Raw genomic sequence first — 72089 nt, 5'->3', positions numbered from 1 at the left:
GTGTGTGTGTGTGTGTATGTGTGTGAGACAGACAGAGAGTTTTGTACAGTTCAGTCTTGAGTGTGTGTGTGTGTTTATGTGTGTGTGTGAGAGAGAGTTGTTCTACAGTTCAGTCCTGGGTGTTGAGGAGGCTGATGGCTTGAGGAAAGAAACTGTTCAACAGTCTGGTTGTGAGGGCCCGAATGCTCCGGTACCTCTTTCCAGATGGCAGGAGGGTGAATGCTGTTAGCTTTGCAGATGCAGCGTGTGGTGTAAATGTCCGTGATAGAGGGGAGAGAGATTCCGATGATCTTCTCAGCTGTCCTTACTATCCGCTGAAGGGTCTTGCGATCCGAGACGGTGCAGTTCCCAAACCAGGCAGTGATGCAGCTGCTCAGGACGCTCTTGATGGTCCCTCTGTAGAACACAGTCAGGATGAGGGGAGGGAGATGGGCTTTCCTCAGCCTCCTCAGGAAGTAGAGGCACTGCTGGGCTTTCTTGGTGATGGAGCTGGTGTTGAGTGACCAGGTGAAGTTCTCTGCCAGATGAACACCAAGGAATTTGGTGCTCTTGACGATCTCCACCGTGGATCCATCGATGAACAGCGAAGAATGGTCACTCTGTGCTCTCCTGAAGTCAACCACCATCTCTTTAGTCTTGTCAACGTTCAGGGAGAGGTTATTGGCTCTGCACCAGGCTGTTAGATGTTGCACCTCCTCTCTGTAAGCTGACTCACTGCTCTTACTGATGAGACCCACCACAGTTGTGTCATCGGCGAACTTGACAGTGTGGTTGGATCTGTGCATTGCTGCACAGTCGTGAGTCAGCAGAGTGAACAGCAGTGGACTGAGCACACAGACCTGAGGAGCTCCAGTGCTCAGTGTGGTGGTGCTGGAGATGCTGTTCCTGATCCGGACAGACTGAGGTCTCCCAGTCAGGAAATCCAGGATCCAGTTGCAGAGAGAGGTGTTCAGGCCCAGCAGGCTCAGCTTCTCAATCAGCCACTGAGGGATGATTGTGTTGAATGCTGAACTGAAATCTATGAACAGCATTCGAACGTAGGAGTCTTTACAGTCCAGGTGTGTGAGGGCAAGATGGAGGGTTGTGGTGATGGTGTCATCCGTGGAGCGGTTAGGACGATACGCAAACTGCAAGGGGTCCAGTGAGGGTGGTAGCTGTGACTTGATGTGCCTCAGGACGAGCCTCTCGAAGCATTTCATCACAATTGGTGTGAGTGCGACGGGTTGATAGTCATTGAGGCAGGAAACCGTAGACTTCTTAGGCACAGGGACGATGGTCATTGTCTTGAGGCACATTGGGATGATGGAGCTGCTCAGCAAGATGTTGAAGATGTCAGTGAAGACATATGCCAGCTGCTCCTCACACTCCCTCAGCACTCTGCCAGGAATGTTGTCTGGTCCAGCAGACTTCCGTGGGTTAACTCTGCATAGAGTTCTCTTCACATCAGCTGTGGTGAGACAGAGCACCTGGACGTTTGGAGGAGGGATGGTCTTCCTCGCTGTTGTGTTGTTCTGTGCCTCAAACCGAGCGTAGAAGTCGTTCAGCGCATCTGGAAGGGAGTCGTCACTGTCACAGGCAGGTGGTGATGTTCTGTAGTTGGTGATCGCCTGGATGCCCTGCCACATGTGCCGGGAGTCTCCGCTGTTCTGGAAGTGGCCATGGATTCTCTCAGTATCAAGAAAATGACTTTTTCAACACTGAGACCTTCAGGATTGTCCTAGGTCTTTATTTTGATGAATTTGAGCTTGCCAATCCCCTTGGCACTTCTCAAAAGAAACATAAAATATTTGCTCTCTATTGGGTTCTAGCCAACCTTTCCTCAAAAGATCTTTCATCACTTCAGTCAATTCAGCTAGCATTTTTATGCAGAGCTAGTGCAATTTAACATCATGGTTACAAAGACATCTTGCACCCACTTGTTAGGGACCTTGAAACTCTTGAAAAGCATGGTGTATATATTGAACAGTTAGGAGACTGTTTGAAAGGAAGTTTGCTTTTTGTTTCATCTGATAATCTGGGTGCACATTCTTTTGCAGGACTACAGGAGAGTTTCAGTGTTGAGCACCCATGTCGGTTCTGCTTTGCAAAGAGGAGTGAAATCCAGGAGAAGGAGGTCTGGTCGGGAACATGGTGTGAAAGGTGGCTGTGTGTTAAGTGAAAGGTTGGAACATTTTCACACAGTTGGTGGTTTTCCACCTGACATAATGCACAACCTTATGGAGGGTGTCATCCCTATTGAAATGTCCTTGTGCATTAATGATTTGGTATCAAGGAAATTAATATCTCTTGAATCCCTGACTCAAGCTATCAAGCAGTTACCTTACAAATTCTCAGACAAAGTTTATCAGCCTCAGATCATCCCAGGCACATTTGCCTCATAAGGTACCACTGGGGGTAATGCCCATGAGAATTGGGCATTTATTAGACTTCTGCCCCTCATGGTGGCCCTTGATATCCTGTCCTCACAGCATCATCTGTGAGCAATGATGGAATCAAGTATAATCCAGATATGGTTGTATCTGTTGGTACTTTTCCAGGCCTGTCTGATTTCAGACAGTTTTTTCAAAATTCTTGTCATCAACAGTGCTGTTCTGTTTGTGTGTAAAGATCTGACATGTTGGTACATTCAGCACCTGCGTTCTTTTGAACTTTGCTGTCATGTGCTATCACTGACAATCACCAAACTCTCAGAACTCTTATAAACTTTGGGGAAGGACCTGTGTTACACTCCAACATTATATCATATGCTGAATGAATGATAATTCAAGCTTAAAGAGACTTGAAATTATTGAAAAATTATTTACTCTCATGAGCACTTACTTGGAAGACAAAAAGGCTTATTTTTGAAATGATTTCTGATTGCTGATGTCTGACTATTATGTAAGAAGATAGCAAGCATTGCTTCTCAAACTTCAGGAGGACACAAAAGCATCATATAATTTCATTCAACTTCAAGTGTTTGAATAGTATCAATGGGTTTATTAAGAAACAAACTGAAATGTAATTCATTTTCTTTAAATGGTCATATCCTGCATGCACTCCTGAGAGAGCAGCAGTTAAATGCTATTCTATGTGAAGGGTTGATCCAGTGAAATGGATTATATATTGAAGTTGATTTCTCAACAAACCAATTAATTTGCCTTAAATGCTTGGACTGTATGGCAGATGTCACATTAAATTATTAATTATTTTGTGTACTTTTTAAAGTACATTTAAACAAGGGTGAGTGAAACTTTTCAAATCATTTTTTTCAAAGGATGGGTTTAGAATTATGCAATTGGACAACTGTTTTTCTGTTGAAGCTATTACTTTAATTTAAGAAAACCAACCCAATTCTTTAACCTTTGTAGAGAGAATAAATATGGAGACAAGGACTGTACTCTGAGTTATAGTTTGTGTAAATGACATCAGAAAAATCATACTTCCTGCGAAACCACAGACAGTTGACTCCCTGATGGAGCAACTTGAAGAAAAGCTTCAGTATGAAGATCCAGAATTCAGCAATTCCCTTGTGAATCTTACCTACATTGCTGACTTGCCAGATAAGCCCACATGGAACTGTGATGACAACAACCCCTAACACAGCTGACACTGAAGTCCTGTCTGTGGCTTCTGATGATCATTCATCTCATAGTCTATGGACTGCATGGCCAGAATATTTTGAGATCCCTACTTTTCCTGTTGACGTTGAATACAGATTACATCAGGGAAATCTACAATACATGCGAGATAAAACATATCTACAAGTGTCAGGAGAGCTCATCTAAGGGGCGGAATAGGTGGTATGATAGCCTCAGATGGAAAATGGGTAACTACCACTCAAAACTGCATCAAGCTGGATGTTTGGAGATATCCATAAATGGTTGGAAAAGAAGGGGACAGCAGCCTCAGAGAAACATCACAAGTCCCAAGAGGTTTGAAATCAACTTTCTACCGAACTTCCCTGATGGTGAAGATGAAGCCAGCATGGAGTCTAAAAGGAAGGAGATGGTGGAAGACATGAAGAAACGTCATGTTAATTCTGCACTAGCCCAGAACATGAATTCTACATTTGCCTTGTGTAGAAAGGAACTGATAGAGAAGGAACCTGCAGTGAAGAATACAGTGGAAAGGTGGCCAGCCCTTTTCACACAGAGTCAGGTGAATAAATATTCTTGGTTTTATGGATCATTAAAGAAATAGTTCACCCAAAATTAAAACTGTCATTTACTCAGATAGTTTCAAACCTGTATAAATGTTTTAGTTCTGCTGAACACAAAAGAACGTATTTGTAAGAATTTCAGTAACCAAACAGATCTCATCCCCCATTTACTTCCATAGTATTTATTTTTCCTATTATGGTAGTAAATGGGGGATGAGATCTGTTTGGTTACTGACAGCCGTTCTCTATGGATTACCATTCCTTCTTGGAGAGGACCCCACCGATTTTTACAAGACCTGTTTTGTAAGTAGTTTCGACAGGCAAACTGCTCTTTAAACAGTTTTGAGATCTAAACAGTACGGAAACTGAAACACAGAAGGGGTAGAGCAGGGGTAGGTCCTAGAGAGCCGCAATCCTGCAGAGTTCAGCTCCAACCCTAATCAAACACATCTGAACAAGCTAATCAAGGTTTTCAGGATTACTAAGGCTACAGGCAAGCAAATCTTTTTTTCAGGGTTGGAGCTGAAATCTGCAGGACTGCTCTCTAGGACCGAACTTGCCTACACCTGGGGTAGAGAAAAGAAAGTAAAGATAAATTAAGAAAAAAAGACAGTAAGAAGACATTTTATAATACATAAAGAAAAGAAAGAAAACAATAGTAAGAAGGACAATAAACAGGAGGTTGGAAATTTAGACAGGTAGGAAGAATAAAGGACAGATGCAACAGAGATGAAGTCAGTAAAAGAGGTAAGAAAGTACAGTAAAATAAATATAAAATACAGAAAGGAGATTAGATTGAAAGAAAGAAAATTTTTTTAAAAATTCAGTCAATTCTCCTCCATAATTATGTATTTTGATAACTTTTCAAATATCAAATTGTGAGTTTTAGAATAGGTTTTAATTTATATAGCTGGCCTTCCGTTTGATTTATTGTCTTTTCATGCAGTGGTTTGAATGTCTGTATTCGTTCCTGCATCCACTGCTGTGTCCTGATTGAAAAGGCCTGTACATTTAGACATATTGTAGTGTTATTAATTTTGTTTCACATTTTACTGTGAGTATATGCTCTTAAAAGATGTTTTGTGTCATACTTTGACCTTATTTTTGCTATATGCCCTGTTTTTAGGACTGTGATGACAATGAAGAAATGTCCGAAATTGCAATTGGAATTTTGACTGGTGATTCCCGAGCACTCTGCAACTGCAACACTACCCTACTCCCTGCATCTTGATGCCAAAACAACAGCTATCATTTTGGAAGGTACCATGGTTGTGGATGATGTGGAAAATCTTCCACAAGCAATGTGTCTGCTCTTTGGACTGATTTATGATCTAAACTAGAGTATCCTGCAGCTCTGAAGAGCACATTTGATTTCATACAGAGAGTGATTTTGTCTCTTGGCCACAAGTCACTCAAACCTAAAATCCAATCACTAAAAAATCGCCTGATGCAGTAATAGTAAAATCATTGCTATGATGTGATTTTTTCCCCCATGGTAAACCATTCCTGAGTTGAGCTAGCACTTATGATGGGGCGGCGGGAGGAAATGTACAGTACATCATCTTTTTTGGAGAACAGGACATGTTTAGGCTTACATCCTGCTTCGTGTTAAGGTGTAAATTAAGTAGCCATCTAGAACACCATAAGTGCGCAAGATCCTATCTGGTTCTGTGCGGGGAAACTTGCTCGTCACGTGACAGCCTCATAGACTTCGGCTCTGCAGTCAGTACCGTCTTCGGGTCTGATTCGTTCGTTCGTTCATCACGTGACCACTTTTGGCTCAGTATCTGACAGTCAATATTACTAATGTAATGTTGAATGATATTTAGGAATGATCATAAAATTATCAAAACTTCCGCGGATTTCTGCAGGACTTGAAGAGCTGGACACTGGGTGAGATCGCCTGTGCTGTGGGTCTGTCAGTGTGTGTGTGTGTGTGTGTGTGTGTGTCTATATAGTGCCCTTTGCACTTACCCATTTGTTTTGGGTTTTCTGTTTGTTAATGTATTAGTTATCACAGTATGCATTTTGGGCTGCTATTTTATTTTATTTTATTTTTAAATGGACGGGTTTTAAGCTGTAGCTTGGCTGGAAATCTTAGGTCCAATCCGGAAATCACTGGTTACTATGGTTACCGCGTCCTGCGATGTTCACTGGTGTCCTCAACCGTTTAATAGCAAAGTAAAATAGAAATTAGGCTAGAGTATTTCACACCTCACAAGGAATAGTCAATTTTATTACAGTCTGCCTTGAAAATGCATGTGTAAGGATGTCTGCCACCAAATCGATTTCTTCTCCTCTGTCAGTCATTGTGAGTTAAAATAATTTTATTTAGTTTGTGTGGTTCTCTGCCTCTGACTACTCCAGTTGTCCAATCAAAGGACGGGAAATTGCTGACGTAATCGTATGCCTGCTAGATGGCGCCAATGACGCCAACTCGAAATCTGATTGGTTAATGTAACAATTTTAAGTGCCACTTATAATAAGCTACGGGCGCCTGCGCTATTCATTCTGAAGGCCTTAAGACAGATTTCTTTCACTCTGGCAACACATGATGTCAGCCACTGGCTGAAATATGATTAGATAAACATTCTTATCATTACTGGAAGCAGCTCAACCAAGAGCAAAGCTAGGAAATGTAGAGAATAGACTACTGGGAATAATTTAATACACACGCATGGAAAAATATATTAAAATGCAAATCACTGATTCAGATCACTGCTGTTTAGGCCAGCAGAGAAGGCCTTGCTGGCACTGATGGCCCACCACTGGTTTAGATACTTTAGAAACTATTTTGGATTGGAATATTCCAGATGTAGATGCAGACACCACTGATTACTTTTTAACATTTTATTTCTGTACTGCTTATCTGATCTATTCTCAGGTCAAAGGGAGCCTGTGCCTATCTCAGGCATCATCGGGCATCAAGGCAGGATACACCCTGGACAGAGTGCCAATTCATCGCAGGGTGCACACACACACTCATTTACACACTACAGAACTCCAATCAGCCTAGAAGCATGTCTTTGGGAGGAAACTGTAGCACCCGCAGGAAACCCACCAAGCAACATGCAAACTCTACACACACACACACACACACACAGTGAGCAGGAGAAAGACTTGAACCCAGGACACATGGAGATGGACGCGTGGAAGTGTGAGGTGAACGTGCTAACCACTGAGCTGCCTGATTGTAAACATATAATGTGTAATTAATTTAAAACTTGTTTAATTTTTATATTATGGCTTAACAATTGTATAATTATCATTAGAATAATTACATTTGTTTAATTATATTGTTGCTATTATCTGTATATTACAAATAGTTCCTGCTTTGGGTTTGCTTAAAATATATATAGGTCCTTTAACTACAGTTGAATGTAAATCCTGGATTTATCTGTAAGAATCAACAATCTGTCAGCAACATTGGTGACACTGTCATGTGATGCTGTGGGTGGAGCTTCATAAAATGAACATATTAGAGTACAGAAAGAATATTTCTATTCAGCTAAGACCATTCATGGTATAAAAAAAGCTAATAATCTAAGGTGCACAAAATCACAGAAAATAATGAACTGCTGAAGTGCGTCTGATGTAAAGTTTTGTTATTTATTTTATACGGTGTTTATTTTAAATCCTAAACTTTTACACATGCACCCACCAACTGGCCTGCACTTCACCTAGCATTATCCTGTCATCATGCATTATCAGTGTCATCAGATTTTATAAACACTACAGTTGACTAGAACTGGATCATTCATTACTGCATTGGTTTGTTTTTGTATTCAGTGTGAGAACATTTGAAGAAAAGACTAAGAATCATTTCATAAAAGTATGTTGGTTTAAAATATTATGTTGAGATTCATAATCAAGCATCTAAGTAAATTTATCTAAAGGCAGTTGTGTGTGTTTAATCCCCTGATAGGACAGAAAGTATATCATGTGAATATAAAGCATTTCTCAGTGGCCAATTTAGTTTAGTTGTTGAGTTTTACAACCGTGTTCAACATCTGTTTCCTTTTAGTTTTCCCTTATTATTTATTTTTTCTGCTTTGTATTAAGTAATGTAAAGAAAATATAAAAAAACAAAGATACAGTGACAAACCCAGCAGTATTTAAGAGAGAAATGGATGACACCCCAAACTGTAAATACAATTTAAATATAAGGTCTAATAAAAATTAAAAATCCAATATATGTGTGGCTGTATGACCTTTTTGCAGGGCTTTATTTATTAGTGTGTTAAGGTTTTTCTCTTCAGTGAACACAAGATGGCGCAGTCACTTATCTTATTGTGGGTCTAGATCTAGAGCACCACACAACCTGCTCACATTCTCTGAGATGATGGAAGGTACTTTTCACAGTAAAACCTTTGTGACATAGAGTATACTTGTTCTTCTATCATACATACTGCTGATATAATATCCTAACCCCTGCCCTGGTTACTCTTAGTGCCTAAGATCATTTCAGAGATACCATTCTGATTAAACAACACAACAAACAAACTTTATTTATACAACAAAACTTTATTTCCTGCTTTCAGTATGAGTTTACTTAAATGTCCTCTGGACAGGTTCCCCATATGAGGCTGAATGTAAAGCCAGGATGTTTCAGTAAGAATCAACAATCTGACAACAACATTGGTGACACTGTCATGTGATGCTGTGGGGTGGAGCAATTTTGAAGCTTTATGGTGTTAACATATTAGATTACAGAAAGATCTCCACTATTTTCACTGAGCTAAGACCAGTCATCATGTTCACTGTTATATTCATGTATCTGTGGCTTTCACTAGGTGAGTTAACATTGACTTTTTGTTATTGCAGAAATATTAACTATATTATATTAAATATTAGTCTGTGTGGTGATGCAGTGTGAAAATGCAGAGTGTGAGTCTGACTTAAGTATTTCCTGTTGATTATTTAAAGATTAAAAATGTTATATTTTCTTCTCTATGACAGGTGACTCCATGGCAGATTCAATAAAGCCACTTTTCCCTCATAAACCTGTAGATGAAGGTGATGATGTTACTCTGTCCTGCACATACAAATTCAGTACTGTTACAGGAAACAACCACCTGCAGTGGTACAGGCAATATCCGAAATCTAATCCTGAGTTCCTTCTTTATATTATTCAAAGTGGAACTTATAATTCTGATCCTCCCCCAAGAATGTTTGTTAAAGTTGATGATAAACAAGTGGATCTGATCATCTCCTCTGCTGCTGTATCAGACTCTGCTCTATACTACTGTGCTCTGAGGCCCACAGTGACAGGAAATCCAGCTGCACTGTACAAAAACTTTCACACAGTTTTATTATACTGAAAGTAGTTCTGCTGATGATTTTGAGTAATTTACCTGCTATTTCTGAGGAATTCTGTTTCTCTTGTAATTTATACAAAATACATAAATATATTGTAGTTTGACAAATGTTGGATTATTAAAAGACAGCTAATTGGGTTTTTTTCCAATAAAGCTTCACTATATGCTAATCCGTGATCTATAGCCTTTCTTGGGAAAACTGGGAATGAGGGAGGATGTGAGAAATGTGAGAAAATCAGAAAAGACAGAGGAAGCCCATGGGGATACAGTCAGCCATTGTACAGACAGTAACCTGAGCTCAATCTCGAACTGGGGACCATGGAACTGTGAGGCAGCAATACTACCTGATGTCTTGTTCTGACAGCTCAACAGTCCCTGAAAAGTAGAAATTAGGTGAATATCTGTCATTCATTAATGGCATGATATATTTACTACACATGTTTTACAATATAAACTTTAAGAGAGGTTTTATCTTGTTTTGGTATTCAGTGATCTTAGGCATTTCTTTAGATACAGAGACTATGATCACTGCTGACTCACCACACAAAATACAGCTTGAATAACATCTTGTTGATTTCAGAAAGACCCACAGTGATGACAGTTCTGTTTTGCATCACATAGGATCTCATCTGGGCCAGAAAATCCCAGAAGTGTCTCGATTTCCTGTAAATACAGGGAAATATTGAGAGCATCTTGTGCATTTATACCGCTGTTTAATATGAAAAGTGCATGCTGTCTCAGAGTACAAAACACTACAGCAGATAGTGAAAACCACTGAAAACATCATCAGGGTTTCTCTTACTTCAATCAAGGATCCTTACCAGAAAGTGTACATTTATAAAGCCACCAGTTTTGAGAACATCACCTCCACTCTTCTACCAGACTCTCCTCCCCTGCCACAAGAACATCTAGACAGAACATCTGGAAAACTCTGTAACAGCTTCTTTCTCACGACAGAACTAATATAAATATATCTAATGAGCTTGATACATCCTCTGTGTGTATAGTATATACACTGTTACTCTGAAATGTTCATATAAGTGAAGCAGAGATAACATTCTGCTTTATTGGTACAAACAATATCCTATAATTATATATCCTGTAATTTTTTTCCATTCATACATTTATTTATTCTTTCATGTGTTTATTATACCTGTGTGTATAAATGTATGTTACTTTACCAAATGTGAACTAAGATCCAGAACAAAATGTGAGCACTCCAGACCATAATTCCATTGTATAGTTACAAGTTAAAATGGATGAATAAGGAAAGTGTTAGTCAAATTTGCTTTCTTTTTATTGATCATAATGAAATTCATCAAGATTGAGTGAAAATGAAATGAAAATGGAAATTGTGTATTAACATTTGTATTTTCAGTTAAATGGATGTACAATGTCTGCCAAATTTTAAATGGATCAGCAAAAATCCATTCACAGTTGCATTTCCCAGGTCTTAAGTGTTACGACCCTGACCTGTGGAAACAGCACTTACTCTTCCCTGCACCACCTTCCATTCACAAACCTGTGCTCCACCTCAGTCCTGCCTCCACATATGGCTTTCATGGAAGAGGTGAGAGGAAGAAGCCCTTTCTCTCCAAAAAAACATGGCAGCATCTTAACAAATTCGGGAACAATATTTTTTTGGACTGATGGTTAATCATTATTCATAGTTTCATGTTTGGTGAAGGTCAAACAGAGTTTATCACAACAAACACCTCATACCAAGTGTCATGTTGGTGGAGGGGTGAGGATTCGGTTGTTTTGCAGCCACAGGCTCTAGAAAACTTTTAATCATTTGGACATTGATGATCTCCACTTTATATTAGAATATTCTTGAGACAAATGTAAGACTGTCCATGAGCTTATGTTGTGCTGAAACTGGGTCATATTAAAGGACAATAATCACAAGCACACCAGCAAATTTGTCTCTTTAAGGATGCTGAATCTGAGGACTTGTTTTTGTCTAGGTTAATGTCAGAAATACAGATAAAAAAGAAAAAGACGGGTTATTCTTGTGTTCTGATATGCTGAAATGCTGTAATGATTCCAAATGAATCTGTGAATTGAAACTGTGAACTATTCCCAGCGTGGTGAGCAATACTTTTGTTTTAAAATATATTGATGGTTCTTGATGTAAATAATGTATATGTGTATTTAAATTCAGCTCCTGCAGATGGCAGTACATGACATGAAAATACTCTAGAACTGAACCTGATTGGACCTGGACACAACAGAACCATGTGGAGTGTTAAAGTAGCCATGAATATTAAACCTGAACAAAGCTTCAGCACAGATACATGGTGTGTGGAGTGCAGTCCGACTGAAACACTTGAATTACTGCAGAATCTTGAGCTTAATACAAGATGCTTATGTATTTGTGCACATGCTCTCAAACACCACCTTGTTAGGGGTTTTATATTGTTATAATTTTATGGGGAATTTTTTAAAATCCTATCAATCACTACAGTACCTCTGGTGTTTTGTTTAGACTTTAAGGGTGTATTATAAATCTGCTGAAGAATTTAATTTCACAATAAGAATTGTTTGTAATTGCAACAATATATTTTGTAGATTAGAAAAGGTTTAAGTTCATAGAAATAGGAAATACAGGAACTAAATATATGAATCTTTTGCTCATTAAATTCTTTTAGAACATGTGTGTGTATTTTACATAATGTGGCAAATCCTGCACTCTGATTGGTTAAAACAGAGGGAAGCTACAGTTGAGGCTTTGTACACAAGAAATGCTTAGATGCTTCACTGAAGACAGAGTAGAAGGAAACTTGACATTTACAATAACATAAAAAGGAAACTTTCAGAAGAACAGAGGAAATTAAAGCATGATGGTTTTCTGTATGTTTCTGTTTTTTACCATGTTCATAGGTAAGCTTATATTTTATTTATCCCCATATATCATGTTTAAATGTTTTATAACTAGTAAAGAAATGTTTCCATGTGTGAGTGTTTTAGATTGTAAGCATGTACTGTATGTATACTGTATAATATAAAATGATAATATTCTGAAATAAATGTCCTCTTCAGGTGAGAGCACACAGGACAGGATTACTCCAACATCTTCTGCTGTCTATGGTAAAGAGGAGCAAGCAGTTACACTCTCCTGTGATTATAAATACACTGTTTCTATGAACAATCTACAGTGGTATCGACAATATTCCAATGCAGCACCAGAATTCCTCGTTCTGTTGACGGAATCGGGAGGGAATCAGACAGGTGATACTCCTCATCCTCATTTGTCTGCTAAAGTTCATAAGAGTCTGAAGCATGTGGATTTGGAGATCTCGCCTGCTTCAGTATCAGACTCTGCACTGTACTACTGCGCCTTGCAGCCCACAGTGACAGGAAAGTCAACTTCACTGTCCAAAAACCTACAGAGACCTCAAACATGAAAGTGTTATTGATCCAGTAGAAATATATGTATATAACCATATATGAATACTTTATTTGAAGTGAATAGACAAAACATTCTAAGTGAATCCAAATACTGATAGAAAAGTTAGGTGTGTGTTTGAAGAAGCCACATGTTCACTCCCTCTGCAGTATTAAGTGCAGTTCTCATAAACAATAGTGGCAGGTGTGATGGTTTATTTACTTAATGACAGTGTAAAGATCACATGCTGGAAAATTTGGATATTGTAAACTTTTTTGACAAGCAGCTGATTTGACTTTTTTTTTTTTTTAATTTATTTGTTTGTTTGTTTGCTTGTTTGTTTGTTTGTTTTACTGAGCATGAGATTTAATGTGTTCATCATGTGTGTCTTTGCAGGGTCTTTAATATATTTTTGAGAATTACTGGATACCTGAAAGTATGTATAACTAAGAATAAGAATTGTGGAAAATAAAAACACAGTTTCCATCACACAATCAGGAAATAAATAAGCTCTACTGAAATAGTGCTCCATAATCAATTCTTGAGGTAGATGAGCTACAACAGCTAAAGACCACATGGGGTTTCATTCCTGTTCACCAAGAACAGAAATCTAAGACTACAGTAACAACCCTGTAAATGACATAAATCATACTAAAATATTTTTTAAAATCCATAGCTACCACATGGGACTCCATTACAGCTTCCTAGTGTCACCCTATCGAACAGATGAGACCTTGTCACAGTTACCAAACCATACCCCACCAGCCACCTGAGTTTCTTTAGCAACCAGCTAATTCAATTTTATTACCAACTGGAATCATTTTTAAACTTACTGCAAATGTCACAGAAACTACTTGAAGCCTCATAATATTCACCAAGCTATACTGGAGCAACAGTACAGTTTCCAGCAAAGAAGCTACAATCCTGTAAACTTGACCTATACTGAAACCTCCACCTGACACTAAAGCAAGCTTGTTCTACAAGAATTGATTTTGATCTTCATGTCCACCGAGATTAATGATATATTTGGCCCAATGGCAAGAGCTGCTTACTTGGTTCACACTTAGCGTCTGCATTCCAAAAAAGGTTCAAATCCCACAGGAGCCTCGCTTTATTGTTAACTTGATTTTGTGTAACCGAGTTCCTTTTACTCGGACCCCAGTCCATATGAACAGGAAGGTCATACAGTTACAGAGTACAGTGAACCTCCATTGGCGCACAGCAAGCTAAAACGGGGATGACCTGGCTCGTTGGTCTAGGGGTATGATTCTCGCTTCGGGTGCGAGAGGTCCCGGGTTCAAATCCCGGATGAGCCCTGGTTTTAAATGGAATAGAGTGGTTGGGATAAAACTCATGGAAACTTGCACTGCCGGCTTGGTTCTTGCTTGGAAGCTTGTTTCTCCAGAGGTCCAAGAAGGTTCAAATGCCGCTGTAATTACCTCTGAAAATTAAAGCTCCAACCTGGAGCCTCTCTCTGGAATACAGGGAGCGGGGTGGAGACATGAACCTCTGAAATATTAATATAATAGAGTACAGAAAGACCTCAGAATATCGTCATTTTACTAACACCATTCATCATGTTCACTGTTATATTCATGTGTCTGTGGCTTTCATTAGGTAAGTTAACATTGATCTTTTCAGAAAGGAGATAATAAATTAATGATTAATTAGCCTGTGTGATGTTAAGAAAAAAATAGAATATGAGTTATATAACTCAAAACTAAAAAATTATATAACAGGTGACTCCATGGCAGATTTATTAGAACCACTTTTCACTCATAAAGTTGTAGATGAAGGTGATGATGTTACTCTGTCCTGCAGCAACAAAGACAGTGGTTCAGTAAACAACCTACAATGGTACAAACAACATCCAAAATCTAAACCTGAATTCCTTTTTTTCATCACTCCATGTGGAGGTAAATCCCTATGCCACCACGTCTGTCTGCTAAAGTTGATGATAAAACTAAACAAGTGGATCTGATCATCTCCTCTGCTGCTTTTAATGTTTGATAATATACAATTAGAAGGTAATTTATTCATAATCACACTCTCTGGTATCACCCAGATGAGGATGGGTTCACATTTGAGTCTTCCTCATATCGTCTCACAGAGTTTTTTCTTGCCGCTGTTGCCTCAGAGTTGCTCATTAGGGGTAAAGTTAATTTTCAACTTTGTAATTTCTATTCTGAAATTCTGAATTTCTGTAAAGCTGCTTTGAGACAATGTCCATTGTTAAAAGTGCTGTACAAATAAAAATGAAGTGATCTGAATTGAATTGAACTGAATTTCATTACCTTTTGGTTATAGACATAGCAAATTTACTTATGAGAGATTTTGTTTAAATCTGGATCAGTTTCCTATGATTTTCCACAGCAAATTATCATAATTATTTATAAATGTACAAATAATTTAAAAACCACACAAACAGATAAAGGCTTATAGTATTGTATAGATGATGAATCTTGAAATACAACACCAGCCATAATGACTCTAGATTTCTGTCACTGACACTGTGTGAAGTGATCTGTACAAAATAACACTAAAACTGCATCACTTCCTGGGTGTGTCCTTCTAGAGACGTGTAAAGTTCAGCACATACAGCACTATTATACAGAATCCTCACAGAGCTGTGTTCAGAAATGGATCAACTATACAACTTACTGTACATAGTGAGATACATACCACTGATTCTCACTCTAGTTACAGGTAATTCATTTTCATCAGTTTATCAATAGTTTCAACTATCACAATCATATTTAATCAGTTAATTAATTACATTAATTAATAACCATGTTTTTTTTTGGCGACGCTACCCATGCACTTGGAGGGTTGTGGGGCTGTGGTCAAGGGAGGCCTGCCAGGTCGGGAAAGAGAGGCACTCTGGCAGGCGGTCGCAATGGTTGTACCACGCATGCTTCCATTACCAGACGTGATTCAAGATCCAAACCCAGGAAAGGTTTGAAAGGCTTAGGCTCTTGTTGACAAGGTTTGCTGATATGAACTTGCATCCCAGTCTGTTGCAATAAATTCAATTCAATTCAATTTTATTTGTATAGCGCTTTTAACAAAGAGCATTGTCTCAAAGCAGCTTTACATGAGAAACCACATAAGAAAACAACAAACATATGAACAGACAAACAGTCCTAGATGTTATCCCAAGTGAGCAAGCCTGAGGTGACTGAGGCGACTGTGGCAAGGAAAACTCCCTTAGATGGTATGAGGAAGAAACCTTGAGAGGAACCAGACTCAAAAGGGAACCCATCCTCATTTGGGTGACAATTGTGTGATGCAGATACAGCATGTGTATAGTGTTATGTGAATCAATAAGGAGGTTGTTGTCCATGGCGCTGCTTGAATATCCCAATCCTCACAAGCAGAACCCGGCTGGAGCTGGTCCATCTCCGGATGCCACTGGAGTCGGCACAGTCTCTGGATGCCTCGGGATGGGTAGAAGAAAGGAAACAATGGAACAGCATTAGCGTAGCTGCTGTTCATAATATTAGCAGTACTAGTTGAATGTGCATTTAATCAGATGTACTGGAGTGCAAGGTTATGGGAAGTGTTAGATGTATGCCTGGCTAAAGAGATAAGTCTTTAGTCTACATTTAAACTGGGAGACTGTGTCTGAGCCCCGAACACAGTCAGGAAGACTATTCCAGAGTTTTGGAGCTAAATACGAAAACGCTCTACCTCCTTTTGTGGACTTTGATATTCTGGGAACTACTAGAAGTCCAGAATTTTGTGATCTTAAAGAGCGTGGTGGATTGTAATGTGTTAGAAGACTGGATAGATAGGTGGGAGCTAAACCATTTAGAGCCTTGTATGTGAGTAGAGCTAGTTTATAGTCAATTCTAAACTTAACAGGTAGCCAGTGCAGGGATGATAATATTGGGGTTATATGATCATATTTTCTTGATCTGGTAAGAACTCTGGCGGCTGCATTCTGGACTAACTGTAGCTTGTTTATTGAAGATGCAGGACAACCACCTAGTAATGCATTATAGTAGTCCAGTCTGGAGGTCATGAATGCATGAACTAGCTTTTCTGCATCAGTTACAGATAAAATGTTCCTAAGCTTGGCAATATTTCTAAGATGGAAGAAGGCTGTTTTTGTGATATTGTAAATATGGTTTTCAAAGGATAAGTTGCTGTCTAATATTACACCCAGGTCTTTCACTGTTGAGCTAGTAGTAACAGTGCATCCTTCTAGGTGCAAGCTGAATTGTGAGAGCTTCTGTGTACTAGTTTTTGGGCCAATAAGTAATATCTCCGTTTTGTCAGAATTTAATAATAGGAAATTATTGGTCATCCGATCTCTAATATCTTTAACACACTCAGTTAATCTAGACCAATTAGATATTTCATCTGGTTTTGATGAGATATATAAAGGTGCACGATCCGGGCCGCTGTCTTCGGGACTGTGCACTGCATTGATCTGCATGGATCTCCAGTGGCGACCCATCAGCCTTACAGCATCTGTGTCCAACCAACATAGAAATACAGCCCACGGTTGCGAAACACCTAGACCCAGGGCTAGCTTTTCTCGATCCCCTCTAGCACTCCGAAGCATGAGTTGTGGAAAAGACGAGGTTAAAGGGCACACAAGCGACGAGGATGGGATTCGAACCACGCGTGCAAAGCACAATGGATTAGCAGTCCATCGCCTTAACCTCTCGGCCACCTCGTCAGGCGCAGGTGTGGCACCCACGACCAAATGTCCACAGAGACCGCAACAATTCCGTAGCGGTGCGCCATAACTCAACGCGTTTAAACAAGCCTGTTCCCAAAGCAACTGGAGCCCATCCCACATGCATTAGCAGTCTGTTTCCTTAACCTCTTGGCATCCTAGGTCACCCACATGACCTTACACCTCAGTGCACCTGGCACTTGCACTCCATTGCCCAAACCTCTTGGCCACCACTTCTTATGTCGATTTTTTATTCTTGGTTGAATTGTTGTTTTGTTGGTAGCTCGTAACCATGGTAAGGGCACGACTGATGCGGCTCACACACGCGGAAACCGTGATTTGCGTACCGTTCTGTGGTTGTTTGGACTTGCTGTTTGAAAAAGCAAGGTGTGAAACGGAGCAGCCAGCGTTGACACCAGTTGCCGAAACCTGGGAGCTATTTCAGCACCTGGGTCTGGGGGCTACCATGTGAGCTCGTTTTTTTTTTTTGCAGCCAGGTAGCCAGCTAATGGCAACTCTTAAGCACATTTGCAGAAGGCACAGGAGCCAACACCCCTGTAAAGCCTTTGGGGTGCCAGAGCCCACAACCACTGCCTTGAAAAGGCTCAGCTGGCAGCGGTGGGATTTGAACCCACACCTCCGAAAAGACTGGAGCCTAAATCCAGCACCTTAGACCACTCGGCCACGCTACCCGAGGGCTCAGTACTTATAGACCTCTGTGGAGAGCACACTGACATACTGTCTGGGTGTGTGGTACGCAGGCTGCACAGATGAGGACAGACAAACTGTGCAGAGGGTGAAAAACAGCTCAAAAAATCATCGGCTGCCCTCTGCCCTCCTTGGATGACCCGGAGGTCCCGCAGCCTCAGCAAAATCAAGGCCATCACAGGAGACTCCTCACATCCTGCTCATCACTTGTTTGACCTGTTGCCATCTGGGAGGCGCTTCAGGTCAACAAAGTCTCACACCACCAGACTTACAAACAGCTTCTTCCCCTGGGCCATTCGGACTGCAAACAATCACTGAACACACACACACACATTCTACCTAATAAAATGTGCAATTCTACTGTGCACTTTAATCTGTCTGTGAATTGAGTACAAGTTATAACTTAATATTGGCTTTGCACAAATTAGATTTCAAGCAAATATATAATTGGGAACATTTTGTTGCAGCTTTATGAATGTTCTGCTTATATTACAGTAGCCCTTTAAAAAAGGGTACAAGTATGCATATGTATGAAAGGAGAGTCCATAACCTGAGGTACTGAGATATTGAGAAGGGTTCAGTAAATTAATTCTATTTTTACATATGTTTCTTTATTGACATGCACAACCAATTATTACAACATTATTACAACAATACTAATTCTAACAAAGTCCTGAATATGTACAATATGGCTATATTTCTGGACACCTAACCATCACACCAGTATGTGGGCATTCTCCAAACTGCTGCACAATTGTATAGGATGTTTTTATATTCTTACAAAAACATGTTCCAGCTCAATGAAGATGTTTATTACAAGTTTGGTGTGGAATAAATTGAGTGACCTGCACACAGCCCTGACCTCAAACCCACTCAACACTTTGGGATGAATTAGAATTCTGACTGCACCCCAAGCCACACATGCCTGATGTTTTAGGGCTGTATGGACACATGGACATACAGTATCTCACAAAAGTGAGTACACCCCTCACATTTTTGTAAATATTTTATTATATCTTTTCATGTGACAACACTGAAGAAACGACACTCTGCTACAATGTAAAGTAGTGAGTGTACAGCCTGTATAACAGTGTAAATTTGCTGTCCCCTCAAAATAACTCAACACACAGCCATTAATGTCTAAACCATTAGCAACAAAAGTGAATACACCCCTAAGTGGAAATGTCCAAATTGGGCCCAAAGTGTCAATATTTTGTGTGGCCACCATTATTTTCCAGCTTTGCCTTAACCCTCTTGGGCATGGAGTTCACCAGAGCTACAGGTTGCCATATATTTACAAAAATGTGAGGGGTGTACTCACTTTTGTGAGATACTGTATATTGCCACTTACTGAACAATCATCTAATTTTTAATATTATTAGTGTATATTTTGCAACAAGTTTGAAGTAATATCTAAATAATGCTAGTCTAAGTAGATTGATTGATAATGTTAAATTGCCCCTAGGTGTGAATGGGTGAGCAAATGGCTGTGTGTGTGTTTTTGTGTGTGTGTGTGTGTGTGTGAAAGAGAGAGAGAGAGAGAGAGAGAGATAAACATTTTTTTTTTTTTTCAATTATATTTCTGCACATATTTGGTAAGTTCAAAAACAATTTTTTTTGGTGTTAAGGTTTTTCTCTTCAGTGAACACAAGATGGCGCAGTCACTTATCTTAATGTTGGTCAAGAACCAGAGCACCACACAACCTGCTCACATTCTCTGAGACATAGAGTATACTTGTTCTTCTATCATACATACTGCTGATATAATATCCTAACCCCTGCCCTGGTTACTCTTAGTGCCTAAGCTAATTTCAGAGATACCATTCTGATTAAACAACACAACTGTCCACTTAACACTAAACTGTCATAAGAATAAATTCTCATCTAATGTCATTTCTTTGGCACCTGCTGTGTCAGAAACATTAAAAACTAGAAACTTATATGTGAATGTGCCTTTATTCTTCTTTCTCTTCTTCTGATGCTATTGTGAGTACAGGAAAGTTTTATTTTTCAGATTTAACTGTTAGAGCTGAGAAATGAGGGATTAATTCAACCTTAATTACCAAGGGAAAATACTCATTTCTTCCTCATTCTTAAATAAATCATATTCTCTTCCACTTAGTGTTTCTAACATTAATCTGCCTGCTGGTGTTTACACAAACTTTCTCTAATTTAGAGATATCACTAACATATGTAAAATAACATAAATACATTGTTTTCCTGCTATCAGTATGTGTTTACTTAAATGTGCTCTGGACAGGTTCTCCATATGAGGCTGAATGTAAAGCCAGGATGTTTCAGTAAGAATCAACAATCTGACAACAACATTGGTGACACTGTCATGTGATGCTGTGGGGTGGAGCAATTTTGAAGCTTTATGGTGTTAACATATTAGATTACAGAAAGATCTCCACTATTTTCACTGAGCTAAGACCAGTCATCATGTTCACTGTTATATTCATGTATCTGTGGCTTTCACTAGGTGAGTTAACATTGACTTTTTGTTATTACAGAAATATTAACTATATTATATTAAATATTAGTCTGTGTGGTGATGCAGTGTGAAAATGCAGAGTGTGGGTCTGACTTAAGTATTTCCTGATGATTATTTAAAGGTTAAAAACATTATGTTCTCTTCTCTATGACAGGTGACTCCATGGCAGATTCAATAGAGCCAGATTTCCCTCATAAAGCTGTAGATGAAGGTGATGATGTTACTCTGTCCTGCACATATAAAAAAAGTGGTGGAACACACTACCTGCACTGGTACAGACAATATCCAAAATCTGAACCTGAGTTCCTTCTTAATGTTGACCAAAAAGGAAATCTAATTTCCAACACTGACCCAAGAATGACTGCTAACGTTAAAGATGAACAAGTGGATCTGATCATCTCCTCTGCTGCTGTATCAGACTCTGCTCTATACTACTGTGCTCTGCAGCCCACAGTGACAGGAAATCCAGCTGCACTGTACAAAAACTTTCATACAGTTTTGTTATATGGAAATCTATTATCTACTGATCATTTTGAATTTACATGCCATGTTTGGAGGAATTCTGTCTCTAATGTGATTTATAAAGAGTATATTTATAAATCACATTAGATTTTTGACACATGTATTATTAGGAGACAGTATTTTCAGACACAAATCTATCACTTGTGAGCCTCAGTGATGAATCTCTGCTCCTCTGCTGGTCTGATCATGGAGACAGTCTTGGATGCACATTACAGAGTATTGTGACTAGCTCTGTACCAAGCTGTTTCTCGTGTTTCTTTGTCTGATTGCTATTGTGGTTTTGATCTCATTTTGTTTCATCGGTTTTCTGAGTCAGTCCTTATGTTTTTCGGATTAGTTTGCATCGCAGTTCGTCTTTACGGTTCTCTGACCTTTCTGCCGGTCCCTGATTATGTTTACCTTGCCTGTCATTTTGCATTATATTAATAAACTGCACATGGATCCTACTCACCCGGTGTCTGGAGGTTTGTTACAGCCATGCACCCCACAGAGACACAAAACTCAAACTGACTGTACAAAAGTCAAGCTTGATTTATTTCTCAGCAGGGGGAGATGTTTATCTGTTTCATTCAAATACAGGTTTCTTTCTTAATTCTCAAACTTCACTGTTTATTTCCTTTAAATATCAACAATGATCCTCTTACATATGTTGTTAATACTTATTGGTTGAGCAATCAGAGAAGAAATCTTTTAAAAATAAATGTTAATCTTTAATCAAAAATAATTATTTCTGCTAAGGTTCATGCTGTTATTCCCCTGATGCAATAAAAATGTAAAACAAAGTTAAATATCAATGTCTTTAAATAGTTTAAATTGCTGGGTTTTAATGTAACACTAGTGAACTAAAGACTTCACTCTTCATTATTTGGCAGCTTATCAAATAGCACTTGATCCAGTACTGATATTAAGTGAAACACTTGAATTACCACAGATACTTAAAAGAGCATTGAGCTTAATACAAGATGCTTCTAAATTGTATTGTATTTTATATTATTATAATTTTATGGGGAATTTTTAAAATGGAATATATTAAATACTGTTATATGTTATATACTGCAGACAAAAGAAATAAAATGAAAAGAAAAAAAATGTAATCCCAATTATAGTAGTAGTTCTCCTAGACATCAGAGACACATTTCAAATACACAACACTGGCAATTATTTCTAAAGCTAGAGACCTGAACTAAACACTCAGGATAACAATGTTACTCCTCTTCTTGCTTTTCTTTACTGTTGCTGCCCAACCACACTGTACAAAAAGCACTACACATGACTGGAGCAGAGCCATGCTTTTCTCACAAGATGGAGCTATTTACATGTTTACATTCACTTCTGAAATGTCTGACTGTGAGGACAGTTAGAAGCTGAAGCAAGCTCAAGTTAAACAGCTGAAGATTTACAAATTCAGGAGTTCAGGAGAGTAATGTTATGTAATGTTCTGGAAAGTAGTATTTGTTGTTATACTTTGTGAATGAAAATGACTTCTTGTTGTGGTTGTTATGTGTAGCACAGCTTCAACCATAGCCTTTTCTGGTAGTTTGCAATTTGCACTTGCATCTGCCTTTTGTGGCATTAATTAAATAAATGTCCTGCTTGAACTTGAATACAATGTGGAAATATTCTCCACAAACAGCGACGCTTCAGTAAGAATCAACAATCTGTCAGTAACATTGGTGTCATGTGATGCTGTGGGGTGGAGCTTCATAAACATTTATGATCATATCAGAGTACATAAAGACCTCAGAATATTTACATTCAGCTAAAACCATTCATCATGTTTACTTTTATATTCGTGTTTCTGTGGCTTTCACTAGGTGAGTAAATTGCCTTGTTTATTGCATAAATATTAAAAGTTGAATTAATGGTTAAATAGTCTGTGTGGTGATGTGAAAAAGCAGAATGTGAGATTTATGTAACACTGGCTTGATCCACAGATAGGTTACTGACATTATGTTCTTTCCTCTATGACAGGTGACTCCATGGCAGATTCAATAAAGCCAGTTTTCCCTCCTAATGTTGTACATGAAGGTGAAAATGTTAATCTGTCCTGCAGCTATAAAACAAGTTATACAGGAAACAACTACCTGCACTGGTACAGGCAATATCCAACATCTAACCCTGAGTTCCTTCTTTATATTGATACAAGTGGGTATAAAAGTGACCCAATCCCACCACGTCTGAACGCTCATGTTGATAAAAACATACAACGAGTGGATCTGATCATCTCCTCTGTTGCTGTATCAGACTCTGCTCTATACTACTGTGCTCTGAGGTCCACAGTGACAGGAAATCCAGCTGCACTGTACAAAAACTTTCACACAGTTTAACTACACTGAAGGCAAACATACTACTGTTTTTTCTTCTGTCGGCTGATCCTGTTAGGGTTTGCCACAGTGGATCATTGATCTGCATATTTTGATTTGATGCAGGTTTTACAGTGGATGACCTTCTTGATGCAACCCTCTGTGGAAAATATTTTTCTGATACTATAACACTATTTAATACTACTCAATTAATCCTTTGCTATTATCTGTCTCCAGCTCCACATTGACCCGACAGCTCAGTCAAGCAAGGCTCTACCTAAAAAAAGCCAAACTGCCCAGACTGGATGAATGCAGATACAAGGTTTTATTTGCAATCAGCGCTGATTACAAGAATTGAGCTGCTCACGAATGAACATCCCAACAACCTCCGAAATAATCATCACAAAACATAGTCTTTTAATTCTTTTCTCTTATCTTTTCATAATATTCAAACCAAACCCTCTTTTCTGAGAAAGTCACTCCTATTTTCTTCCTGAAATATCAGGTTCTTTTTGGACACCATTATCTCTTACTTTTTAACTCTTTAGTATTCCATTATAATCGGACTTCCGAGGTCAGTTATAAAAATAGTGGACATCTGTGCACTTATCAATAGGACTTTTCCAGCTTGTTTTCATCAAACAGTTCATTTTGACCTCCGAGGACAGCATGGGTAAGTTTCAGGGCCACTGCTCTGTCTTTGATTGCTTAGTTTTAATTCATTGCAAACAATGTTTTCTTTCACTTCTACACCTGTTGTAGTTTTAATCACAGTTTCCCTCCAATTATTCCTAGCTCTATCTCCTGCTACCCTTGACTTCTTACGACGTGCTGCGCTTCTGCTCAGGAACTTGGGCACAGCTCCAACCCCAGCCATACCAAGACTGAAACTCCGTCCAAGTCTCATCTACTGTCAACAAAGTCTCGCACCCAAACCTCGTAGTGTTAAACCCTTCATTGTTAAAACTGTAAATAGAGGTGACCAATAAATTAAGGTGGTGCCTGACAACCCAACCATGCTGTCCTCTGATTATTTTCTACAAACACAAACAAGAATGCATTCATATACACTCTAAACACTAAAACATTCAAAACCACTTTAAACACTCTAAACCACTTTAAACCATTCAAAAATTACTCCCACACCTCCCAATTAATCTCAGCTTGAAAATGCACGGACTTGTGCAACCACCAGTGGCTGGGTTGGTTCTGTGCTTAGGCCACAGTGGGGAGAATGCAGGATCCTAGACATTAGTCTCTCTCTGTTTATATTACATATTCACAACAATTACCTGATGTATGCTATTGAATTGATGTTTATTGGCATCCTTTTTTATTCAACAATGGCAGCAACAGAAAAAATAGATATCACCCTTTGGCACTAACATTCATTCATCTATCCATTTATCCATCCATTCATACATACATATACAGTAGCCATTTTGTTCTGGTTAAGGCAATAAAAACACATACAGTGATGGACATCAAGGAGAAGTTTAGAGAAGTTAGAGTCCAAATAATTTGCATGAGGAATCTAGGATAGTGTAATATATATAAAACAGAGGCTAGTGCATTTGTAGTATCAGGTGATATCAGGTTTGTGTTTACTGACTGCACATTATAAACTCTAGCTGAAGGAACAAAAATAATAAGTTAATGTCTCTGTGCTGTGTCTCCAGATTTAAACTCACACTCAGTAAAACTCTTCTTACTGGTTCCTCAATTCCCTTTTATTAGTCTACTTTAAACTAAAAATCTAAATAAAACCTCCAAAATTCAAAAGAGATTCCTGTAAATGTAGCACAGACACACCACCTCAGACATTTCTCTCACACGCTTAACTTATTGTATGTTATGAACAATAATTAAATAATTTTGGTCTTTTATTTCTTACTATCAGCACCTTCAAAGTAGAATAGATATTTACTTCTCATCCTAAACTGTGAACACACAGGTATATAAAGAGATTGTTTTGGATTTTTAGCAACTATGTCAATTTTGAGTACCAATATTTTATTACTTACCTTTGAAGAAAGGCTATATAAATTTAAAGATTAATTAATGATAGTAATTGTGAAAAAGCAATGACATGAAATTATTATTTAGATATAATTACACTAATCAGCTTTCCTAAACTTACCTATTGGGCAAATGTATGTGTAAAGAGAGATTTTGTACGAATCTGGTTCTGTTGTTCTATGATCATTATTATGAAAAGTTTGCATTTACTTTTCATACAAATATCTTGATGTAGTGGCCAATGAGCCTATTTATCACATTTACAGATTAACAGCAAAATATCATAATTGTTTATAGTTTTCAAATAATGTAAACACCACAATAACAAGTAAAGGCTTATAGTATTGTATAGATGATAAATCTTAAAATACAACACAGCTACATTAATGACTCTAGTTTTCTGTCACTGAAACTGTGTGAAGTGATGATCTGTATAAAGTTACACTACAACAGCATCACTTCCTGGGTGTGTCCTTCTAGAGACGTGGAAAGTTCAGCACATACAGCACTATTATACAGAATCCTCACAGAGCTGTGTTCAGAAATGGATCAACTATACAACTTACTGTACATAGTGAGATACATACCACTGATTCTCACTCTAGTTACAGGTCATTTATTTTTATCTGTTTATTCATTTTTGATGATATTATGATATTTAATCAGCTTTGTTAATGGTTTGCTCAACCTATTGCTGGCTATATATCGTCATATTGTGTAACTTGAGTGTGTATCTTGTTTTGTTTGTTTGTAATTGAAGAATTAAAAATATAATAATAATAATAATAATAATAATAATAATAATAATAATAATAATAATAATAATAATAATAATTGCTTTTCTCTATAAACAACAGTTTGTTGATTTGGGAAAAATATTGTTGTTTTAAAAGATACTGTATTTCCCTAGTTTACTCAGTTACATTAGATAGAAAGTTTTTCAGAAAAGTCCACAGAGCCAATTCTGAATTTAATGAAAGCAGCTGAGGCTCTGTACAGAAGTTCAGAAATTACTATTTGTTGTTCTAATTTGTGAATTTTGATGAAAAAAGACTTGTTAGTTAAAGTTTTTCTCTTTTCTCCAGAAGATGGCGTAGTGAGTTATCTTATTGTGGCCCAAATACAAGGACCCTGCTCACATCCCCAAGAATGTAGAGTTCTGTGATTATAAATACTTCTTTGCAAAATAATATCGACTCTATCTGTTGTTTAATCCTACATACACAGTACTAGGCCTATAGGTACAGTAGACCTATACGTACAATGTCATTACAAATGTGTGAACTACACTGATCAGGCATAACATTATGACCAGCTGCATAATATTGTGCTGGTCCTCCTTTTTCTGCCAGAAAAGCCCATCATGCACTGTGTATTCTGACACCTTTCTATCAGAATCAGTATTAACTTCTTCAGCAACTTGAGTAACCAAGCTGTTGGATCGGATCACACGGGCCAGCCTTCGCTCCCCACGCGCATCAATAAGTCTTGGCCGCCCATGACACTGTCGCCGGTTTACCACTCTTCCTTGCTTGGACCACTTTTGATAGATACTGACCACTGCAGACCGGGAACACCCCACAAGAGCTGCAGTTTTGGAGATGCTCTAATCCAGTCGTCCAGCCATCACAATTTGGCCTTACGCTTGCCCATTTTTCCTGCTTCTAACACATTAACTTGTTCAAAATGTTCACTTGGGGCCTAATATATCCAACCCACTAACAGGTGCCATGATGAGGAGATCATCAGTGTCATTCTCTTCACCTGTCACTGGTCATAATGTTATGCCTGATTGGTGTAAATTAGTATTATATTTTTATTATTATTACATCATATTACAGCTGCATTGAATAAAATGGGATCTGGACAGATTCTCTTATCATAGGATAAGGTAAATACTCCACCCTTTCTTTATAAACACAGTTTCATGTTTAAATTACCACCTTATGAAATGTAATTCTATTTAATAAACATGCTTTATCACAACAATCAAGTACCCTAATACACCACTTATAAAATATATATATATATATATATATATATATATATATATATATATATATATATATATATATATATATATATATATTTAAAAAACAAAAATATTTACTCATTTTAATTATTACTACATTTTTCATTTTTATAAAGTAGAATTTTTTTCCTGCTGTCAGATTTTTTTTTGTTTGTTTACAATGTAAAGAGTTTCAGCACAGTTTCCCAAACAAGGCTTAATGTAAAGCCAGGATGTTTCACTGTCATCAACACTGGAGACACTGTCATGTGATGATGGGGGGTGGAGCTTCCTGAACATTTATCATGGTAATATATTAGAGTACAGAAAGAGCTTTTTCATTCAGCTAAAACCAGTCATCATGTTCACTGTTATATTCATGTGTCTGTGGCTTTCACTAGGTGAGTTAACACCTTTTGTTAGTTTAGATATTATGTATTGTTTATTAATTGTCTGGTGTTATAGAAAGCATGATTTCTGTGTGTAATTCTGGCTTGATTGTGTAAAACTTTATGTTCTCTTCTCTATGACAGGTGACTCCATGGCAGATTCAATAAAGCCACTTTCCACTCAGAATGTTGTAGATGAAGGTGATGATGTTACTCTGTCCTGTGAATATGAAACAAGTGCTACAGGATTCTCCCTGCACTGGTACAGACAATATCCAAAATCTAAACCTGAGTTCCTTCTTTATATTTACAAAACTGGAGATCTAAGTGAAAACCTTCCCCCAAGAATGAATGCTACACTTAAAGATAAGAAAGTGGATCTGATCATCTCCTCTGCTGCTGTATCAGACTCTGCACTATATTACTGTGCTCTGGCGCCCACAGTGACAGGAAATCCAGCTGCACTGTACAAAAACCTTCACACAGTTTTGTTATACTCAAAGCAGTTCTGCTGGTGACAATCCTTTACTCCTAAGTGAAATTTATAATTAAATTAGAAGTGCATTAAAGACAAGGCATGGCTCCACATTTATCACCTTGAACTGTATATATCATCTAACACCAATCACACAGACCAGCAACGAGGTAATGAGAAAAACCTCCAGAACTAAGGACTGAGTTTTAGGCTTCACAGGTAATAAGAATTAGACCTCACATGCTTTGTCACTTCTGCTGTGATGGAGTGTATCTGAAATTTAACACTGCAATGTGTGTGATTTAAAGTTTTGTTGCTTCATTGCTTTATGTGTGTACTTTAATCTGTTTGTGTTAAAGCATTACACAGGAAACCTGCTCTCCACATAGCATTATCTCTACAGATGGTATAACCACTACAGAACAATTCCTGGTATTTTTACACAAGTGACTAGAACTGCCTTATTTATTAGTGCATCATTAGTTTTCTGATCTTTGCACAGTGTTTGCACAACTTAGCTCTAAGATATCTCTCCGATTTACTCACCACTTACAATCCTGCTCGGTCACTTAGATCCCAAGATGGTCATCTTTTGTGAATACCATGGTCTCGCCTGTAACGCAGGGGAGACAGAGCCTTCGCAGTAGCTGGTCCTAAGCTGTGGAACAGCCTGCCATCACCCATTAGAACTGCTTCCACGTTAGCTGAATTCAAATCTATGTTAAAAACGCATCTCTTTTCTTCTGCTTTTAATTGTTTGTAATGTGTATGTGTTTTCCTGCTTTCATCCTTTTTATTTTTATTTTTTTCCCTTTCTTTTTGTTCAGAACTTTGGCAAACTAATGTTGAATTTAAATGTGCTTTAGAAATAAAATTGAATTGAAAATTGAATTGAATTGTTGTATATTTCTTATGAGTTCAAATGCAATAAATACTTTAAAATATTAAAGTTTAAAATAATAAAGTTGTGCATTGAGCCACTAGCTTTGTTTGTTTATTGATTTAATGTTTTCAACTATCTAACTGACCATGTTTGTGCTTTCTTGGGAAATGTCCGTCATGTTCGGACACATGCTTTTATGGTCATGTGACCTGTATATATTTGCATACATAATAGTGGTAGGGCGGGGTATTCAAATAAATGAGCGTGTTTCTTTTTTAGGTGTACATGTTCATGTTATTGTTTTCTATTGAAATTAAATTACACATCAAAAGGACTGAATGCCCTGATACTTACATCTGACTATAAAAAATCGATGAATTAGTATATAGTTTTTTTCAGTGGGAGAACATATATTACATTAAGGGCCCTGCTCAGTTGACCATGTGGCTTAAACCCCATTCTGTCATTCAACAAACCAGCAACCCTTAACCACTTGAACCACCACTGCTGAAGGATTCCTTTCAACATACAACAACAGACTTCTGTACAGGATCACAATGAAAGAAAGCAATGTCAGAAGTGGGATTCGAACCCATCTAATCAGATTGACAGGTCCTCTGTTGAAGTGCAGGATTCTGTGTAGGTTTTGTAGAACCACAGAAACTAAACTACACTATTCCAATACTCAACTGTTTTATTTGTTAATACTGATAAATCAAGTGTTGTAGTCATTCTAGATGACATTCAGATATTAGATGTTAGGAGAAATTGGACTGTTAATCTTTAGTTAGTCAATCACCTGGTCAATAAACATTAATCACCAGCATGAAATGGAATTTCCACCTGTTTTATTGTGTCCATGTTCAGTATTTAATTTCATTGTCAGATTACACTCCATAGTCATAGTTAATGGTTCATATGTAAATAGACACACTTTGTAGATTTGGATTTTAATCATCATCATTCATCTGTTATAATAATTATTACAATGATATTTAATCAGTTAATAAATTATATTGATTAATTACCCTATTTATATTAATCTAGTCATTTTTTTATTTTTTATTATATGATTTGCAAAAAATACTTCACTGATATATTTTTTATGTTCTTCTTACACCAGGCAGTTTTGCAGATAAAATTGGACCAACGGATGAAGATGCCAACATTGTCAGGAAAGAAACAGAGACTGTTACTCTGAAATGTTCATATGAGACAAGCAGTGATTACATTTTGCTTTACTGGTACAAACAATATCCTAACAGCGCACCACAGTTTTTACTGTATAAAGGAGCATGGTCAGGACCTGATCAGAGAACTCTTGATGATCGTCAATTAGAGTTAAAAACAAGCAGAGACTCTACTGAACTCACTATCAGAGGTCTAAAGCTCTCAGATTCTGCACTCTATCATTGTGCTCTTAGAGTAGAAGCACAGTGATACAGAGTCACTGAAAGGCTTTACAAAAACATCAAATAGCACATACACATACAAAAGGTTTCTAAAAACTACAGCAACTTTTTATCAGTTAACCGCAGACATAAATAAAAAAATATGGCAACATGCAGCTGAAAGAAATAGTAAATGAAAACAAAGTGGGTTCAAACATGACAACTACACATTAATTACAATAAATTCACAAATCTACATGTTTCAGGCTTAAAAAATATTTTCCTGATGCTATCAGAGCCATTGGGTCACATGTTGTTGCTGTCTATTTTTAATAAAAGTTATTGACATTTTCTCTTGCATTTTCATTCATTATTTTTTTTTGTTCATGTGTAATTATGCATGTACATCCTGGAAATGCGTGTTGCTTTGCAGGATGTGTGCTAAGGCAATGGCCTTTTACAAACAATCAGAGCAGATGTGGGTTTAATCATCCAGATTTATTCATATTAATTATCCAAATGTAGGGAAATGTGATCTGACTGAGTTTGTGGCATGTTTTTTGGTTTAAGATGAGGATTTTGAGTATTTCTGAAACTGTTCTGAACAGAATTTTTTTGGATTTTGATACAACAGTCTATAAATAACCCCTCTTTACAATCACGGTGAAGAGAGAAGCATCTATAACAATAAAAGATGTCCAATCTTGATGTGGATGAGCTACAGGACTTCAGGATTCTCTGCTGTCATTGAAGAGCAGGACTCTGAGGTTACACTGGAAACAGACTTACAGCAGAAGATTGGACAGTGACAGTATTCACAACTTCAGCTGAATACAAAACTGACAGATTCTAGCCTGAGCAACGACGTGCAGACTGCATTTATCAAAGGATCCTGAAAAACAGAAATCTCTAAACTATATAATTTATCTGTTTTTAAACAGCAAACAGATTATTTTTGGGTTAGATTTGTATCATTTTCATAGGAAATCCTTGGACAGTTTAATGTTTTTTGTATTTCTTTAAATATTTTATTATTTTCCTATTTATTTCGTATTTTTCTATACTACTTGCTATACTCTTCATTGTATTATATTTCAGTGCACTGTTGTTGAGAAGAGCACCCACAGTTTCTTTGTACTCCTTATGTGCAATGACAATAAAATTTATGCTATTCTATTCTATTCTATTCTATTCAATATCAGCAAGCATGGCTTTGGTTGGAGCACAATTTCATTTCATTGTCTGTACTGCTTATCTGATCTATACTCGGGTCACGGGGAGCCTGTGTCTATCTCAGGCATCATTGGGCATCAAGGCTGGATACACGCTGGACGGAGTGTTGGAGCACGATGTTATAGTTAATTAGAGGTTATAGGTTTTTATCAGAAATAAACAGAAATAAAGCCGATAGATAGTCGTGCAGTGTGAAAACAATGCTGACCCAAAAACTTTGAAAATCTTGCAGTGTGAACTCAGCATTAAGGCCTCGCGCTCAACCACACACCCCTAAAGGTGTGGGTGAAGGAACAACCTTCTGCTGTCATCGACCCAAAAGTTCAACTGGCAGCGGTGGGATTCGAACCCACGCCCCCGAAGAGACTGGAGCCTTAATCCAGCGCCTTGGACCGCTCGGCCACGCTACCAAGCAATTGGATGGTTGGGGGCTGTGGTCAAGGGAGGCCTGCCAGGTTGGGAAAGAGAGGCACTCTGGCAGGCGGTAGCAATGGTTGTACCACGCATGCTTCCATTACCAGACTTGATTCAAGATCCAAACCCAGGAAAGGTTTGGCAAAGTGGATTGACAGCCTTAGGCTCTTGTTGACAAGGTTTGCTGATATGAACTTGAATCCCAGTCTGTTGCAATCAAGGTGCACGATTAGTGCCGCTGTCTTCGGGACTGTGCACTGCATTGATCTACATGGCTCTTCAGTGGCGACCCATCAGCCGTACAGCATCTGTGTCCAACCAACATGGAAATACAGCCCACGGTTGCGAAACCCTAGACCCAGGGCTAGCTTTTCTCACTCCACTCTAGCACAGTCTCACAGACCAGGTACGAAGCAGTCCGCATGAGGAGTTGTGGTAAAGAGGAGGTTAAAGGGTCAAACCCACTCAACACTTTTGGGATGAATTAGAATTCTGACTGCACCCCAAGCCACACATGCCTGATGTTTTAGGGCTGTATGGACACATGGACATACAGTATCTCACAAAAGTGAGTACACCCCTCACGGTTTTGTAAATATTTTATTATATCTTTTCATGTGACAATATTGAAGAAACGACACTCTGCTACAATGTAAAGTAGTGAGTGTACAGCCTGTATAACAGTGTAAATTTGCTGTCCCCTCAAAATAACTCAACACACAGCCATTAATGTCTAAACCGTTGGCAACAAAAGTTAATACACCCCTAAGTGGAAATGTCCAAATTGGGCCCAAAGTGTCAATATTTTGTGTGGCCACCATTATTTTCCAGCTTTGCCTTAACCCTCTTGGGCATGGAGTTCACCAGAGCTACAGGTTGCCATATATTTACGAAAATGTGAGGGGTGTACTCACTTTTGTGAGATACTGTATATTGCCACCTACTGAACAATCATCTAATTTTTAATATTATTAGTGAATATTTTGCAACAAGTTTGAAGTAATATCTAAATAATGCTAGTCTAAGTAGATTGATTGATAATGTTAAATTGACCCTAGGTGTGAATGGGTGAGCAAATGGCTGTGTGTGTGTGTGTGTGTGAAAGAGAGAGAGAGAGAGAGAGAGACAGAGAGAGAGAGAGAGAGAGAGAGAGAGAAAGAGAAACAATTATTTTTTTCAATTATATTTCTGCACATATATAAATTTGGTAAGTTAAAAAACAATTTTTTTTCGTGTTAAGGTTTTTCTCTTCAGTGAACACAAGATGGCGCAGTCACTTATCGTATTGTGGGTTAAGTTCTAGAGACACTACCACACAACCTGCTCACATTCTCTGAGATGATGGAAGCTACTTTTACACAGGAAAACCTTTGTGACATAGAGTATACTTGTTCTTCTATCATACATACTGCTGATATAATATCCTAACCCCTGCCCTGGTTACTCTTAGTGCCTAAGATAATTTCAGAGATACCATTCTGATTAAACAACACAACTGTCCACTTAACACTAAACTGTCATACGAATAAATAATCATCTAATGTCATTTCTTTGACAAGCAAAAGCACCTGCTGTGTCAGAAACACTGAAAACTGGAAACTTTTCTGTAAATCTGCCTTTACTCTACTTTCTTTTCTTCTGATGCTATCATGAGTACAGGAAAGTTTTATTTTTCAGATTTACAACAAAACTTTATTTCCTGCTTTCAGTATGAGTTTACTTAAATGTCCTCTGGACAGGTTCCCCATATGAGGCTGAATGTAAAGCCAGGATGTTTCAGTAAGAATCAACAATCTGACAACAACATTGGTGACACTGTCATGTGATGCTGTGGGGTGGAGCAATTTTGAAGCTTTATGGTGTTAACATATTAGATTACAGAAAGATCTCCACTATTTTCACTGAGCTAAGACCAGTCATCATGTTCACTGTTATATTCATGTATCTGTGGCTTTCACTAGGTGAGTTAACACTGACTTTTTATTATTACAGAAATATTAACTATATTATATTAAATATTAGTCTGTGTGGTGATGCAGTGTGAAAATGCAGAGTGTGGGTCTGACTTAAGTATTTCCTGTTGATTATTTAAAGGTTAAAAACATTATGTTCTCTTCCCTATGACAGGTGACTCCATGGCAGATTCAATAGAGCCAGATTTCCCTCATAAAGCTGTAGATGAAGGTGATGATGTTACTCTGTCCTGCAAATACAAATCAAGCTTTACTACAGGAAACTACCTGCACTGGTACAAGCAATATCCAAAATCTAAACCTGAGTTCCTTCTTATTGTTGACCAAAAAGGAAATCTAATTTCCAACACTGACCCAAGAATGTCTGCTGAAGTCGATGATAAAACTAAACAAGTGGATCTGATCATCTCCTCTGCTGCTGTATCAGACTCTGCTCTATACTACTGTGCTCTGGTGCCCACAGTGACAGGAAATCCAGCTGCACTGTACAAAAACACTGACACGGTTTTGTTATATTGAAGGTAGATAAACTGCTTAAACTCAATAATTTACATTCCATCAAATCAGGAACTCTGCTAGTTTTTGACTCTCACAATTTTCAAGTGAAATAAACTCACACAGCAGAATAAACTCATGAACAGGATATTATTATACATCAAATGTACATTAAATAATTGCTTAAATTGACTTTTGTTAGTTTTTTAAATGCATTTTCATAGTAAATATTTTACAGTAATTCATTACACATTTTTCAAAAATATACAAAAATGTATTTTGAAAAAAGTTCCAGTTTTACCAACTTAAATAAAAGAAAATTAAGTAAACCTAACTCTAGGAAACAATTCATTTTAACTATTTAAGTAACTATTTGCTATTATTTATACTGTGTTATAGTTTTTTTTACTCAAACAAAGGAAAAAAAAAAGAACTTTATTAATTAAAACGTGTTTGTTTCCCCAAATTAATGTTTTTGTTGCTATGTTTATGTATTGTATTGTAATTGTTGTCATAATTAAAAATAATTAAAAAATAAATGTATGTACAACAGTCTGCCATAAGATCAGCAAACTTCCATGTATTTATTTTATTTTGCTCTCTTTTGGTCCTCATCATGAGGAGACTCTTGCAGAAGACTGAACAGGAGTTGTTTGTTCTCTGATATAACTGAGGATAGCTAGCTAGTAAGCTAACATTAGCTATGTCTGTTTATAACAGTAGCTTGCAGAGTCAAATGCTGCACTCATACAGTAGATCAGAATTATCAGCTAACAAAAACACAAAACCTCTTGTTACCTATACAGCCTGAATACAAGTATAGCTTTTCTATTCCTTAGTTTTAAAAGTTAGTATCAAAGGTTATAGTATTGTCAGATATTGTGTCATTTGGTGTTAGATTCTAGAGACACAGCCCTGACCTCTAACTCCAAAAGATATGTTTAAGAGGTGAAGTCAGATGCAGTGGGTTGATCAGCAACAGTGGAATAGTTCTGTGTTGTATTAGTGACTCAGTTCACTGTCACTGATACTGTGAAGTGATGATCTGTGTAAAATTATGCTCCAACAGCATCACTTCCTGGGTGTGTCCTTCTAGAGACGTGTAAAGTTCAGCACATACAGCACTATTATACAGAATCCTCACAGAGCTGTGTTCAGAAATGGATCAACTATACAACTTACTGTACATAGTGAGATACATACCACTGATTCTCACTCTAGTTACAGGTCATTTATTTTCATTAGTTAATTCACTGTATTAACTAATAATTTGGATTTTAGAGTATAGAGTAATTTCCTAATTTGTCTGGTCAATATTTGGTTTTAAAAAATGCTTAACAGTTTAATTTCTTAATGTTCTTATCAACAGGCATTTTTGCAGATAAAATTGAGCCAACAAATGAAGATTCCATCGTTAGGAAGGAAACAGAGACTGTTACTCTGAAATGTTCATATGAGTCAAGCAGTGAAAATATTCGGCTTTACTGGTACAAACAATATCCTAACAGCGCACCACAGTTTTTACTGTATAAAGGCGCAAGGTCAGTTTCAGGACAGCGTAAACCCACTGATACTCGATTAGAGACAAAAACAAGCAGAGACTCTACTGAACTTACTATCAGAGGACTAAAGCTCTCAGATTCTGCACTCTATCATTGTGCTCTTCATGTAGCAGCACAGTGATACAGAGTCACTGAAAGGCTTTACAAAAACGTATAAACCAGTATAAATGAAGATTCTAAAACCACATCAAAGATCCTTCCTTTACCAACCTGTTATCAGAAAACCACAGACACAAACAATGTTTGTGGTAATTCTGTGGTATAAATGAATAAATAAAAAAGTAGTAACTAAGCAAATAAACAAACAAACAAACATATTAATAAAAATAAAATGTGTTTAAAAAAGACAAACTACATATTAATCAAAGTAAAGTAAAGAATCTACATTTTTATAATCAAAAAGCATTTTACAGATACTAACAGATTCATTGTGTTTGGTGTTGTAGGTGCATATGACAATTTAGCTTATTAACCCTTCTTACCAGTTTTGTCCATGATTCACTGTAATTAATGATAATTTATACATTTATAAGTAAGTAAATAAATAAATAAATAAACATTTACATGAATGTATTGATTCAATTGTGTGTCTCTTGTGCATGTTTGTACAGATGCATGTTATTTTGTTGGATGTGAGCTAGAGCAAGTAGAGAGTATATAGAGAGTAGAAGGTTCAGTAAAAAGTTTAACTGCATGCACATTTGATTAATAAAGGTCAATGTTTCTTTTACTGTATATATACTAATACATGACTGTGAGATTAAGTATGTCTCTGACGTTTGAGCAATCCAACCTACTAACTGAGACACAGTTACCATCTCTATCATGCTGCTCTTTAATCTTTTTCTGTTAATGCTTCTTCTAGGTATGTTCAACTTAATATTAGTTCTTATGACCAAGTTGGGACATGAAGTGTGAGAAATAGCACAGGGTTATATATATAGGAGGTAGAACAGAACATGTATGTGATGCCCCAGAGTTAACAGGAATGAGTCTCACAACACAGACCAAAAGACCAAAAATAACAAAACAGAAACAAACTGAGATTACCTATCTAACCTAAACAAAAAGAAAAAAGAAAGAAATGAACATCTCCAACAAAAATGGCAGTCATAGCCCTCATGCCAGTGAATACATACAATGTCTCAATATTTACATGTACAAAGAAAGATTATATACACAAGACAGCAACGATTAACAAGAAGCAGATCAAACTTGTAGTCAAGGCAGGCAAAGGTCAAAATCAGAACAGTAAAACACAACACTGAATCTCTACACACACACAAGCACAACACACCAAGTGAGCATTGAAGTTGGGGTTACTGGCTTCCATCCCAGCCTTGGCAGAAGTGTTAACTGCTGGAGCTGAAGCAGTAAGGAGGGCTAGAGTACAGAGGGGACCAACCTGAAGGACTAAACATATAAGACAGAATATACAACACAACCTCACCGGATATAACACTTCATATTAGTTCCAAGATGTTTTCATATTTCATTTACTTCATTTCTCTTTTTAGCACAGGGAGCACATCAATTCAAATGACTGAGCATCTTATATGCATTTTGATGAGAGGCTTCATGTGGATTAGACCTGACCTATTGACCTATTTAGAAGATGGGACATTTAGTCTACAGAACATAATTCCCAGGCTGTGACACAGATATGTTAATATGACGAATTACAATTTGCATTAATATGTGTATCATCACATAACTAAAATCCACAAAGGGTTCATTCATTAATCTTCAGTAAACACCTGACCAGGATCAAGGTGATGGTGATAGGGTCACTGTCACTATATTTAGTAAAAATCAGCCTTAAAAGATGTAAACAACATTCAATAAATTCTATTATGAAAATTCATTGCTTTTTTTTGATCAATATGATACCAGAACTGACATGACTATGAGTAAGTAAAAGTGGGTGGAGCTAGATGTGGTAAGATACAGTTTAGAAAGTTTCACAGAGATCCTGCCATTTATACCTACTGCAAGAGAGACACAACAGTCATGTTACTCTTCTTTATTTTCATAGTTGTTAAAAACATTGGTAAGTCATTTATATTATACACAAACTTTAGGTGAATGCTGGAGATTTGACCTGATACCTAAACATGATTCAGTTAAAAAAATTAACACCCTTAAGTAATGAATAATGTTTATGTTGTTGCAATGTTTTATAGCAGGTGCTGTTGACAGCAGCATTACACCAGAACAAACCATCATATCTTCAAGTGAAGGCAGCAACATCACACTGACCTGCACATATGATGATTCAGCTTACTATCTCCACTGGTATCGACAAAAACCTCAATCAGGACCAGAGTTTCTTCTGCTGATTCAGAAATCTACAGATTATGTCACTAAAGCTGAACATCTTGACCCACGACTATCCACCAAACTTCACAAAACGAACAAGAAAGTAGATCTGGAGATCTTTCCTGCTGCAGTATCAGACTCTGCACTGTACTACTGCACCATGGAGCCCACAGTGACACAAAACTCAAACAGACTGTACAAAAAGTCAGGCTGCATGTTTTTCTCAGCAGGGGGAGATGTTTACCTGTTTCATTCAAATACAGTACTTTCTTAATTCTCAGACCTTGATGTTGATTTGCTTTGAAATCCAATAATGATCCTCTTACATATGTTGTTATTATTTATTGGTTGAATAATCAGAAAACAAATCCTTTAAAAGTAAATGTTAATCTTTAATCAGCTCTTGACTGATCACAAATAACATGCAACACATATATACAACATATATATATATTGGTGTTGCATGTTATTTGTCATCAGTCAAGAGCTGACAGCACAAGTTAGCAAGTTCACTAAAACACAAGGCCATGTTGAACAGAAAAGACTTCTCTGCTCAGTCTCCACAGCACTAAGTGCAGGTCTCATAGCCAGTGGTGGCAGCTTTTAGCCCACTGACTTTAGCTAGCTTAGTAAATGACAGTGTAAAATTTAAATGCCAGAAAAACCCCAAAATGCTATACTATTTCAGGAATAATGACATTAAATATTAATTCTGATGAACAGTTATTTCTGTGTGTATTGTGCTTGAGAATTGATGTATTTAACATATGTTTCTTTGGTCTTGAGTCTTGAATAATAAGAATGTCCAGTAGTCTGATGACCCAGTGTGCTTTTGACATTGATATTAAAAGACTTCAGCACATAATTACTGTGGGTTTTGGGAATATGTCTGTTACCCTGTGAGACTCTGCATCTGCAGAACCTGTAAAAGAAAGCAAGTCTGTTTAGGAAACTTCTAAGTGAGAATTTTGTTTTGTTTTCCAACACAGAAATGGTCCTTTTAGGCATTTTTGTTAGCTTGTATCTCTCAAGGCATATATTACCACTGCTATTTGTAACCTGTCATATGTGACAGTAAATGTTATGTATTAAGTTATTTCAGGAGTTGTTTGTTCTCTGACATAACTGTGAGAATAACTAGCTAGTAAGCTAACACTTGCTATGTCTGTTATAACAGTAGCTTGGAGAATCAAATGCTGCACTCATACAGTAGTTCAGAAATATCAGCTAACAAAACACAAAACCTCTTGTTACCTATACAGCCTGAATACAAGTATAGCTTTTCTATTCCAATTTCTACTCGAAATAAAGTAGAAAAAACCTGGAAATGTGCTTAGTTTTAAAAGGTAGTATCAAAGTATAAAGTATTGTGAGTTATTGTGTCTTTTGCTATTAGAGTCCTGAGACACAGCTCTGACCTCTAACTCCAATAAATATGTTTAAGAGGTGAAGTCAGATGCAGTGGGTTGATCAGCAACAGTGGAATAGTTCTGTGTTGTATTAGTGACTCAGTTCACTGTCACTGATACTGTGAAGTGATGATCTGTGTAAAATTATGCTCCAACAGCATCACTTCCTGGAATTTCCTGGAAAGTGGAATTTTTATCTAGTTTGTTTAACAGGGTTTTAGAGAGTGAGAAGATGCCTGAGGAATGGAGAAGAGGTGTAGAGAAGATCTTTAAGAATAAGAGTGATGTGCAGAGTTGCAGCAACTATAGGGGGATAAAGTTGATGAGCCATACAATGAATCTATGGGAAAGAGTAGTGGAAGCTAGGTTAAGGAAGGTAGTGGAAATATGTGAGCAGCAGTATGGCTTCATGCCCAGAAAGAGCACAACAGATGCAATTTTTGCTCTGAGAATGTTGATGGAGAAGTATAGGGATGGTCAGAGAGAGTTGCACTGTGTGTTTGTAGACTTGGAGAAAGCATATGACAGGGTGCCAAGGGAAGAGCTGTACATCAGAGGGACAGCTCATGTTGGACGTTTGGGGGACAAAGGTAGGGAGGCCAGATTAAGATGGTTTGGACATGTTCAGAGGAGGGAGAGTGAGTATATTGGTAGGAGAATGTTGGACATGGAGCTGCAAGGAAGGAGGAAAAGAGGAAGGCCAAAGAGGAGGTATATGGATGTAATGAATGAGGATATGAAGCTAGTGGGTGTAAGTGTTGAGGATGTAGAAGATAGGGATAGGTGGAGAGAGATGATTCACTGTGGAGACCCCTGAAGGGAAAAGCCGAAAGAAGAAGAAGAGGTTTCAAATATTATCTTGTGATTAATAATCAAGTATTTAAGAAAATCTAAAGTAATTTTGTGTGTTTACTTCCCTGTTAGGACAGGATGTACAACAAGACTTTCTTAATGGCCAATTCAGTGGAGTTGTTAAGTTTTACAGCTACTATCAAAATCTGTTTTCTTGTGAGGAAAAAAAAACATGGAAATGACAAATTCCGCAGTATTTGAAAGAGATATATATGGGGGCTATGAAGACATAGGTATTTGTATAAATATTTCTTCCATATTCCAAAATCAGTGTCACACAGTGCAATCCCAAAAACCTCCTACTAAAGAAAGGAGAGAGAGAGAGAGAGAGAGACAGAGAGAGAGAGAGAGAGAGAGAGAGAGACAGAGAGAGAGACCCAAAAACAAGTGTTGTAACTTTTAATGTCAAAATATCACAGAAAAATTGAGTAAATGGTACGAGTGAATCCATTGCTTCTCAGAACCAGATTGTTTTATTAATACAAAAATATTTCTACAAGCTTTATATAAACAGTATTCAGAACAGCAGATCTGTCATGAATAAACATAAATACAAGTAGGTGGAGCTAGAGGTGGAGATGTACATCAAATAGTAACACTGACATTCATTTCTAAAGCTAGAGGTTTGAACTAAACACTCAGGAAAACAATGTTGTTCCTCTTCGTGGTGTTTTTCACTCTTGCTGATGTTGGTAAGTCATATACACTGCACACAAAATATTATTTTTTCTAATTTATAAGACGTAATTTTCCATGTGAAATGTGTCATTTATGATTAAAATATCACAATATTGTTGTAATGTTTTTATAGCAGAGGCTGCTGACAATAACATTAAACCAGATCAAACCAATGTATTTTCAATGGAAGGCAGCAACATCTCACTGTCCTGCACATATACTGGATCAGTTGACAGACTCCACTGGTATCGACAAAAACCTGGATCAAGACCCGAGTTTCTGCTGCTTATTTATGAAAGCACTGAAACTGTCACTGAGGCTCAACCACCTCATCCACGATTGTCCATAAAACTTAAAAAAGAGCAAGATAAAACGAATAAGAAAGTGGATCTGATCATCTCCTCTGCTGCTGTATCAGACTCTGCACTATACTACTGTGCTCTGCAGCCCACAGTGACAGGAAATCCAGCTGCACTGTACAAAAACTTTCACACAGTTTTGTTATATTGAAAGCAGCTCTTCCAATGCTTTAGAGAAAGTTACATGTCCTTTTGGGGGATTCTATCATTTTCTCTATTGGGTCAGGGTCATAGTAGATACAGAGTCTGTCCCAGACATGAGGTGGGAAAACACCCTGAATGGGATGTCAGTCCTTTGCACTCCACAAACCCTTTCACACACTCATTCACACAGAAGTGCAATTTCTCCTAGCAAATCTTCCTACTGTCATGTGTTTTTTGGAAATGATGCAAAACTGCACACAAAACTGACACTAACCTAAACTCCTGTTAAAATCCTTCTGCTTAAAGTATTTTCTTGCAGTATGGAGTAATTTTTATAATAAAGAAAGATTTCTACCCTCATGGTACAATTCCATATTGACTGATAACAAGTGCACTAAAGACAAGGCTCAGGTCAATCCTCATAGCAGAATTCCACAATGCCAGTGGACTCATGATCCTCTCTGTTCTGTCTGGAGTAATTACACTGCAGATGAAGGGCATTTTGTTGTCTAAGTGTCGTAACTTCACATATATAATAGTCAAACTAATCAGTTATAGCCCAATGTTCAACAAGTAAAACCTCAACAGAAGGAGATCATCTTCACAACTAAGGATTATCTTATTATCAGTTCCTTGTATTTTCAAACAAGTAACTAGAACCGTCTTATTCATTAGTGCATTGTTGTCTTCTGATCTTTTGCAGTGTTCAGTGTGAGAAAGAATCATTATGATGTGATTCATGAACAAACATCTGAGTAAATTTATCTAAAGGGAATTGTTTGTGTGTGTGTGTGTGTGTGCGTGTGTGTGTGTGTGTGTGTGTGTGTGTGTGTGTGTGTGTGTTTAATCCCCTGATAGGAAAAGAAGCATGTCATATGAATATAAAGTATTTCTCAATGGCCAGTTCAGTTTAGTTGTTGAGATTTACAGCTGTTTTCAACATCTGTTTCCTTTTAGTTTTCTATTATTATTTCTTTTCGTGCTTTACATTAAATAACGTAACCTGGTGTTGTAAATACAATTTAAATGTAAGTTCTAATATATAATTACTAATCCACAGTATGAATATAAGGTTTTTCGCTTCAGTGAACACAAGATGGCGCAGTCACTTATCTTATTGTGGGTTAAGTACTAGAGACACTACCACACAACCTGCTCACATTCTCTGAGATGATGGAAGCTACTTTTCACAGTAAAACCTTTGTGACATAGAGTATACTTGTTCTTCTATCATACATACTGCTGATATAATATCCTAACCCCTGCCCTGGTTACTCTTAGTGCCTAAGATAATTTCAGAGATATCATTCTGATTAAACAACACAACTGTCCACTTAACACTAAACTGTCATAAGAATAAATACTCATCTAATGTCATTTCTCTGACAAACAAAAGCAACTGCTGTGTCAGAAACACTGAAAACTGGAAACTTATCTGTAAATCTGCCTTTACTCTTCTTTCTCTTCTTCTGATGCTATTGTGAGTTTAAACCTTAATTATCAAGTAAAAAAAGTATTCGTTATTCTCAATTAAACCTTATTCTCTTCCACTTAGTGTTTCTAACATTAATCTGCCTGCTGGTGTTTATACAATAATTCTCTAATTTAGAGATATCACTAACATATATAATTAAAATACTGACAATGTAATTATTAGATTAGATTTTTACTAGATTAAACTGATCATTTTTACATAAATACATTAATTTCCTGCTTTCAGTATGTGTTTACTTAAATGTCCTCTGGACAGGTTTCCCATATGAGGCTGAATGTAAAGCCAGGATGTTTCAGTAAGAATCAACAATCTGACAACAACATTGGTGACACTGTCATGTGATGCTGTGGGGTGGAGCAATTTTGAAGCTTTATGGTGTTAACATATTAGATTACAGAAAGATCTCCACTATTTTCACTGAGCTAAGACCAGTCATCATGTTCACTGTTATATTCATGTATCTGTGGATTTCACTAGGTGAGTTAACATTGACTTTTTGTTATTGCAGAAATATTAACTATATTATATTAAATATTAGTCTGTGTGGTGATGCAGTGTGAAAATGTAGTGTGGGTCTGACTTAAGTATTTCCTGTTGATTATTTAAACATTATGTTCTCTTCTCTATGACAGGTGACTCCATGGCAGAATCAATAGAGATTTCCCTCATAAAGCTGTAGATGAAGGTGATGATGTTACTCTGTCCTGCAGCTACAAAAAAAGTAGTGCATCAGACATCCTGTACTGGTACAGACAATATCCAAAATCTAAACCTGAGTTCCTTCTTTATATTGCTCAAAGTGGAACTTATAATTCTGATCCTCCCCCAAGAATGTCTGTTAAAGTTGATGATAAACAAGTGGATCTGATCATGTCCTCTGCTGCTGTATCAGACTCTGCTCTATACTACTGTGCTCTGAGGCCCACAGTGACAGGAAATCCAGCTGCACTGTACAAAAACCTTCACACAGTTTTGCTACATGTCCTTTTGGGGAAGTCTCTCTTTCTTTCTCAAGATTTATAAAGAGTTTATATTATTATAATATTTTATTATTAGTAGACAGCTCATTCATTCATTCATTCATTCATTCATTCATTCATTCATTCATTCATTCATTCATTCTTCTTCTATTCTTCTATAACTATTCTATTTTGCCCAGGAAACCAGAAGTTACATTAGACAGACATTTAAACAGAAAGGTACTCAGAGGGTCCAATTGGGACCATTTCTGAACTTCAGTGAAGCAGCTGAGGCTCTGTACAAGTTCAGGAGTTGAATAAAGTAATGTTCTGAAAATTATTATTGCCATAATTTGTGAAAAAACAAACAATCAAACAAAACCATGGCTTCTTTTTCCCAGCAGGCTTTTTTATGTGCAAATTGGGATATAGTTTTATGATTGAGTAAAAAATAAATAAATAACTAAGTTCAAACAGAAAAGACCTTGGTGTGTTAAAGTCTCTTTCCTTTCACCACAAGATGGTGGAGGCTGTTATCTTATTGTTGGACAAGTACTAGGATTCTGCTTACATCCCCCAGAGATGCTGACATTATGATTATGAATACTTTACACAATTATAAAGACTACAGCTATTCTTCAGCCTTACATAGATAATACTTTTATATATAAAAAAGTCTAGAACCAATCAGAATGTTTTAATAATCTCTATTTAATCTCTATAATCTATTTAATGCTTGTACAATCAAGCTAATTAGTGTCATTTTCAACACATCATCAAGCCTTGAAAGGAGTTTGCTTGAATCCAGAAAGGAAACTGAACTTGTAGTAGGGCTATACATGCAATTTCTGTAAAAATGAAATGTACATGTTCACTTGCAATGGGATGTTTGTCATGAGATAATATAAATACTACACTCTTTATTTGTACACAGTTTCATGCTTAAATGAAAAATAATGATATAAAAATCCATCAATACAGATGATATTGATAAAAAATGATAGATTAGAGAAAGAAAAGAGGCTGGTTTGTTCCTCACCACAGTAAAATACTCCTCAACTGTTTGTAATCCTATTTAATAAACAGGTCATTAGGTCTACACACACCTAAATTTCCATTTCCCATCCTGCATTGTACCAGACTCCACTTCCCACAATGCACACTCACTTCCACATTCATTAGTTCATTTATTTTATTGAAGTATTTTTCATGCTATCAGTTTGTGTTTGTTTACCATGTGCTCAGGAAAATTTATCCATGTGGTGCTGAATGTAAAGCCAGAAAGCTTCAGTAAGAATCAACAATCTGTCAGTAACATTAGTGACACTGTCATGTGATGCTGTGGGGTGGAGCTTCATGAATGTTTATAATGTTAATATATCAGACTGCAGAAATTTTATTTTCATTTATAAGCTCATCCATCATGTTCACTGTTATATTCATGTGTCTGTGGCTTTCACTCGGTGAGTTAACATTGATTTTTGTAGATTCAGAAATTGTTTTTAATTAGATTACTTAGTCTTATTAGTTATGTAGTATATCTGCGTAATTTAACACTGCAATGTGTGTACTTTCATTCGTTTGTGTTAAAGCTTGACACAGGAAACCTGCTCTCCACATAGCAATATCTCTACAGATGGTATAACCACTACAGAACAATTCTGGGTTTTTTTTAGCAGTGACTATAACTGCCTTATTTATTAGTGCATCATTTGTTTTCTGCTCTTGTGCACAGTATTCACAGTAAAATAAAGTCAATTCAGTTTAAGTTGAACAATGGACACTGCTACAAACAAGGAGACCACTCGCGTGCGGTGCTGCGTGTGCCGCTGTCAAACCTTTATATCCTTTTATTTAGGAATAAATATTTTACAATGATAAAATAGCATGTCTGATGCAATGGTTTGTGAAGTAACAGTGTTTTTGTTCTGTGTTGTACTGGTTACTCAGTTCACTCTCACTGATATTGTTAAGTAATAATCTGTAAAAAGTTATACTACAACTGCATCACTTCCTGGGTGTGGCCTTCTAGAGACGTGTAAAGTTCAGCATATACAGCACTATTATACAGAATCCTCACAGAGCTGTGTTCAGAAATGGATCAACTATACAACTTACTGTACATAGTGAGATACATACCACTGATTCTCACTCTAGTTACAGGTAATTTTCAATCAGTTATTAATTATTGCAGTGATATTTAATCAGTTAAATAATTGCATTAATTAATAAGCATGTTTGTATTAATCTAGTAATTTCTTGATTCCTTAAGTCAATATTGGAATTACAAAAAATACTTCACTGACATGTTTCTTTATGTTTTTGTCACACCAGGTAGCTTTGCAGATAAAATTGAGCCAACAGATGCAAACATTGTCAGGAAAGAAGCAGTGACTGTTATTCTGAAATGTTCATATGAGGCAAGCAATGAATACATTTTGCTTTACTGGTACAAACAATATCCTAACAGCGCACCACAGTTTTTACTGTATAAAGGCGCAAGGTCAAGAGCAAGTTATGGGAGCACTCCTGATGATCGTCGACTAGAGTCGAAAACAAGCAGAGACTCTACTGAACTTACTATCAGAGGTCTAAAGCTCTCAGATTCTGCACTCTATCATTGTGCTCTTAGAGACGTAGCACAGTGATACAGAGTCACTGAAAGGCTTTACAAAAACATCAACATGGTATATTAAGTTTCTAAAACCACAGAAGATGAAAGAGACTCACTTTTCCAACTTATCAGTTAACCACAGATACAAACAACATTTGTAAAAACATTTGCAGCTGGAGCTAAATTTCCCCTAAGTCTGAATGAGTGTGTGAATGTGTCTGTGCATTTTGTCCTGCATTAGACTGCTGTATCATCCAGGGTGTATTCCTGCATCATCCCTAGTGTTGCTGGGAGAAGCTCCAGATTCACCTGCCCAGGACAAAGCATGAATGAATGAATGAAGGTGTGTATATATAATGTATATAGACAGTTGTGGAAGTGTGACCAGGATAAAGTAGGTACTAAAAATAAACTCTGATTGAATGACCATTCATTAGGTTGCAGCTGCAGCTTATGGACCTGGGGCTTGGTTTTACTGTAGTTTTAGCATACTAAGATTTGCTAATTGTCTAGTAGATGAGAAAGAGTTGCTGTGTGAGGTAAAGCAGAGTTGTCATGAATATGAATAAATTTGATGTTTATTTCAAAAAATAAACACAAACTAACTAAACACTCAGGATAACAATGTTATTATGCCCACTTGGTTTTCTTCACTATTGCTGATATTGCTAAGTCCTTTAGTTCGCAAGTTACAAACCAAAAGAACAAGTATTTTAATTAAGTTGCTTAATAATAAATTGTTGTCAATAAATTCTAATAAATTGGTGTATTTATATTAAAGGCTGTTGACAACAATTCATCCACCCAGAATACACTGTTAAATGTAATCACAATCATCTTTAAGTAACCAAACTTAACTATAAAATAAATACATATCAGTTTCTGATTGCCAGTGAAATGTAGTTAGAGTGAGAATGTTCTTTTAGCTGATTGTTTATAACAGACGTGTTCTTGAACATTAATGAGGAAAGGCTCAGGTGCACAGTTTATTCTCCTCTTGATCAATAGATGAAGAAAATTGTTGGAGGAAAAGTTTCTGTTCCTCTGCAGCTCTTTTTCTCTATAGACAATATTCTGTTTGTGAGACCTGTATGATTGTAATTAACACCAGTGCAATCATAGCTCCAGTTTTGTTCTTTGGTCACTACACTTAATTAACCCTACTGAATAAAATCAGATGGAAAAATATTTGAAGTGAACTGGAACAGCGATTTAGTCCAGGAACTCTATGGAACTCTGTTTGGGAAGTCTATACAAAGAAATGCAAAAAATGCTAAATATATACATTATATAATATTAATTATAGTTCAGAAGTTTATTTATTAATGTCATTAATAAATAAATTACTTTCAATTACCTTAAAAACCAAGTCTTTCTTATTTCTCCACAAGATGGTGTAGTGAGTTATCTTATTGTGGGTCAGGTGCTAGGACTCTGCTCACATCCTCCAAAGATGTAGACTCTGTTATAAATACTTCTTTGCAGAATAATATGAACTCTAATAAACATGCTTTATCACAACAAACAAATAAATGCCACAAGTCAAGATACTACTTATAAAATATAAAAACTAAAATATTTACTCATTTTAATTGTTAGTAAATTTGTATAAAATTGAATAAATACAATAATAGAATAATTTAAATACATTACATTTTCTTCTCCATGGCAGATTCAATAAAGCCACTTTTCCCTCATAAAGTTGTAGATGAAGGTGATGATGTTAATCTGATAAAATCGGTCCGTAGGATGAAGATGATAACATTGTCAGTAAGGAAACAGACACTTTCTTATGAGTCAAGCAGTCATTATGTTTGGCTTTAATTGTACAAACAATATCCTAACATTTTATTTCGGGGGCCCCTCTGTGCCACCAATATCACTAATTATAACTAATTATTGTCATTTTGTATAATAACCATTGTCCATTGACAGATATCAAAAAAAAGACGGTCATTTCATGTACTCTTGGGGGCCCCCTGGTGGCTACGGGGCCCTAAGCAGCCGCTTAGTTCGCTTATGCCTTGGGCATAACTTCAAAACTTCCGCGGATTTCTGCAGGACTTGAAGAGCTGGACACTGGGTGAGATCGCCTGTGCTGCGGGTCTGTCAGTGTGTGTGTGTGTGTGTGTGTGTGTCTAAATAGTGCCCTTTGCACTTACCCATTTGTTTTGGGTTTTCTGTTTGTTAATGTATTAGTTATCACAGTATGCATTTGGGGCTGCTATTTTATTTTATTTCATTTTTAAATGGACGGGTTTTAAGCTGTAGCTGGGCTGGAAATCTTAGGTCCAATCCGGAAATCACTGGTTACTATGGTTACCGCGTCCTGCGGGGAGAAAGAGCTCCTTCTGACAACACTCAGCCCCTCACGGTAGGACGATCTTCATCCTTTAATGTCACACTGATTTTACAATAAATATACAATAAACAATAAATATACAATATAATATAACATAATATACAATACAATGTAATATTTACCCCAGTAGTAGGACACTTTTAAGAACCCTGTGTTACTTCCTCTGCTCTGATAACTCACAGCGGCAGGGTAGCAGTTCGTTAGTTCAGTGTTCGGAAAAAACGATGAGACGGACAAAGTTAGCCGATGCATGCCATTTAACTTCCCTCAGAATTTACTCCCGGATGGAATAACTTACATGAACTCTAAAATAAATAGCAAATAAGCTTTTATTTCTCTGCTTTCCAAACTAGATGAACCGCGAGCGCGCACACACTTCTGAGCACATTGTTCCGCACTACTCAATGAAGGTGTTCTTTCCAACACCATCGTAATCCAGGGTAAGCCTTTCCATCGCTCTCCGACAAACTCACTTATTCTTAGAATGGATTAAAAAATGGGGAATTCACGAAGATGGGTAAATTGTGACCATGAAGGGATGCTGATGGTCAGCAAATATGCTCAAATAGGGTTTGGTTTTCAAGAGACGATTGATTTGTGCCATTGATGGCCAAGAACATATTCCAAACACCTCCACCATCTACATGGACTGTCTCCACATTTAAAAAATTCCCTTGATCATTATACCAGCTCTACTTGCAGGGACTCACTAAATAAAAGTTTTAACAACGACAACAATGTAATCCAGGGTAAGACCTACCTTCGTCCTCCGACACCCTAATTTATCCGTGGAATAGATTACACAACGTGGTGAGTTTACAAAGATGGGTAAATTGTGGCCTTGAAGGGATGCTCTTGGATAGCAAAGATGATCAAATAGGCTTTGGCTTTCAAGGGGCGATTGATTTGTGTTACGGATCAGAAGGTCCCCCCGAACGAATCCGCATACCCCTGCCTGACTCCACTGATTCAGGTATCCTTAACTGGTTAACAGTTTACAACATTAAAAGTCGTCTGGAAATGACCAAGCCTACAAATGATGTCATGTGTAGATAATCCCATGGCAGTAGGAAACTTTTAATCTATGAATCCTTGGACCAATAGTAAAATGACATCCATTTAGAACACACCTGTTGTCAGTTGCTAACATTTACCTGTGGGGGTATAGCTCAGTGGTAGAGCATTTGACTGCAGATCAAGAGGTCCCTGGTTCAAATCCAGGTGCCCCCTTCTGGGCTTGCTTTGCATTACCTTTAACCTGCAGTGAATCGGGGCTCTTCTTAAATTTTTGTAAATTTCAAAGCTTTACCAATGTAGTACCTAATACATTTAAACTTTACATAGAGCACAAACTGGGCTTTCATAATATGGCATAATATGGTTAGATTCATGTGTGACTTTTAAGCATATGTCAAAGTACACATACACAAAAATAGAATTTTGAACTCTAGCAGAAAAAAACAGTGAAAATGGAGAATAAACAAACCTTGCAGATTGTTTTGAACACAGGACTGAGTTCATGAAAGTCTTGGGTGTGGGCCCATAGAAAAACAGCTAAATTATAACACTCAGAAAGACCTTTTATTTGGGGTAAAGTGACTGATGTGCCTAACTTTTTTCAACAGAGCCTCTGTTTCCCTGAATAATCAATGACTATTCATGAAAATGTAAGACCTATTGACACCTGGCTCAGGTGACACCAGGTTTCCCCAGGACTCCTATTGATGTCTCAGCTGTTTGCACCTATACATTCAGATTCCTCCTACAAAAACAGGGCACACTGAGGCCAGGTTTTGTTGAGAGAAACAAAAAATAAAGCATGGTTTCTGAAATTTTCATTGAAATGCAATGCTTTTAGAACGTTTGCTAAAAGGCATATTCACAACCACATTGAAGCCATTCACAGGTAACTATGTTGTTTTTCTGGGATACTATTATATTATTTGTTTTAAATTTTGTCTGCTTAGCAAAAGTTTCCACTGTTTATGACTGAAATAAAGCTGTTCACATCGGTGCACGCTTTCTGACTTTCTGACAGCTTTATTTCAGTCATTATATACTCAGATCACAAAGAGTGGAAGATTTTTTTTTGGTTTGTTTCTTCATTCAAGCCCTTTTTTTCTGTTAGACACGGGCATGCATTAGCACATCACTCCCCACAAACAACACAGCAATTAGCATTTACTTCCATCTGAATAGAGTCGTTTACATAAATCCTGCATGTGAATGGAGCGCTAAGTGCGGGGGCGGGGCTCCGGTGAGTGTGGAGACGAGAATTTGACATACCTTTGCTTTTTATTTTTAACATTAATTTAATAACAAACATTTGGCAATAACCTTTTTGGAAAGACAACCGTCTACCGTTTGTGTGCATGTTTTTTTCTGGGTTGCTACAATATAATTTCATTTACAAAAACACTTTCAAAGAGAAAAAAAGTGATTGGCATCGTTGACAATGCTGTCGACCCCAGAGGGTTAAATCGCTCAACCTGTCCATCTGACTGAGGTCAGAAAGGTGTTGTGCGGGTTTTGTCAATGTCTAGCAACTCAAACATGCTCTGGAAGACCTCCGATTCAAAATTGGTGCCTTGGTCACTATGGAGTGTAAGTGGTGCCCCATAACGGCAGACCTATGTGCATGTGCGACACCAAAGTGAAACATCTATCTCGCATTTGGTACCAACAATATCTGGTCCGCAACCAAGACGGTGTTCGCTCCACACCGAAATGTCCACCCACTGGCTCCTCGTGCATCTGGCGCATTACATCTTCCCAGAAAACTCGTGGCAGGATTATCTGGGGACAAAACTCAGGGCCCTCATTCAGGTACAGTCTTTGCCATTGGCTTCAGTAGGCTTTTGTTGCTGGGCCATAGGGGGACACATTCTCCCAGGAAGGTCATTCATTGCCTTCCTCCATCCACCTCTTGATGGGAGCAATTTCCGGATCGGCTGTCTGAGCAGAACGCAGTTCGTCGGTAGTCCACCCAGAGAATGGAAGGGTACTGGCAGTAATGGCAGGTTGTACTACCCCCACTGGACAAGACTCTGGGGTAACGGCTGCAGGTTCATCATGTATAGGTTTGCCATCAAGGTCACACTGGACCGCTTGGTGACAGAGCTGAGGGCTACTCAAGGTGGGATTCTTAAGGTTACATGGGCAAGTTGAACGGCATGCCCTCAGAGAAAGCACATCAGCATTTTCGTGACAGTGCCCCGGGCGATGAACAACTTTGAAGTCATACTACCCAAGCTTCTCGAGCCATCTGGCCAATTGTCCCTCTGGTTCTCTCATCCTCAGGAGCCAGTGTAAGCTTCTATGGTCTGTGTGTACAGTGAAGGATCTGCCCAGCAGGTACTGATGAAAATGTGCTGTGAACTCCACCACAGCTAAAAGTTCTCTACATGTGGTGCAGTAATTCTGCTCAGTTGGCGTCAGACTCCGACTCCCATATGCTAGTACACATTCTTCCCCTTGCTGTAATTGAGAAAGCACAGCTCTGATTCCGAAATTGCTAGCAGCTGTGTCCAGAACAAGATCACCACTGTCCATAGGGTAGCCAAGGATTGGGGTGGTAGTGAGCAGCTTCTTTAACTCATCAAATGCCTGTTGGCTCTCAGGGGTCCAGTGAAATCGGGCATGTTTCCTCAACAGGTTGTTAAGGGGCTTTGCAACTGCAGCAAAATCTTTGACAAACCGCCTGTAGGAGGATGCGAGACCCACAAGCTGTCAAACTTCGGGAACACTCACGGGCTGTGGCCATTCTCAAATTTTCTGCACCTTCTCTGGGTCGGCGGCTATACCATGCTCTGAGATGACGTGGCCAAGGTAGATTACCTGGCAGCAGAAGAGACAACATTTGGCGGGTTTCAGCTTCAGATTTGCTTGCCGCAGCCTTTTGAACACCTGTGCCAGCCGCTGGAGCATTTCCTTTACATTCCTGCCCAGGACGATGATGTCGTCTAGGTATACCAGGCAGATTTCCCACTGCCTTCCAGCCAAGACACGGTCCATTAATCGCTGGAACGTCGCCGGAGCATTGCAAAGGCCAAACGGCATGATGTTTCACTCAAACAGCTCCTTCCTGCTGTAGAACGCAGCTGCCTGTCTCACCTGTGGGGTCAACTCCACTTGCCAGTACCCGGAAGCAAGGTCCAATATGCTAAACCATTTTGCCGTGGACAGTGTGTCTAGTGTGTCTTGGATTCTTGGGATCAGATAGACGTCTTTTACAGTGCGCTCGTTTAGTGCCCTGTAGTCTACACATAGTCGGTACGTTTGATCTTTCTTTCGTACCATTACAATGGGTGAAGCCCAGCAGCTATTACTTTGGGAGGCTAAACCAGCATCTAGACTCTGTTGGATCTGCTCATCGGCACTTTGCTGTTTTTCAAATGCCATTCGACGCAGTTGCTGTTTCACAGGCGAACCAGGCTGGATTTTAATGTCATGTTGGTACATGCCATCTTCAGTGTATATTGCAATAAAAAGACTACTGAGGGCTCAGTAACAATGAGGAAATCTCCAGAACTAAGGATTGACTTTTAGGCTTTGCAGTATATAAGAATTAGACTCACATGCTTTGTCACTTCTGTTGTGATGGAGTATATCTGTGTAATTTAACACTGCATTGTTTTGTCGCTTCATTTTATATGCCATGTATACTTTCATTTGTTTGTATTAAAGCTTTACACAGGAAACCTGCTCTCCACATAACATTATCTCTACAGATGGTATAACCACTACAGACCAGTCACTAGAACTGCCTTATTTATCAGTGCATCATTTGTTTTCTGCTCTTGTGCACAGTGTTCAGTGGGAGAAAGTTCAATTCAATTCAGTTTTCTTTATTTAATCCCCTGATATGACAGAAAGTACATCATGTGAATTGATAGATTTTTTAAATCCAATGCAGTTTAAATGTTGAGATTTATGGCTGTTTTCAACAATTGTTTCCTGTTTGGTTTTACTTTTTTTACAGTTACTATTGAATAAATTATTGCTTTTCATTTAGAAATGTTATTGTTTTTATATAAAAAATACAAAAACAACTGTGCAGCATTTCAGATAGAAATACATTGGGAATTATAAATCCATCACACACTACTGTAAATATTAGATCTAATATAAAACAATTAATACAGAACATCTGTGTGGATGTCTAGAAAATAATGAACCATGTCAAGTGTATATACATGTATACATATGAATATATAAAGGGATGTAGTTTCTTTACAGTTTATATGATTTATTGTAACAAATGTTTATTTATCTATTCAGACAGTCATTATGCATGTAAACACAACTGCATGTTACTTTGCTGCATGTGAGCTAAGGCAATGTCCTTTTACAAAACACTGAGTCATGATTGAGTATGATTGTATAAATAGATGAAATGGATGAAAAAGAAAACTCTCAGTGGAATTTGCTTTCCGTTTGTTTTATGATCATATCTGACCTGATTATAATACTAGTACTCGTGCTTTATTGACAACATATTTTCATCAGCCAACATTTTTTAGGCTGCAGTTGGAGGACACTAAGCAGCTTCTTATATTGTTTATGGGGTAGAGAGGGTTTGTATGTACTTATACATGATTATACATACATAGCTATAACTGATGTTAGTAGGTCATTTATATTATTCATTACTTTATTTTCATATTAAATAAAATGTTTCTTTGCAACAATGAATGTAGATATAAATCTGTCATTTATATAAGAGAGCTCTGAACTGACAAAACAATGCTACTTATCCACCCTGTTATAACAGCTGTTATTAATATCAATAAGTCCATATTAACATGACATACTAATTTCCATTTGAATGTTTTTAAGTGATTCATATTGTATTTGTATATTCATGTGTAAACAAGATACAGACCAATACATCTGAAATGTATTTATGTGTTTAAACAGTTTAATAAGAGAAGCTCTGAGGAAGCATACTACAGAATATATGAGCACTTGTGTGGAAAGGAATTGTGTGTAATAGAGAAAATGTATTCAGTCATGGCTGTTGTGTACATTCACATTGTATTATCTGACTGCAAATGAGGGAGAAAAGATAAAAAATAACTGTGATTATTCAGCTATAGTGGAATAATGTTGTATTGTGTTGGTGTCTCAGTTCACCAGTGTTGTGATGATCTGTATAATGCTATGCTCCAACTGCATCACTTCCTGGGTGTGTCCTTCTAGAGACGTGTAAAGTTCAGCACATACAGCACTATTATACAGAATCCTCACAGAGCTGTGTTCAGAAATGGATCAACTATACAACTTACTGTACATAGTGAGATACATACCACTGATTCTCACTCTAGTTACAGGTGATTTTCATCAATTCATCAATTTACTATTGGAATTAACCAAATTCATGATCTATAGAATTAATGTAATATTAATGTTTTACATTATTTATGGGGTATGTTGGGTATTACACAAAAATATTTTTAGAATGTTTTGATATCTGTATTATATCTTTATTAATATTCTCCTGTATAACAGACAGTTTTGCAGATAAAATTTGGGCGAAAGATGAAGATGCCAATATTGTCATGAAGGAAACAGACAGTGTTACTCTGACATGTTCATATGAATCAAGCAGTGATAGCATTCGGCTTTACTGGTACAGACAATATCCCAACAGCGCACCACAGTTTTTATTGCTTAAAGGAGCGAGGTCAAGAGCTTCTGATGATTACAACCCCTCTGGCTCTCGATTCAATGCAGAAACTTCCCGAGACTCTACTGAACTTACTATCAAACATCTGCAGATCTCAGATTCTGCACTCTATCACTGTGCTCTTAGAGTAGTAGCACAGTGATACAGAGTCACTGAAAGACTGTACAAAAACCTATGAAATAATTCATTTGAAGTTATTATCAAAAATACTTCCTTTAGCAACTTATCAGTTAACCACAGACACAAAAGACATTTGTGGTAACATATGCAGCTGAAGAAAGAGAATAAAATAAAGAGACTCTGTGTCACTTGTTGCTGGTGTGTACTGTTTTATATTCATTGTACTTTGCTGGCCAGTTTTTCCCATGATTCATTTAAATTATATATAAATTATATTCATTTACATGTATAAAAACAAACTAAGATTTGTTGTCAACAATTCACAACATTCAGAAGTGTCTAAATCAAGAGGTGTAGTATAATCTAGTGAAGAAAAATATTTTCTAAGTTAAAATTACATTGTCAGTGGCTCAGTGTGATGCAGTAATTACAACTAAAACATTACATCTAATAAACCCTGGCATCACTCTGCCCCCTGGTGAGACATATTCTGATCAACAGTGTCAGCTGCAGGAAGTGTGGAGCTCCACAGGCTATGACAGTAAACTCCTTCAGCTTTATCTTTCAGCAGATTACCATCTCTATCATGCTGCTCTTTAATCTTTTACTGTTAATGCTTCTTCTAGGTATGTTCATCTTAATATTAGTTCTTATGACCAAGTTGGGACATGAAGTGTGAGAAATAGCACAGGGTTATATATATAGGAGGTAGAACAGAACATGTATGTGATGCCCCAGAGTTAACAGGAATGAGTCTCACAACACAGACCAAAAGACCAAAAATAACAAAACAGAAACAAACTGAGATTAGCTATCTGACCTAAACAAAAAGAAAAAAGAAAGAAATGAACATCTCCAACAAAAATGGCAGTCATAGCCCTCGTGCCAGTGAATACATACAATGTCTCAATATGTGCAAAGAAAGATTATATACACAAGGCAGCAACGATTAACAAGAAGCAGATCAAACTTGTAGTCAAGGCAGGCAAAGGTCAAAATCAGAACAGTAAAACACAACACTGAATCTCTACACACACGCAAGCACAACACACCAAGTGAGCATTGAAGTTGGGGTTACTGGCTTCCATCCCAGCCTTGGCAGAAGTGTTAACTGCTGGAGCTGAAGCAGTAAGGAGGGCTAGAGTACAGAGGGGACCACCCTGAAGGACTAAACACATATAAGACAGAATATACAACACAACCTCACAGGATGTAACACTTCATATTAGTTCCAAGATGTTTTCATATTTCATTTACTTATTAAAAAAAATCTTTTCTCTTTTTAGCACAGGGAGCACATCAATTCAAATGACTGAGCATCTTATATGCATTTTGGTGAGAGGCTTCATGTGGATTAGAGCTGACCTATTGACCTATTTAGAAGATGGGACATTTAACCAACAGAACATAATTCCCAGGCTGTGACACAGATATGTTAATATGATGAATTACAATTTGCATTAATATGTGTATCATTACATAACTAAAATCCACAAAGAGTTCATTCATTAATCTTCAGTAAACACCTGACCAGGATCAAGGTGATGGTGATAGGGTCACTGTCACTATATTTAGTAAAAATCAGCCTTAAAAGATGTAAACAACGTTCAATAAATTCTATTTGTCATTGCTTGTTTCGATCAATATGATACCAGAACTGACATGACTATGAGTAAAAGTGGGTGGAGCTAGATGTGGTAAGATACAGTTTAGAAAGTTTCACAGAGATCCTGCCATTTATACCTACTGCAAGAGAGACACAACAGTCATGTTACTCTTCTTTATTTTCATAGTTGTTAAAAACATTGGTAAGTCATTTATATTATACACAAACTTTAGGTGAATGCTGGAAATTTGACCTGATACCTAAACATAATTCAGCTTAAAGAAATTAACACCCTTAAGTAATGAAAGTAGAAATTTTTATGTTGTTGTAATGTTTTATAGCAGGTGCTGTTGACAGCAGCATTACACCAGAACAAACCATCATATCTTCAAGAGAAGGCAGCAACATCACACTGACCTGCACATATGATGACTCAGCTAGAAATCTCCACTGGTATCAACAAAAACCTCAATCAGAACCAGAGTTTCTGCTGCTGACTTCTAAATACTCAGATGGTGTCACTAAAGCTGCACACGACCCACGAATATCCACCAAAGTTCTTAAAACGGAGAACAAAGTAGATCTGGAGATCTTTCCTGCTGCAGTATCAGACTCTGCACTGTACTACTGCGCCATGGAGCCCACAGTGACACAAAACTCAAACAGACTGTACAAAAAGTCAAGCTGCATGTTTTTCTCAGCAGGGGGAGATGTTTACCTGTTTTATTTAAGTACACTTTTCTGTCTTAGTTCTGAGACTTTGATGTTAATTTGCTTTGAATATCAAAAATAATTCAAAAATAAATGTTAATCTTTAATCAAAAAGAATGATTTCTGCTGAGGTTCATGCTGTTATTCCCCTGATGTAATAATAAGAAGGTAATCCAAATTAAATAACAATACATATTTAAATAATTTCAGATGGTAATTTTAATGTAACACTAGTGACCTGAAGACTTCACTCTTCATTATTTAGCAGTTTATAAAATAGCACTTGATCCAGCACTGATATTAGCCAGTCAGCTTTCTCAGGCAGCTGTGTGCTCCTTCTGTCTGTTGGTGTTACATGTTATTTGTGATCAGACAAGAGCTGACAGCAAGCTCAATAAATCACAAGGCCGTGTTGAACAGAAAAGACTCCTCGAATAATAAAAATGTCCTCTAGTTTGATTTCCCAGTGTGCTTTTGACATTGACTGAAATACTTCAGCACTTAATTGCTGTGGGTTTTGGGAATGTGTCTATTTCCCTTTGAGACCCTGCATCTGTGCACCTGTAAAAAGTCTCTTTAGGAATTTCTAAGTGAGATTTTTGTTTTTACCCCATGATACACATGCTACAATGCTACTCTGTGAACAGCAAAGTGTTGTTGATGAATTTCTGTGGACGATTCGGCAAGCCTCAGGCTGTACCTGGATCCGTCAGGTAAACTAATGTTTTCATAGTGGCTTTATTAAGCAGATGGCTATATTAATTATATTAAAAAACAAATGAGTCAAATCACAAAGTAAAATAGACAATGAAAGAAAAGAGGCTGGTTATTTAATCACCTCAGTGAAATACCCTCCAAACTGTCTTATTTATGGCAGGTATATATTTAACTATTTATAATAGCTATATTTATATTTATTTATAATAGCTATAAATATATGTCCAATTTATAATAGGTTGATTGTTTTTATTATTAAAAATGACATGCTGTCAGTATTTGTTTACTATGTGCTTAGGACAGGTTCCTCATTCAAGGTTGACTAGAACTCATTCATTAGTGTACTGCTTTTTTCTACTGTTTTACACAGTGTTCAGTCTGGGAAAGATAAAAAAATAGACTAGTAAATAAAAATTTTATTAAAGTATTTTGGTTTCACATAGTATCTTAATCTAGCCATGGGGGTCACAGTCCAGTGACTTCTGTGCCGGTCCCAAGCCCGGATAAATAGAGAGGGTTGCGTCAGGAAGGACATCCGGCGTAAAACATTGCCAAATTTAACCATGCGAATCGTCAGTACTCTGAATTTCATACCGGATCGGTTGAGGCCCGGGTTAACAACGACCGCCATTGGCGCCGTTGACCTACAGGGCGCTGGTGGAAATTGGGCTACTGTTGGTCGAAGAAGTAGAGGAGGGAGGAGAGTGTGTAGACAGAGAGAGAAGAGGAAAGGTAAGAGTGAAGGACTGAGAATAGGAACTCTGAATGTTGGTACTATGACAGGGAAAGGTAGAGAGCTGGCTGATATGATGGAGAGAAGGAAGGTGGATATACTGTGTGTACAGGAGAGCAGGTGGAAGGGTAGCAAGGCTCGTAGTATAGGAGCAGGTTTCAAGCTGTTTTATTATGGTGTGGATAGTAAGAGAAATGGGATAGATGTGGTCCTGAAGGAGGAGTTTGTGAGGAATGTTCTGGAGGTGAAGAGAGTGTCAGACAGGGTGATGAGTCTGAAGTTAGAGGTTGAAGGGGTGATGTTGAATGTTGTTAGTGGTTATGTCCCACAGGTAGGTTGTGAGTTAGAGGCGAAAGAGAGATTCTGGAGTGAATTAGATGAGGTGATAGAAACTCTTCCCACGGGTGAGAGAGTGGTGATAGGAGCAGATTTTAATGGACATGTTGGTGAGGGGAACACAGGTGATGAGGGGGTGATGGGCAAGTTTGCAGTTAAGGAAAGGAACCTTGAAGGACAGATGGTAGTGGACTTTGCTAAGAGGATGGACATGGCTGTGGTTGACACTTATTTTCAGAAGAAGGAGGAGCATAGAGTGACTTACAAGAGTGGAGGTAGGAGCACACAGGTAGACTACATCCTATGTAGAAGAGGCAATCTGAAAGAGATTAGTGACTGTAAAGTGGTAGTGGGAGAGAGTGTAGCCAGACAGCATAGGATCGTGGTGTGTGGGATAAATTTGATGGTCTGTAAGAAGAAGTCAAAGATAGAGATAGAGAAGAAAACCAAGTGGTGGAAGCTGAAAAAAGGAGGAATGTTGTGAGGAATTTAGACAGAAGTTGAGGCAGGCTCTGGGTGGTCAAGTAGTGCTGCCAGATGACTGGGAAACTACAGCAGAAGTGATCAGGGGGACAGGAAGAAAGGTGCTGGGTGTGTCATCTGGAAGGAGGAAAGAAGCGCAGAGTGAAGAGGGAGGTGTCTAAGGCCAAGCAGAAGGAGTATGACGAGTTGTACAGTAGGTTAGACACTAGAGATGGAGAGAAGGACTTGTACAGGTTAGCTAGGCAGAGGGATCGAGATGGGAAGGATGTGCAGCAAGTTAGAGATATTAAGGATAGAGATGGAAAGGTGCTCAAAAGTGAGAAGAATATACGGAGGAGATGGAAGGAGTACTTTGAAGAGCTGGTGAATGAGGAAAATGAGAGGGAAAAAAGAGTAGAAAAGGTGAACTCTGTGGAACAGAAAGTAGATAAGATTAGAAAGGATGAAGTCAGGAAGGCTTTGAAGAGGATGAAAAGTGGGAAGGCAGTTGGTCCTGACGACATCCCAGTGGAGGTCTAGAAGTGTCTAGGAGAGGCAGCGGTGGAATTTTTATCTAGTTTGTTTAACAGGGTTTTAGAGAGTGAGAAGATGTCTGAGGAATGGAGAAGAAGTGTATTAGTGCTGATCTTTAAGAATAAGGGTGATGTGCAGAGTTGCAGTGACTATAGGGGGATAAAGTTGATGAGCCATACAATGAAGCTATGGGAAAGAGTAGTGGAAGCTAGGTTAAGGAAGGTAGTGGAAATATGTGAGCAGCAGTATGGCTTCATGCCCAGAAAGAGCACAACAGATGCAATTTTTGCTCTGAGAATGTTGATGGAGAAGTATAGGGATGGTCAGAGAGAGATGCACTGTGTGTTTGTAGACTTGGAGAAAGCGTATGACAGGGTGCTAAGAGAAGAGCTGTGGTACTGTATGAGGAAGTCAGGAGTAGCAGAGAAGTATGTCAGAGTGGTGCAGGACATGTATGAGAGGAGCAGGACAGTGGTGAGGTGTGCTGTAGGTCAGACAGAGGAGTTCAAAGTGGGACTGCATCAGGGATCGGCTCTGAGCCCCTTCCTGTTTGCTATGGTGATGGACCGGTTGTCAGAGGAGGTCAGACAGGAGTCTCCTTGGACAATGATGTTTGCAGATGACATTGTGATCTGTAGTGAGAGCAGGGAGCAGGTGGAGGTAAACCTGGAGAGGTGGAGGTTTGCGCTGGAGAGAAGAGGAATGAAAGTCAGTGGTAGTAAGACTGAGTACATGTGTGTGAATGACAGGGAGGGAAGTGGAGCAGTAAGATTACAGGGTGAAGAGGTGAAGAAGGTACAGGAGTTTAAGTACTTGAGGTCAACAGTCCAGACTAATGGAGAGTGTGGGAAAGAGGTAAAGAAGCGAGAGCAGGCAGGTTGGAATGGGTGGAGAAAGGTGTTGGGAGTTCTGTGTAATAGAAAAATATCACAGCAAGAATCAAGGGGAAGGTGTACAAGACATTGGTGAGACCGGCCATGCTGTATGTTTTAGAGGCAGTGTCACTGAGGAAGAGACAGGAGTCAGAGCTGGAGGTAGCAGAGCTGAAGATATTGAGGTTCTCTTTGGGAATTGCAAGGTTGGACAGGATTAGGAATGAGTACATTAGAGGGACAGCTCATGTTGGACGTTTGGGGGACAAGGTTAGGGAGGCCAGATTAAGATGGTTTGGACATGTCCAGAGGAGGGAGAGGGACTATATTGGTAGGAGAATGTTGGACATGGAGCTGCCAGGCAGGAGGCAAAGAGGAAGACCAAAGAGGAGGTATATGGATGTAATAAAGGAGGATATGAAGCTAGTGGGTGCAAGTGTTGAGGATGTAGAAGATAGGGATAGGTGGAGAGAGATGATTCGCTGTGGAGACCCCTGAAGGGAAAAGCCGAAAGAAGAAGAAGAGGTTTCAAATATTATCTTCTGATTAATAATCAAGTATTTAAGTAAATTTAAAGTAATTTTGTGTTTTTTTATTTCCCTGTTACGACAGGATGTACAAGACTTTCTTAATGGCCAATTCAGTGGAGTTGTTCAGTTTTACAGCTACTATCAACATCTGTTTTCTTGTGAGAAAAAAAAAAACATGGAAATGACAAATTCAGCAGTATTTGAAAGAGATATATATGGGGGCTATGAAGACATAGGTATTTGTATAGATATTTCTTCCATATTCCAAAATCAGTGTCACAGTGCAATCCCAAAAACCACCTACTAAAGATAGGAGAGAGAGAGAGAGAGAGAGAGAGAGAGAGACCCAAAAACAAGTGTTGTAACTTTTAATGTCAAAATATCACAGAAAAATTGAGTAAATGGTATGAGCGAATCCACTGCTTCTCAGGACCACATTGTTTTATTAATACAAAAACATCTCTACAGATTTATATAAACAGTATACAGTATAGAACAGTTATCATGAATATACATAAATACAAGTAGGTGGAGCTAGAGGTGGAGATGTACATCAAATAGTAACACTGACATTCATTTCTAAAGCTAGAGGTTTGAACTAAACACTCAGGAAAACAATGTTGTTCCTCTTCGTGGTGTTTTTCACTCTTGCTGATGTTGGTAAGTCATATACACTGCACACAAAATATTATTTTTTCTAATTAAGAAGAATGTGAAATGTGTCATTTATGATTAAAATATCACAATATTGTTGTAATGTTTTTATAGCAGAGGCTGCTGACAATAACATTAAACCAGATCAAACCAATGTATTTTCAATGGAAGGCAGCAACATCTCACTGTCCTGCACATATACTGGATCAGTTTACAGTCTCCACTGGTATCGACAAAAACCTGGATCAAGACCTGAGTTTCTGCTGCTGATTCTTGAAGCCAGTGAAACTGTCACTGAGGCTCAACCACCTCATCCACGATTGTCTGTACAACTTAAAAAAGAGCAAGATAAAACGAATAAGAAAGTGGATCTGATCATCTCCTCTGCTGCTGTATCAGACTCTGCTCTATACTACTGTGCTCTGCAGCCCACAGTGACAGGAAATCCAGCTGCACTGTACAAAAACATTCACACAGTTTTGTTATATTAAAAGCAGCTCTTCCAATGCTTTAGAGAAAGTTACATGTCCTTTTGGGGGATTCTATCTTTATCTCTATTGGTCAAGGTCATAGTAGATACAGAGTCTGTCCCAGACATGAGGTGGGAAAACACCCTGAATGGGATGTCAGTCCTTTGCACTCCACAAACCCTTTCACACACTCATTCACACAGAAGTGCAATTTCTCCTTGCACATTTTCCTACTGTCATGTTTTTTTTTGGAAATGATGCAAAACTGCACACAAACTGACACTAACCTAAACTCCTGGTAAAATCCTTCTGCTTAAAGTATTTTCTTGCAGTATGGAGTAATTTTTATAATAAAGAAAGATTTCTACCCTCATGGTACAATTCCGTATTGACTGATAACAAGTGCACTAAAGACAAGGCTCAGGTCAATCCTCATAGCAGAATTCCACAATGCCAGTGGACTCATGATCCTCTCTGTTCTGTCTGGAGTAATTACACTGCAGATGAAGGGCATTTTATTGTCTAAGTGTCGTAACTTCACATATATAATAGTCAAACTAATCAGTTATAGCCCAATGTTCAACATGTTCAACCTCAACAGAAGGAGATCATCTTCAAAACTAAGGATTATCGTATTATCAGCAAACCATAATAAATTGTGTGTGTGTGTGTGTGTGTTTAATCCCCTGATAGGAAAGGAAGTATGTCATGTGAACATAAAGTATTTCTCAATGGCCAGTTCAGTTTAGTTGTTGAGATTTACAGCTGTTTTCAACATCTGTTCCCTTTTAGTTTTCTATTATTATTTCTTTTTGTATTTTACATTAAATAACGTAACATGGTGTTGTAAATACAATTTAAATGTAAGTTCTAATATATAATTACTAATCCACAGTATGAATATATATGTATGGCTGTATGAACTGTTTGCAGGTTTTTATTTTGTCCAAGTTAAAGTTTTTCTCTTCAGTGAACACAAGATGGCGCAGTCACTTATCTTATTGTGGGTTAAGTTCTAGAGACACTACCACACAACCTGCTCACATTCTCTGAGATGATGGAAGCTACTTTTCACAGTAAAACCTTTGTGACATAGAGTTTACTTGTTCTTCTATCATACATACTGCTGATATAATATCCTAACCCCTGCCCTGGTTACTCTTAGTGCCTAAACTAATTTCAGAGATACCATTCTGATTAAACAACACAACTGTCCACTTAACACTAAACTGTCATAAGAATAAATAATCATCTAATGTCATTTCTGTGACAAACAAAAGCACCTGCTGTGTCAGAAACACTGAAAACTGGAAACTTATCTGTAAATCTGCCTTTACTCTCCTTTCTCTTCTTCTGATGGTATTGTGAGATTAAACCTTAATTATCAAGTAAAAAGAATATTCCTTATTCTCAATTAAACCTTATTTTCTTCCACTTAGTGTTTCTAACATTAATCTGCCTGCTGGTGTTTATACAATAATTCTCTAATTTAGAGACATCACTAACATATATAATTGAAATACTGACAATGTAATTATTAGATTAGATTTTTACTAGATTAAATTGATCATTTTTACATGAATACATTAATTTCCTCCTTTCAGTATGAGTTTACTTAAATGTCCTCTGGACAGGTTCCCCATATGAGGCTGAATGTAAAGCCAGGATGTTTCAGTAAGAATCAACAATCTGACAACAACATTGGTGACACTGTCATGTGATGCTGTGGGGTGGAGCAATTTTGAAGCTTTATGGTGTTAACATATTAGATTACAGAAAGATCTCCACTATTTTCACTGAGCTAAGACCAGTCATCATGTTCACTGTTATATTCATGTATTTGTGGCTTTCACTAGGTGAGTTAACATTGACTTTTTGTTATTGCAGAAATATTAACTATATTATATTAAATATTAGTCTGTGTGGTGATGCAGTGTGAAAATGTAGTGTGGGTCTGACTTAAGTATTTCCTGTTGATTATTTATACATTATATTCTCTTCTCTATGACAGGTGACTCCATGGCAGATTCAATAGAGCCAGATTTCCCTCATAAAGCTGTAGATGAAGGTGATGATGTTACTCTGTCCTGCAGCTACAAAAAAAGTAGTGCATCAGACTACCTGCAGTGGTACAGACAATATCCAAAATCTACACCTGAGTTCCTTCTTCAGATTGTTCAAAGAGAAACTACAACTTCCAACACTCAACTAAGAATATCTGCTGAATTTGATGATAAACAAGTGTATCTGAACATCTCCTCTGCTGCTGTATCAGACTCTGCTCTATACTACTGTGCTCTGAGGCCCACAGTGACAGGAAATCCAGCTTCACTGTACAAAATCTTTCACACAGTTTTGCTACATGCCCTTTTGGGGAAGTCTCTCTTTCTTTCTCAAGATTTATAAAGAGTTTATATTATTATAATATTTGATTATTAGTAGACAGCTCATTCATTCATTCATTCATTCATTCATTCTTCTTCTATTCTTCTATAACTATTCTATTTTGGCCAGGAAACCAGAAGTTACATTAGACAGAAAGTTAAACAGAAAGGTACTCAGAGGGTCCAATTGGGACCAGTTCTGAACTTCAGTGAAGCAGCTGAGGCTCTGTACAAGTTCAGGAGTTGAATAAAGAAATGTTCTGAAAATTATTATTGCCATAATTTGTGAAAAAAAACCAACAATCAAACAAAACCATGGCTTCTTTTTCCCAGCAGACTTTTTATGTGCAAATTGGGATATAGTTTTATGATTGAGTAAAAAATAAATAAATAACTAAGTTCAAACAGAAAAGACCTTGGTGTGTTAAAGTCTCTTTCCTTTCACCACAAAATGGTGGAGGCTGTTATCTTATTGTTGGACAAGTACTAGGATTCTGCTTACATCCCCCAGAGATGCTGACATTATGATAATGAATACTTTACACAATTATAAAGACTACAGCTATTCTTCAGCCTTACATAGATAATACTTTTATATATGTAAAAAAGTCTAGAACCAATCAGAATGTTTTAATAATCTCTGCTTGTACAATCAAGCTAATTAGTGTCATTTTCAACACATCATCAAGCCTTGAAAGGAGTTTGCTTGAATCCAGAAAGGAAACTGAACTTGTAGTAGGGCTATACATGCAATTTCTGTAAAAATGAAATGTACATGTTCACTTGCAATGGGATGTTTGTCATGAGATAATATAAATACTACACTCTTTATTTGCACACAGTTTCATGCTTAAATGAAAAATAATGATATAAAAATCCATCAATACAGATGATATTGATAAAAAATGATAGATTAGAGAAAGAAAAGAGGCTGGTTTGTTCCTCACCACAGTAAAATACTCCTCAACTGTTTGTAATCCTATTTAATAAACAGGTCATTAGGTCTACACACACCTAAATTTCCATTTCCCATCCTGCATTGTACCAGACTCCACTTCCCACAATGCACACTCACTTCCACATTCATTAGTTCATTTATTTTATTGAAGTATTTTTCATGCTATCAGTTTGTGTTTGTTTACCATGTGCTCAGGAAAATTTATCCATGTGGTGCTGAATGTAAAGCCAGAAAGCTTCAGTAAGAATCAACAATCTGTCAGTAACATTAGTGACACTGTCATGTGATGCTGTGGGGTGGAGCTTCATGAATGTTTATAATGTTAATATATCAGACTGCAGAAATTTTATTTTCATTTATAAGCTCATCCATCATGTTCACTGTTATATTCATGTGTCTGTGGCTTTCACTCGGTGAGTTAACATTGATTTTTGTAGATTCAGAAATTGTTTTTAATTAGATTACTTAGTCTTATTAGTTATGTAGTATATCTGCGTAATTTAACACTGCAATGTGTGTACTTTCATTCGTTTGTGTTAAAGCTTGACACAGGAAACCTGCTCTCCACATAGCAATATCTCTACAGATGGTATAACCACTACAGAACAATTCTGGGTTTTTAGCAGTGACTATAACTGCCTTATTTATTAGTGCATCATTTGTTTTCTGCTCTTGTGCACAGTATTCACAGTAAAATAAAGTCAATTCAGTTTAAGTTGAACAATGGATACTGCTACAAACAAGGAGACCACTCGCGTGCGGTGCTGCGTGTGCCGCTGTCAAACCTTTATATCCTTTTATTTAGGAATAAATATTTTACAATGATAAAATAGCATGTCTGATGCAATGGTTTGTGAAGTAACAGTGTTTTTGTTCTGTGTTGTACTGGTTACTCAGTTCACTGTCACTGATATTGTTAAGTAATAATCTGTAAAAAGTTATACTACAACAGCATCACTTCCTGGGTGTGTCCTTCTAGAGACGTGTAAAGTTCAGCACATACAGCACTATTATACAGAATCCTCACAGAGCTGTGTTCAGAAATGGATCAACTATACAACTTACTGTACATAGTGAGATACATACCACTGATTCTCACTCTAGTTACAGGTAATTTTCAATCAGTTATTAATTATTACAATGATATTTAATCAGTTATATAATTGCATTAATTAATAAGCATGTTTGTATTAATCTAGTAATTTCTTGATTCCTTAAGTCAATATTGGAATTACAAAAAATACTTCACTGACATGTTTCTTTATATTTTTGTCACACCAGGTAGCTTTGCAGATAAAATTGAGCCAACAGATGCAAACATTGTCAGGAAAGAAGCAGAGACTGTTAGTCTGAAATGTTCATATGAGGCAAGCAGTGAATATATTGGGCTTCACTGGTACAAACAATATCCTAACAGCGCACCACAGTTTTTACTGTATAAAGGTGCAAGGTCAATTGCAGGTGCTGGGAGCACTCCTGATGATCGTCGACTAGAGTCGAAAACAAGCAGAGACTCTACTGAACTTACTATTAGAGGTCTAAAGCTCTCAGATTCTGCACTCTATCATTGTGCTCTAAGAGTTGGAGCACAGTGATACAGAGTCACTGAAAGGCTTTACAAAAACATCAGCATGGTATATTAAGTTTCTAAAACCACAGAAGATGAAAGAGACTCACTTTACCAACTTATCAGTTAACCACAGACACAAACAACATTTGTGAAAACATTTGCAGCCGGAGCTAATAGCCTAAAAAGAAAATGAGGGATTAACACAACTATACTTTAATTCATAAATCTACATCTACATTCATTTATTAAATGTTTATTCTGCATGTTCATTTGAACAGATGTGAGTTTGATCATACAGATATAAAAAAATAATAAAAAATTAGTGACAAGGTTTGATTGCACATAAGGGTAATGTCTATAATCTTAAACATAATTATTTGATGGAGGGATGATGACTCTAGCCTTTTGAGCTTGTCCTCTGTTTTCTTATTTGTACTGTGATGTAAACGTTCCAACTTAAGGTGGACTGCTGACACTAAATTTCCCCTAAGTCTGAATGAGTGTGTGAATGTGTCTGTGCATTTTGTCCTGCATTAGACTGCTGTATCATCCAGGGTATTCCTGCATCATCCCTAGTGTTGCTGGGAGAAGCTCCAGATTCACCTGCCCAGGACAAAGCATGAATGAATGAATGAAGGTGTGTATATATAATGTATATAGACAGTTGTGGAAGTGTGACCAGGATAAAGTAGGTACTAAAAATAAACTCTGATTGAATGACCATTCATTAGGTTGCAGCTGCAGCTTATGGATCTGGGGCTTGGTTTTACTGTAGTTTTAGCATACTAAGATTTGCTAATTGTCTAGTAGATGAGAAAGAGTTGCTGTGTGAGGTAAAGCAGAGTTGTCATGAATATGAATAAATATGATGTTTATTTCAAAAGATAAACACAAACTAACTAAACACTCAGGATAACAATGTTATTATGCCCACTTGGTTTTCTAAGTCCTTTAGTTTGCAAGTTACAAACCAAAAGAACAAGTATTTTAAAAAGTTGCTTCTCCATGACAGGTGACTCCATGGCAGATTCAATAAAGCCATTTTTCCCTCATAAAGTTGTAGATGAAGGTGATGATGTTACACTGTCCTGCAGCTACAAATATTTCAGTGGTATTGTATAGACTCTGCAGTGGTACAGACAATATCCAAAATCTAAACCTGATCTCCTTCTTTATATTTTTGAAAAAGGAGATCCAAGTCCCAACACTCCCCCAAGAATGTCTGAAGATAAACAAGTGGATCTGATTATCTCCTCTGCTGCTGTATCAGACTCTGCACTATACTACTGTGCTCTGAAGCCCACAGTAAGGCCAAAGGATGAAGATGCCAACATTGTCAGGAAAGAAACAGACACCGTTCCTCTGAAATGTTCATATGAGACAAACAACAATTACATTTATCTTTACTGGTAAAAGATTTTTTTTGGATTTAAAGGTGCAAGGTCAAGTGAAGGTTATGATAGCACTCCTGATGATCATCGATTAGAGGCAGAAGCATCCTCAGACTCTACTGCATTTACTATCAGAGGTCTAAAGCTCTCAGATTCTGCACTCTATCATTGTGCTCTTACAGTAGTGGCACAGTGATACAGAGTCACTGAAAGGCTTTACAAAAACATAACAATGGCACATATGAAGACTCTAAAACCACAACAAAGACACTCCATTCACCAACCTGTTATAGTTAACATATGCATATAACATATTTCTGCTAACATATGCAGCTAAAAGAAGTACAGAAGTTGGTGTGCTATTATTTTTTTTAAACCATTGTAGTAAAGCAATAAAGAAGCAGGTTTGTTTGTACCTTTTTTACATTCAGACCCATGAAAAGATAATTAATTATTTAAATTTGTTTTCTTTTTTAGATTTTTTTTACACAGTGGATGTTTAGATTTTTTTAATTATGTACTTTGAAATTGACCCAATTCAATTTTTAACCATCATCATTTTGCCTGCAGCCAATTTACATATCTTAGATATCTCTTTAAAAAGGAGCACCCACAGTACAGATTGCTCTTGACAAGCAAAACAAAGCAAAAAGCAAAAATTTTGACTCTCTGACAAATGACAGAAATGATCTCTGACTAGACGACATTAAGTAACAGGGTGGTGAACTTTCTTTTACATTGTGTGGTGTTATTTGATGGCTCAGTTGGAAAGTACAGAGTCATGTGCCACACTGATAATGATGTTTTATTGACCCAAACCATGAGCAGTGTAACTGTTTAAAGCCACCAGACCTGATTAACATAGACCCAGTAGTTAAAACAAACACAGCCACATCTATGACTAAGACACAGGAAAAGAATTTTTCAGATCTCTGATTTTAAATGTTAATAAACAACTGCATCTGCTAAATAAATGGATGTTATAGTATTAATTCCACCCTTGTGTTCAAAGGAGTAGAGCCCTGGACCCGAATCACCCAGAGCACATACTAGTACTGTAGTGGGATTGGAAGAGACATGAATGGAGAAAGCCACTCAATTTAGAAAGCATGATTTATCATGTTAAATAAATATTTTTCTGACACTACAGTCATCAAGAATCATACAGACTATAAGGCAGAATGTGGCACAAATGGCTCCAAATGACAGCAGCAACAACAGAAGCTTTTTAAATTGTGATTTAATGTTTGTATAATAATTATTTCAATAATTACATGATTAAACTTTATTATAGTGATTATTAACTTTTATTATCAGTTCCTGCTTTTAGTTTAGCTTTTTGTGTTTGTTTAAAATAGATTTAGGACATGTTCCCCATGTGAGACTGAATGTAAAGCCAGAATGCTTCAGTAAGAATCAAGAATCTTTCAGTAACATTAGTGACACTGTCATGTGAGTGATGCTGTGGGGTGGAGCTTCATGAATCCTGATGATGTTAACATATCAGTGTACAGAAAGAACAGTTTCCTTCAGCTAAGATCATTCATCATGTTCACTGTTATATTCATGTGTCTGTGGCTTTCACTGGGTGAGTAAACATTTTTCTTATTGCAAAAATAATATGTTCTGAATCACATATGAACACGTTTTTAAACAGTAGTAAATTGTGAATATGATTTATGTAATTATTAAATTATTTAGAAAAAAACCATTATGTTCTCTTCTCTATGACAGGTGACTCCATGGCAGATCCAAT

General features: G+C 37.4%; 4 non-coding genes across 4 annotated transcripts; 2 read left to right on the top strand and 2 right to left on the bottom strand.

Moving 5' to 3' along the window:
• The first annotated feature begins 14091 nt into the window (after window positions 1-14091).
• trnap-cgg (transfer RNA proline (anticodon CGG)) lies at window positions 14092-14163 on the top strand. Its single transcript has one exon. It is a non-coding gene; the product is annotated as a tRNA-Pro (tRNA).
• A 3981-nt stretch (window positions 14164-18144) lies between these two features.
• On the bottom strand, window positions 18145-18226 carry trnal-uag (transfer RNA leucine (anticodon UAG)). The gene has a single exon. It is a non-coding gene; the product is annotated as a tRNA-Leu (tRNA).
• Window positions 18227-32290: 14064 nt separating this feature from the next.
• Window positions 32291-32372, bottom strand: trnal-aag (transfer RNA leucine (anticodon AAG)). Its single transcript has one exon. It is a non-coding gene; the product is annotated as a tRNA-Leu (tRNA).
• An 18383-nt stretch (window positions 32373-50755) lies between these two features.
• On the top strand, window positions 50756-50827 carry trnac-gca (transfer RNA cysteine (anticodon GCA)). Its single transcript has one exon. It is a non-coding gene; the product is annotated as a tRNA-Cys (tRNA).
• Window positions 50828-72089: the final 21262 nt, after the last annotated feature.

The sequence above is a fragment of the Hemibagrus wyckioides genome, linkage group LG07, assembly GCF_019097595.1.
Source record: "Hemibagrus wyckioides isolate EC202008001 linkage group LG07, SWU_Hwy_1.0, whole genome shotgun sequence".
NCBI classification, from domain to species: domain Eukaryota; kingdom Metazoa; phylum Chordata; class Actinopteri; order Siluriformes; family Bagridae; genus Hemibagrus; species Hemibagrus wyckioides.
Note: the sequence above shows the minus strand (reverse complement) of the source record. Positions and strands in the feature narration are given on the sequence as shown.